The 72,089-nt window shown below is 41.6% G+C and overlaps 3 protein-coding genes across 6 annotated transcripts; 2 read left to right on the top strand and 1 right to left on the bottom strand.

Annotated features, from left to right (window-relative positions):
• Nucleotides 1–23,652: 23,652 nt before the first annotated feature.
• Nucleotides 23,653–41,853, bottom strand: LOC139547172 (zinc finger protein 180-like). The gene is made up of 2 exons (XM_071356230.1): nt 41,214–41,853; nt 23,653–25,416 (listed from the first exon to the last, which is right to left on the bottom strand). The coding sequence occupies exons 1-2, from the start codon at nt 41,605–41,607 to the stop codon at nt 24,443–24,445; spliced, it is 1,368 nt and encodes a 455-aa protein (XP_071212331.1). The 5' UTR covers nt 41,608–41,853; the 3' UTR covers nt 23,653–24,442.
• An 8,843-nt stretch (nt 41,854–50,696) lies between these two features.
• Nucleotides 50,697–53,758, top strand: LOC139547177 (putative nuclease HARBI1). 4 transcript variants are annotated; one of them, XR_011669343.1, is made up of 10 exons: nt 50,703–50,773; nt 50,861–51,037; nt 51,128–51,189; nt 51,272–51,358; nt 51,446–51,487; nt 51,556–51,730; nt 51,810–51,845; nt 51,944–52,498; nt 52,780–52,891; nt 52,986–53,758. XR_011669343.1 is itself a non-coding variant. In XM_071356236.1 (10 exons), the coding sequence occupies exons 7-10, from the start codon at nt 52,027–52,029 to the stop codon at nt 53,354–53,356; spliced, it is 1,071 nt and encodes a 356-aa protein (XP_071212337.1). In that variant the 5' UTR covers nt 50,732–51,037; nt 51,128–51,189; nt 51,272–51,358; nt 51,446–51,487; nt 51,556–51,730; nt 51,810–51,845; nt 51,944–52,026; the 3' UTR covers nt 53,357–53,758. The 4 variants fall into 4 exon arrangements, 2 of the variants coding, with proteins under 2 accessions (XP_071212338.1, XP_071212337.1); XM_071356236.1 differs by adding an exon at nt 52,568–52,683 and having other exon boundaries at nt 50,732–51,037; XM_071356237.1 differs by adding an exon at nt 52,568–52,683 and having other exon boundaries at nt 50,697–50,773; nt 51,272–51,730.
• Nucleotides 53,759–62,255: 8,497 nt separating this feature from the next.
• On the top strand, nt 62,256–68,801 carry LOC139547175 (zinc finger protein 180-like). Its single transcript, XM_071356233.1, has 2 exons — nt 62,256–62,881; nt 66,160–68,801. Exons 1-2 carry the CDS (start codon nt 62,500–62,502, stop codon nt 66,951–66,953), a joined length of 1,176 nt encoding a protein of 391 aa, XP_071212334.1. The 5' UTR covers nt 62,256–62,499; the 3' UTR covers nt 66,954–68,801.
• The last annotated feature ends 3,288 nt before the right edge of the window (nt 68,802–72,089 follow it).

The following is a 72,089-nucleotide window of genomic DNA, read 5'->3' as shown; positions in this document are numbered from 1 at the left end:
TGAGACGACAGGTGGATTAACAAAAAGCTAAGCTGTGTTTTGCAATATTGCACTTGTGATTTCATGAATATTAATATTTTCTAGTAATATTATTTGACTGTGGCGCTATGCTATTCAGCGTTGCTGATGACCATTATCCCGGATCCGGGATGGGTGGTTCAGAAAGGTTAAGTCACTTTTTGGAAACGGAATAGAGAAAACAAGGGGTAGCTTGCTCTCTACGTCGTCTGATTCTAGACATACCAGTCATCATCCCAGGGCCCTCTGTTGAAGAGGTACTGACGAGCCAACTCTGAATATCCAAAGTTAAAAACACATTTAAGACGGTACTTACTGGTGTTAATCAGATCTCATATCACCTCCTCTTCATCTTTCAATGTGACAGTAATCTCCCCTTCCTTCACTCCAAAAACAGCATCCTTCACTTCTTTTACTGAAACATCCTCCTCCTCTTTCACTCTGAACTCATCTTCCTCTTCTTTAACTGTAACGTCTTTCTCTTCTTCTTTCACTGTAACAGCCTCACCCTCTACTTCTTTTTTTACTGTGACAGCCTCCTCTTCCTTCTCTTTCACGACAATGTTCAACCCCAGAACTTCTTTCTCCGTTCAGCAGACCTCCTCTTCTTTAACAGGAGGGGAGTAGTTTAGGGTGCTCATGTTCGGGGATGTTAGCTAGCTAGCTATCATTAGCGACTAGGCCAGTGCTAACTTAACCAGTCAGCTACTATAGCTGACTAATACAAAATAACGTAATATTAAATTAAATAGGCGAACAAGTAGATACGACAGAAGTGTGTCTAAAACACAGTAGGTAATATACACCAAAAGCGTATAAATAGCTTGAATCTTTATGCTATGTTGGCTAGCAAGCTACCGAGGTGGTTGACTAGCTGTTTATGAAGAACCGTCCACTAGATTATACGTCACGCTAGCAGCATCGCCTGAAAAATGCACATCGCTGTCTGCTGACTGGAGTGGGAAACGCAGTTGAGGATCATATTTTATTTTCAGACCAAGATTTTTTTTTTATGGATTTAATTAAATAATACTATTATATTGAGACATACAAAGACCGGAATGTGTCGGTTGATTAGTGCGAATACATTTTTTTTACTACAGCACATTTAAGGCAGTTTCATTTAAGTCATACTAAATCTTAATAAGTAGCTAGCTGCAGTAGGTCTATACTGCTCCTACATGGTGTAACAATACATCATGTAGATGTATATAATGAACAGACTAGGTCTATACTGCTCCTACATGGTGTAACAATACGTCAGGTAGATAGATGTATACTACCGTACAAAAGTTTGGGGTCACTTAGAAAATGTCCTTGTTTTTTAAGAAAATCAAATTTTTTGTCCATTTAAAATAACATCATATTCATCGGAAATACAGTGTTGGCATTGTTAAAGTTGTTAATGACTATTGTAGCTGGAAACGGCAGATTTTCTTCATCCAATATCTACATTGGCGTACAGAGGCCCATTATCAGCAACCATCACTGCTGTGTTCCAATGGCACGTTGTGTTAGCTAATCCAAGTTTATCATTTAAAAGGCTAATTGATCATTAGAAAACCCGTTTGCAATTATGTTAGCACAGCTGAAAACTGTTGTGCTGATTTAACAAAGCTTTTGTAAACAGTGTGTGGTCCTTCTTGTTCTTTATTAACAAAGCTTTTGTAAACAGTGTTGTTGCATAACAATCAGGCAGTAGAACAACAATAATCATCACCCTCTTGACCAATCTTCCCTCCCGTTTAACATTGGGTTTGATTCAGACCCTGTCAGTGTACCAGGTGGACATTGGGTTTGATTCAGACCCTGTCAGTGTACCAGGTGGACATTGGGTTTGATTCAGACCCTGTCAGGGTACCAGGTGGACATTGGGTTTGATTCAGACCCTGTCAGTGTGCCAGGTGGACATTGGGTTTGATTCAGACCCTGAGTGTGCCAGGTGGTCATTGGGTTTGATTCAGACCCTGCCCGTGTGTCAGGTGGACATTAGGTTTGATTCAGACCCTGCCAGCATGTCCAGAGATGAAACTTATAACCACAGAACCACCCCTTTCATGCATGACTAAAAACACCTATGTATTAGATTTACTGCCATGGTCTAGTTTGTCACTGCATCAGACACCATTCACAATGCTGGCTGAGGTACGAATTAAACATGACATATTATTTCTTAACCATTCCCAATGCTGGGTGAGGTACGAGTAAAACATGACATATTATTTCCTAACCATTCACCATGCTGACTGGGGTACAAGTAAAACATGACATATTATTTCCTAACCATTCACAATGCTGGCTGGGGTATGAGTAAAACATGACATATCTTTTCCTAATTGAAAAAAAATCCCCATTCCTTAATCAACTAGTCTCCCACTGTTTAACCAGAATAACATGACTTGTCCAACAACTTAGGTGTCATGTATTGTCATGTTATGTTCTCTATAATGAAACATCACCAAGTGAAATAAAGTTGATAAGTTACTATTAATAGACATTAAATAAAAAATGATTGTTCAGAAATTATTAATTATTATGTTACTCTCATGAAATGTACTTGAAAATATTTGAATAATTGCAAAAGAACATAGAATAATTGCAAGGATCATATTTGCATATTGCACATGAACCGTAAGAAATCCTGAATGTATTGAAATGCCTGGGCTCGCAGGGGATGTGTTAGTTCATAACCCATCATTTATACCTGTTCATTCATAACCCATCATTTATAACTGTTAGTTCATAACCCATCATTTATATCTGTTAATTCATAACCCATCATTTATACCTGTTAGTTCATAACCCATCATTTATACCTGTTAGTTCATAACCCATCATTTATACCTGTTAAATCATAACCCATCATTTATACCTTTTGCTTGAAATGGGCTGTTCAGGCAGGCTGGCACGCTCCCTGACCTTACTCGGCAGGAACTAATGGGGATCCATAATAAACCCCAGGAAGAGTAGCTGCTGCCTTGGCAGGAACTAATGGGGATCCATAATCAACCCCAGGAAGAGTAGCTGCTGCCTTGGCAGGAACTAATGGGAATCCATAATAAACCCCAGGAAGAGTAGCTGCTGCCTTGGCAGGAACTAATGGGGATCCATAATAAACCCAAGGAAGAGTAGCTGCTGCCTTGCCAGGAACTAATGGGGATCCATAAAAAAAACCAGGAAGAGTAGCTGCTGCCTTGGCAGGAACTAATGGGGATCCATAATAAACCCCAGGAAGAGTAACTGCTGCCTTGGCAGGAACTAATGGGGATCCATAATAAATACAAATACTTTATCAATATATTTGTCTCTCTTTACTCTCGGATTCTAAAATGCTAATTAGCATCAAAGTAGACGACATGCAAGACTACAAATCCCTGCAAGCTCCTGCATGTCATCTCTAGCCGACACCTTTCACAGAACAGTTCACAGAATTGTCCATTGAAATACATTTTGACAATTTAATCATTGCTCCATTAAGGCCTGATTGGTGTAGTGCTGCAGAGATGGTTGTCCTTCTGGAAGGTTCCCTCATCTCCACAGAGGAACTCTGGAGCTCTGTCAAAGAGAACATCAGGTTCTTGTTCACTTCCCTGACCAAGGCCCTTCTCCCCCGATTTCTCAGTTTGGCCGGGCGGCCAGCTCTAGGAAGAGTCTTGGTGGTTCCAAACTTTTTCCATTTAAGAATGATGGAGGCCACTATGTTCTTGGTGACCTTCAATGCAAAAAAAACAAGTTTTGGTTTATTGTGTGTAGATTGATGAGCGGGAATAATTATTTAATTTGAGAATAAGGCTGTAACGTAACAAAATGTTGAAAAGTGAAGGGGTCTGAATACTTTACAAATGCACTGTATTCCACTGGCAGAGTTTTCTACCGCTGGCAGTTTTGTACACAGTCACGTGATACGTGGTATAGAACAGTCCAATCTTAGGAGAGTACATGGAGGCACTATACTGTGTGTCTGCAGGTGTCTATCTGGTCAAAACCACTGATACAGTTGCACCTCCACCCTCTGGTGGGATGGATCGTGTCGACAGAGAAACCTAGATTCAAATACTTAGATTTGTGTGTATTGGGTATATGTTGTGAAATTGTTAGATATTACTTGTTAGATATTACTGCACTGTCGGAGCTAGAAACACAAGCGTTTCACTACACCCGCAATAACATCTGCTAAACACATGTATGTGACCAATAAAATGTGATTTTGATTTGAAATAAACGTCCTATTTATCAAAGGTGCTTTTGGCTGGGGTCAAAATGACTCCAAAGGATTTGAATTTGTTAAAAGTCCATATTGATACAGAAACACTAAACCATGATTTAGGTTTATTAAGAACAAGTTGATTGACAAAGTCATGAAAAATTGGAAGAATTGAATAAACCACATTTAGGCTATGATAAAAGATATGCCTCTGGGGTCAAAATTATCCATGTCAGAAGTATGGTTCAATGCAAATATGTAGTGGGTGTAAAGTTTGTTTTAAATTCTCACTCATTAAACACAAATCAATCAACGCATGCTTCTCTTTGAACGACTTAATATAATTTTAAACTTTTATGAAATAAATGAAAAATAAACTTTTGGTTCCTCAACTGCGTTGCCCACTCCAGTCAGCAGCAGCGATTTGCATCTTTTAGGTTCAGGCGATGCTGCCAGTGTGACGTATAATCTAGTGGACGGGACGCTCCTTCACTAATGCTAACTAGCTATTATCCCCGACCATGAGTTCACTAAGCTACTCTCCTCCTAATAAAGAAGAGGTGGTCTGCTGGACGGAGAAAGAAGCTCTTGTGAAAGAGGAGGAGGAAGAGAAGGATTTTACACTACAAAAACAGGTAGAGGGTGAGGCTGTTACCGTGAAAAAAGAAGAGAAAGACGTTTCAGTGAAAGAAGAGAAAGACGCGTTCAGAGTGAAAGATGAGGAGGGTGTTACAGTAAAAGAAGAGGAGGAAGAGAAAGAGGAGGATGCATTTTTTTGAGTGAGAAAGGAGGAGGAGGAAACTGGATTTCTGGGCCCGGTTTCCCAAACGCATCTTAAGGCATCCAATGGTTCTAACGATGAATGGGCCCTGATTAACACTAGTAAGTATTGTCTTAAAAACAGAGGCACAAACTCTGCAGTTGTTGAACTGATGTGTGGTGTTAAAGGGGAAATTTGCAATTGCTACATCAATATTTTGACTTTTAAATTATTTATTTATAGCCATTGATTCTTGAAGAATATAACACATGCCTCATGATCTTAGTTCAACTGTTGTACCCCATCAGAACCCCAAATAAGCTTTTTTTACTCCAATGTCTAGAAACAATGTAAACCAACACTGTATAGCCTCAACATGGTTAAATCTATAATGTTGATATGATGGATGGTCAGTCCTTGCATCCATAGGTCTGTCTATGAATTTGAAACCAGTTACATTTCTCCAGCCCCATCCATCATCTTATTAGCAAAACAGTGGTGGAATTACAGCTTCGTTATTGTTTGAACTGCAGATTGGTTGATTGATTGTTCTGTGGCTTTTTTAAAGGGACAACCTAGGATTTAAACAGAAACTAAATGGCTGCCTAGAGACTTGGTTTGGTAAACAGCTGAGGGATGGGGGCTGGAGAAATGTAACCACTCTCAAATTCATAGAGAAAGCTATTGTATCAACCTTAACCCAAAACCTAGCGACCTCGTGAAGAAGTTCAGACATCTTGGCGTAACAGTTATAATGTGTTGGCTTGACAGTCGCTGCACCCAGGTTTGAGTTCAGCTCAGGGCTACCCCCTGAATTCACTACACTATGAATACAAGGACTGGCCATCCATGAGGTCATAATGATAGTTTAACCAGGTTTCTAGGCTATATAGTATATTCTATAATTGCCCGTGTAGATTTCCTGTGGGGGTCAAATTGTTAGAGCTGTTGATAAGTCATTGTATAATATTCAGCGAATTTATTTTCATGCCATTACATCATTATCGCCCAACCAGAAGAGAGAGAACTCTTCCGAACCACCACCTCCTGCTGGCCTTTGTAAATTCTGACGTTGCTGGTAATAGGCTACACAAGCAGTCGGCAACCTTTCCATTTGGAGGCCAAGTTATCTTACCATTTCTACCGATCTGCGTGCCAGTTATGATTTTCATATGCACCTTTTCATGGAACAGTTTCATTTCATTGATAATAGTATCTCAAAATCTTTGTCTGTGATTAATCTACATTCTATCTAAATGAAAATTATACAAATCTAAAAGTAACTTTTATTGCCATTGCCAACTATGTAAAAAATAGCCTACATAAAGCCAACAAATAAAAACATTGCAAATAAATGTCCTATAAATCACATGGCCTGTCTATAACGAACTTGAAACATTGTATAAAATATTCTGGGCCCTCAATTTCCCCTGCCAGTGAGTTCTGGACCGACACAGCTGTAGGCTATTTGTTTATTTATTTTTTATTTTACCTTTGTTCAACCAGGTAGGCAAGTTGAGAACAAGTTCTCATTTACAACTGCAACCTGGCCAAGATAAAGCAAAGCAGTTCGACACATACAACAACACAGAGTTACACATGGAGTAAAACAAACATACAGTCAATAATACAGTGAAAAATAAGTCTATATACAATGTGAGCAAATGAGGTGAGATAAGGGAGGTAAAGGCAATAAAAAGGCCACAGTGGCGAAGTAAATACAATATAGCAATTAAAAACACTGGAATTGTAGATTTGCAGTAGGTGAATGTGCAAAGTAGAAATACTGGGGTGCAAGGGAGCAAAATATATAAATACAGTAGGGGATGAGGTAATTGTTTGGGCTATTTATAGATGGGCTATGTACAGGTGCAGTGATCTGTGAGCTGCTCTGACAGCTGGTGCTTAAAGCTGGTGAGGGAGATAAGTGTTTCCAGTTTCAGAGATTTTTGTAGTTCGTTCCAGTCATTGGCAGCAGAGAACTGGAAGGAGAGGCGGCCAAAGGAGGAATTGGCCCTGGGGGTGACCAGTGAAATACACCTGCTGGAGTGCGTGCTACGGATGGGTGCTGCTATGGTGACCAGCGAGCTGAGATAAGGCGGGACTTTACCTAGCAGGGTCTTGTAGATGACCTGGAACCAGTGGGTTTGGCGACGAGTATGGAGCGAGGGCCAGCCAACGAGAGCGTACAGGTCTCAGTGGTGGGTAGTATATTTGGCTTTGGTGACAAAACGGATGGCCCTGTAATAGACTGCATCCTATTTGTTGAGTAGGGTATTGGATGCTATTTTGTAAATGACATCGCCGAAGTCGAGGACCGGTAGGATGGTCAGTTTTACGAGGGTATGTTTGGCAGCATGAGTGAAGGATGCTTTGTTGCGAAATAGGAAGCCAATTCTAGATTTAACTTTGGAGATGTTTGATGTGAGTCTGGAAGGAGAGTTTACAGTCTAACCAGACACCTAGGTATTTGTAGTTGTCCACATATTCTAAGTCAGAACCGTCCAGAGTAGTGAGGCTGGGCGGGCGGGCAGGTGTAGGCAGCGATCGGTTGAAGAGCATGCATTTAGTTTTACTCTTATTTAAGAGCAGTTGGAGGCTATGGAATGAGAGTTGTATGGCATTGAAGCTCGTCTGGAGGGTAGTTAACACAGTGTCCAACACAAGGGCCAGAAGTATACAGAATGGTGTCGTCTGCGTAGAGGTGGATCAGAAACTCACCAGCAGCATGAGCGACATAATTGATGTATACAGAGAAAAGAGTTGGCCCAAGAATTGAACCCTGTGGCACCCACATAGAGACTTTCTGGGGCCCGGACAACAGGCCCTCCGATTTGACACACTGAACTCTATCGAAAAAGTAGTTGGTGAACCAGGTGAGGCAATCATTTGAGAAACCGAGGCTGTTGAGTCTGCTGATGAGGATGTGGTGATTGACAGAGTCGAAAGCCTTGGCCAGGTCAATGAATACGGCTGCACAGTATCGTTTCATATCGATGGAGGTTAAGATATCGTTTAGGACCTTGAGCGTGGCTGAGGTGCGCTCATGACCAGCTCTGAAACCAGATTGCATAGTGGAGAAGGTACGGTGGGATTCGAAATGGTCGGTAATCTGTTTGTTAACTTGGCTTTCGAAGACCTTAGAAAGGCAGGGTAGGATAGATATAGGTCTGTAGCAGTTTGGGTCAAGAGTGTCCCCCCCTTTGAAGAAAGCAGTTGCTTTCCAATCTTTGGGAATCTCAGATGACACAAAAGAGAGGTTGAACAGGCTAGTAATAGGGGTTGCAACAATTTCGGCAGATCATTTTCGAAAGAACATCAGCTCTTTCAGAACATCAGCTGACTAGATTTGGGAGAAGGAGAAATGGGGAAGGCTTGGGCGAGTTGATGTGGGGGTGCAGTGCTGTTGACCGGGGTAGGGGTAGCCAGGTGGAAAGCATGGCCAGTCGTAGAAAAATGCTTATTGAAATTCTCAATTATAGTGGATTTATCGGTGGTGACAGAGTTTCCTATCCTCAGTGCAGTGGGCAGCTGGGAGGAGGTGCTCTTATTCTCCATGGACTTTACAGTGTCCCAGAACTTTTTGGAGTTTCTGATGCAGGAAGCTAATTTCTGCTTGAAAAAGCTAGCCTTGGCTTTTCCAACTGCCTGTGTATATTGGTTTCTAACTTTCCTGAAAAGTTGCATATCACGGGGGCTGTTCGATGCTAATGCAGAACGCCACAGGATGTTTTTGTGCTGGTTAAGGGCAGTCAGGTCTGGAGAGAACCAAGGGCTATATCTGTTCCTGGTTCTAAATTTCTTGAATGGGGCATGCTTATTTAAGATGGTGAGGAAGGCATTTAAAAAAAAAAAACAGGCATCCTCTACTGACGGGATGAGGTCAATATCCTTCCAGGATACCCGGGCCAGGACGATTAGAAAGGCCTGCTCACTGAAGTGTTTCAGGGAGCGTTTGACAGTGATGAGTGGAGGTCGTTTGACCGTTGACCCATTACGGATACAGGCAATGAGGCAGTGATCGCTGAGATCTTGGTTGAAAACAGCAGAGGTGCATTTAGAGGGCAAGTTGGTTAGGATGATATCTATGAGGGTGCCCGTGTTTTACGGCTTAGGGGTTATACCTGGTAGGTTCATTGATAATTTGTGTGAGATTGAGGGCAACAAGCTTAGATTGTTGGATGGCCGTGGTGTTAAGCATGTCCCAGTTTAGGTCACCTAGCAGCACGATCTCTGAAGATAGATGGGGGGCAATCAGTTCACTTTGTTTACTTGCTGTTTGAGGTGAGAAAAAAATGTGCTTTGAGAAGCTCCACAACTCATTAGTGGTGGTGCGTTATGACAATTAGAAGTACTATCCAACATCCCCAAATGGGCACATTTATAGGCCTACATTTGTGTGCAGGCCAGGGAGATTAATCCTACTTCTATATGGGTAATCAGGTGTGCATCCTTACTCAACGCATTGACAGGAGTGTTTCAAACAAAAGACAATGAATACATTTACAAAACTGACGCATCTTGCGGGGTCAGGTCTGGGTGGTCTGCCATGGGGCGTTTCATTTAGTATCCGTTTGGGTCGGCATGGGGAATGATTGTATTTCCCCATAGTATGTTGTACCTCAAGTTGATCGACTGAAAGGGAGCGTAACTTTATGACTATAATTAGTGTTCCCTGAAGGAGGGAAACGAGGTACAACACCTTTTTGGCCCCGCCCCTTCCTGGGTCGGTGAGGAGCGATATTAAATTGAATATGACCTAAGGCTCGTATTTCTGTGTTTATTATATTATAATTAAGTCTATGATTTGATATTTGATAGATTAGCAGGCTCGTAAGCATTCATTCAAACAGCACTTTCCTGCGTTTGCCAGCAGCTCTTCGCAATGCTTGAAGCACAGCTCTGTTTATGACTTCAAGCCTATCAACTCCCAAGATTAGGCTGGCAATACTATAGTCCAATAGTCAAAGTTATATGAAATACAAATGGTATAGAGAGAAATAGTTCTATAATTCCTATAATAACTACAACCTAAAACTTCTTAACTGGGAATATTGAAGACTCATGTTAAAAGGGACCACCAGCTTTCATATGTTCTCATGTTCTGAGCAAGGAACTTAAAAGTTTAGCTTTTGGCAAATATTTCACTTTTACTTTCTTCTCCAACACTGTGTTTTCGCATTATTTAAACCAAATGGAACATGTTTCATTATTTATTTGAGACTAAATTGATTTTATTTATGTATTATATTAAGTTAAAATAAAAGTGTTCATTCAGTATTGTTGTAATTGTCATTATTACACATTTTTTTGGTACTTTTTTTGGTCCTCCAATAATCGGTATCAGCGTTGAAAAATCATAATCTGTCGACCTCTGCTATGTTATTGTTTGTTAAACACTTAGTGTACAAACCCTCATTGTCAGGCTGATAGAAAAGCTAGCCAAAGAGCATTTTACTGGTTGAAGTGTTTTTTAAGTATAAAGCAGTTGATTTGCGACAATAACACAAACATATTAAGCAGGAGATTCAAGCGAGCCTTACAATTATAATCCAAAAGTAATGTGAAATGCACTCATAAGCAACCTGGAAATGGAGGTTATATTTGCTGTTAGCCTATGAGAACTCCCCTGAGTTATCCCCCATGGTGGTGAATTAGTGAATAGACACAGAGCTTAAAACTTCTTATGGCTGCAGGGGCAGTATTGAGTAGCTTGGATGAAAGGTGCCCAGAGTTGCCCATAGTAAACTGCCTGCTCCTCAGTCCCAATTGCTAATATATGCATATTATTATTAGTATTGGATAGAAAACACTCTGAAGTTTCTAAAACTGTTTGAATGATGTCTGTGAGTATAACAAATTCATATGGCAGACAAAAACCCAAGAAGAAATCCAAACAGGAAGTTGGAAATCTGAGGTTGGCGATTTTCAACCCAGCCCCTATTGAATACACCGTGGGATATGGATCTGTTTGCACTTCCTACGGCTTCCACTAGATGTCAACAGTCTGTAGAACCTTGTCTGATGCCTCTACTGTGAAATGGGGCCGAAGGAGACAGGAATTAGTCAGGTCTACCATGACCTGACCATTCTCTGACCATGCGCGTTCACATGAGAGGGAGCTCTGTTCCATCGCACATCTGAAGTCAATGGTATTCTCCGGTTGGAACGTTATTGAAGATTTATGTTAAAAACATTCTAAAGATTGATTCAATACATCGTTTGACATGTTTCTACTGACTGTTACGGAACTTTTTGGCATTTCGTCTGCTTTTAGTGAACGCGCTTCCTGACTTTGGATTTGTTTACCAAACACGCTAACAAAAATATCTATTTGGACATAAATGATGGACATTACTGAACAAAATGGACATTTCTTGTGGAAGTGGGAGTCCTGGAAGTGCATTCCGACGAAGATCAGCAAAGGTAAGTGAAGATTTATAATACTATTTCTGAGTTTTGTTGACTGCACAATTTGGCGGGTAACTGTATGGCTTCCTTTTGTGGCTGAACGCTGTTCTCAGATTATTGAATATTGTGCTTTTGCCGTAAAGCCTTTTGAAATCTGACACAGCGGTTGCATTAAGAACAAGTGTATCTTTAATTCTATGTAAAACATGTATCTTTCATCAAAGTTTATGATGAGTATTTGTTATTTGACGTGGCTCTGCAATTTCTCTGGATATTTTGGAGGCATTTCTGAACATGGCGCCAATGTAAACTGAGGTTTTTGGATATAAATATGAACTTTATCGAACAAAACATATATGTATTGTGTAACATGAAGTCCTATGAGTGTCATCTGATGAAGATCATCAAAGGTTAGTGATTCATTTTATCTCTATTTCTGCTTTTTGTGACTCCTGTCTTTGGCTCGAAAAATGGCTGTGTTTTTCTGTGATTTTGCGGTGACCTAACATAATCGTTTGTGGTGCTTTTGCTGTAAAGCCTATTTGAAATCGGACACTTTGGTGGGATTAAAAACAAGATTACCTCTAAAATGGTTTAAGATACATGTATGTTTGAGGAATTTTAATTATTAGATTTCTGTTGTTTGAATTTGGCGTTCTGCACTTTCACTGGCTGTTGTCATATCGATCCCGTTAACGGGATTGCAGCCATAAGAAGTTATTAACCTGTTTGGGCTAGGGGGCAGCATTTTCACTTTTGGATGAAAATAATGCCCAGAGTAAACTGCCTGCTACTCGGTACCAGATGCTAATATATGCATATTATTATTAGTATTGGATAGAAAACACTCTGAAGTTTCTAAAACTGTTTGAATGATATCTGTGAGTATAACAGAACTCATATGGCGGGCAAAAACCTGAGACAAAATCCAACCAGGAAGTGGGAAATCTGAGGCTTGTAGGTTTTCAACTCAGCCCCTATTGAATACACAGTGGGATATGGGTCATGTTGCACTTCCTAAGGCTTCCACTAGATGTCAACAGTCTTTAGAACGTTGTTTCAGGCTTCTACTGTGAAGGGGGGCTGAATGAGAGGGAATTGAGTCAGAGGTCTGGCAGAGTGCCCAGAACTGGTGACGCACGTTCATGAGAAAGGTAGCTCCCGTTCCATGGCTTTTCTACAGACAATGGAATTCTCCGGTTGGGACATTATTGAAGATTTATGTTAAAAACATCCTAAAGATTGATTCTATACTTAGTTTGATATATTTCTACGACCAGTAATATAATTTTTTCGAGTTTTCGTCTGACCTTTCCGCTGGATTTATTTACCAAACGCCCTAACAAAAGGAGGTATATGGACATAAATGTGGAACTTTATCGAACAAATCAAACATTTATTGTGGAACTGGAATTCCTGGGAGTGCATTCTGATGAAGATCATCAAAGGTAAGTGAATATTTATAATGCTATTGTTACACCCCTGAAAAAGGGGGGAAAGAATCACGAGTGTGATACGGAATGTTTACTCATTGAACTTTTAGTGCAATCATTTTACATAAGTAACACATTTTACAGAATAACAGATCTACAGGAAAAGATAGTTTTGTAGGGTACAAGGCTTATTCAAGTCACAACAGTATACACTGTACATCACTGAAACAAATACTATTTTCAATATAACTGTCAAGCACAAAGCTTTAACTCAGTAAACCATAACTCAATTTATCAACAGGCAATAAAGTGTTTGAAAAACCATTACACAAATAACGCCACAAAATCTCTTATTAACAACGCACATGTTCATTCACAATCGACATAAAATGGCAGCTACGTAGCAGTACCTAGCAGTACGAAGCTAGCTGCAACCGAGCAGGGCTCATATTACTCTCTGCAAACTTAACTAACTTCCTCAATATGTTACTAAGACACACCTTAAACACTCTTGACATGTTAGTGAGTTATAACATTTAAATTACTCTTTTTTTATCATCAATAACGTACCTGAAAAATGGGGGAAAGAATCACGAGTGTGATACGGAATGTTTACTCATTGAACTTTTAGTGCAATGAGAAAAAGACCACGAATTCTCCGTGAACTTGAGTGGAGACCAGAGCAATCGATCTCAGGCTCATAGATTAAGAGCATTTAGTAGATCACAGATTAACACTTTTACCCACGACAACATAAAGTAATCAACATAACGTTTACACATTCCTCTCACAATTCGTACCCTTTGTATGCTTGACGGATTTTAACACAATTATATAAATGTTATTTATCTATCAACTAATACTGAATGCATGATCTTCTTAACCTTAGATTTACATTTTACATTTACATTTAAGTCATTTAGCAGACGCTCTTATCCAGAGCGACTTACAAATTGGTGCATTCACCTTATGATATCCAGTGGAACAACCACTTTACAATAGTGCATCTAACTCTTTTAAGGGGGGGGGGGGTTAGAAGGATTACTTTATCCTATCCTAGGTATTCCTTAAAGAGGTGGGGTTTCAGGTGTCTCCGGAAGGTGGTGATTGACTCCGCTGACCTGGCGTCGTGAGGGAGTTTGTTCCACCATTGGGGTGCCAGAGCAGCGAACAGTTTTGACTGGGCTGAGCGGGAACTGTACTTCCTCAGAGGTAGGGAGGCGAGCAGGCCAGAGGTGGATGAACGCAGTGCCCTTGTTTGGGTGTAGGGCCTGATCAGAGCCTGAAGGTACGGAGGTGCCGTTCCCCTCACAGCTCCGTAGGCAAGCACCATGGTCTTGTAGCGGATGCGAGCTTCAACTGGAAGCCAGTGGAGAGAGCGGAGGAGCGGGGTGACGTGAGAGAACTTGGGAAAGTTGAACACCAGACGGGCTGCGGCGTTCTGGATGAGTTGTAGGGGTTTAATGGCACAGGCAGGGAGCCCAGCCAACAGCGAGTTGCAGTAATCCTGACGGGAGATGACAAGTGCCTGGATTAGGACCTGCGCCGCTTCCTGCGTGAGGCAGGGTCGTACTCTGCGAATGTTGTAGAGCATGAACCTACAGGAACGGGTCACCGCCTTGATGTTAGTTGAGAACGACAGGGTGTTGTCCAGGATCACGCCAAGGTTCTTAGCACTCTGGGAGGAGGACACAATGGAGTTGTCAACCGTGATGGCGAGATCATGGAACGGGCAGTCCTTCCCCGGGAGGAAGAGCAGCTCCGTCTTGCCGAGGTTCAGCTTGAGGTGGTGATCCGTCATCCACACTGATATGTCTGCCAGACATGCAGAGATGCGATTCACCACCTGGTTATCAGAGGGGGGAAAGGAGAAGATTAATTGTGTGTCGTCTGCATAGCAATGATAGGAGAGACCATGTGAGGATATGACAGAGCCAAGTGACTTGGTGTATAGCGAGAATAGGAGAGGGCCTAGAACAGAGCCCTGGGGGACACCAGTGGTGAGAGCACGTGGTGCGGAGACAGATTCTCGCCACGCCACCTGGTAGGAGCGACCTGTCAGGTAGGACGCAATCCAAGCGTGGGCCGCGCCGGAGATGCCCAGCTCGGAGAGGGTGGAGAGGAGGATCTGATGGTTCACAGTATCAAAGGCAGCCGATAGGTCTAGAAGGATGAGAGCAGAGGAGAGAGAGTTAGCTTTAGCAGTGCGGAGCGCCTCCGTGACACAGAGAAGAGCAGTCTCAGTTGAATGACTAGTCTTGAAACCTGACTGATTTGGATCAAGAAGGTCATTCTGAGAGAGATAGCAGGAGAGCTGGCCAAGGACGGCACGTTCAAGAGTTTTGGAGAGAAAAGAAAGAAGGGATACTGGTCTGTAGTTGTTGACATCGGAGGGATCGAGTGTAGGTTTTTTCAGAAGGAGTGCAACTCTCGCTCTCTTGAAGACGGAAGGGACGTAGCCAGCGGTCAAGGATGAGTTGATGAGCGAGGTGAGGTAAGGGAGAAGGTCTCCGGAAATGGTCTGGAGAAGAGAGGAGGGGATAGGGTCAAGCGGGCAGGTTGTTGGGCGGCCGGCCGTCACAAGACGCGAGATTTCATCTGGAGAGAGAGGGGAGAAAGAGGTCAAAGCACAGGGTAGGGCAGTGTGAGCAGAACCAGCTGTGTCGTTTGACTTAGCAAACGAGGATCGGATGTCGTCGACCTTCTTTTCAAAATGGTTGACGAAGTCATCAGCAGAGAGGGAGGAGGGGGGAGGAGGGGGAGGAGGATTCAGGAGGGAGGAGAAGGTGGCAAAGAGCTTCCTAGGGTTAGAGGCAGATGCTTGGAATTTAGAGTGGTAGAAATTGGCTTTAGCAGCAGAGACAGAAGAGGAGAATGTAGAGAGGAGGGAGTGAAAGGATGCCAGGTCCGCAGGGAGGCGAGTTTTCCTCCATTTCCGCTCGGCTGCCCGGAGCCCTGTTCTGTGAGCTCGCAATGAGTCGTCGAGCCACGGAGCAGGAGGGGAGGACCGAGCCGGCCTGGAGGATAGGGGACATAGAGAGTCAAAGGATGCAGAAAGGGAGGAGAGGAGGGTTGAGGAGGCAGAATCAGGAGATAGGTTGGAGAAGGTTTGAGCAGAGGGAAGAGATGATAGGATGGAAGAGGAGAGAGTAGCGGGGGAGAGAGAGCGAAGGTTGGGACGGCGCGATACCATCCGAGTAGGGGCAGTGTGGGAAGTGTTGGATGAGAGCGAGAGGGAAAAGGATACAAGGTAGTGGTCGGAGACTTGGAGGGGAGTTGCAATGAGATTAGTGGAAGAACAGCATCTAGTAAAGATGAGGTCAAGCGTATTGCCTGCCTTGTGAGTAGGGGGGGAAGGTGAGAGGGTGAGGTCAAAAGAGGAGAGGAGTGGAAAGAAGGAGGCAGAGAGGAATGAGTCAAAGGTAGACGTGGGGAGGTTAAAGTCACCCAGAACTGTGAGAGGTGAGCCATCCTCAGGAAAGGAACTTATCAGGGCGTCAAGCTCATTGATGAACTCTCCAAGGGAACCTGGAGGGCGATAAATGATAAGGATGTTAAGCTTGAAAGGGCTGGTAACTGTGACAGCATGGAATTCAAAGGAGGCGATAGACAGATGGGTCAGGGGAGAAAGAGAGAATGTCCACTTGGGAGAGATGAGGATCCCAGTGCCACCACCCCGCTGACCAGAAGCTCTCGGGGTGTGCGAGAACACGTGGGCAGACGAGGAGAGAGCAGTAGGAGTAGCAGTGTTATCAGTGGTAATCCATGTTTCCGTCAGTGCCAAGAAGTCGAGGGACTGGAGGGAAGCATAGGCTGAGATGAACTCTGCCTTGTTGGCCGCAGATCGGCAGTTCCAGAGGCTGCCTGAGACCTGGAACTCCACGTGGGTCGTGCGCGCTGGGACCACCAGGTTAGAGTAGCAGCGGCCACGCGGTGTGAAGCGTTTGTATGGTCTGTGCAGAGAGGAGAGAACAGGGATAGACAGACACATAGTTGACAGGCTACAGAAGAGGCTACGCTAATGCAAAGGAGATTGGAATGACAAGTGGACTACACGTCTCGAATGTTCAGAAAGTTAAGCTTACGTTGCAAAAAATCTTATTGACTAAAATGATATAGTACTGCTGGCTGGTGAAATAGGCTAGCTAGCAGTGGCTGCGTTGTTGACTTTGTTTGAAAGTGTAGCTGGCTAGGTAACCTCTAACTGGCTAGGTAACCTCGACAATTACTCTAGACTACACAATTATCTTGGATACAAAGACGGCTATGTAGCCAGCTAAGATCAAACAAATCAAACTATTGTACTGTAATGAAATGAAATGTAATACTACCTGTGGAGCAAAGCGGAATGCAACTACTCGCTCCAACCCGGAAGTGCGTATCGTAGAGGGAGAGGCAATAGAAGTGTTGTTTCTTGTATTATTGTCTTTTGTGTCTTTAGAGGACTGCTTCACCTTAATGTCCCCTTTCCCCTTTCTTCTGTCCTTATTTTGTCCCACTTTGTCCCTTCTTCTCTTCTGCCAACTAGACACTCCTTGTTAGCTAGCTAGCTTCTTCCAGGAATGTCCCTAGCAACTGCCTAGCAACAGGTAAACAACTTAGCTAGCTAAGAAAACGGTATAATTTTATGAAAAATTGTTACTTTTTCAAAAGCCTTTCTTCTTTGTTTGCTGCTTGTTTGGTCTCCTATTCAGTTTGCAGTTTTCTTTTGATTTTTTTTCGATGTACTTTACTCTAAAAAAACATTTAAATTTCAATATTTGTAGGAGCTCATCTTTTCAGCTGCTGCATGTTAGATGTTAGATGTTAGATGTTTTAAGATCCTCACATACTATGAATTTACTAATACTTTTTAATGTATAACAGGCTATTAATATTTCCTTTAACCTGTCACACTATTTCTGACTAATGTTGACTACACAACATGGCGGATATTTCTTTGGCTATCTTGGGCTCTGAGCACCGTACTCAGATTATTGCTTTTTCCGTAAAGTTTTTTTGAAATGTGACACAGCGGTTGCATTAAGGAAAAGTGTATCTATAATTCCATGTATAATAGTTGTATCTTATCAATGTTTATCATTAGTATTTCTGTCAATTGATGTGGCTCTCTGCAAAATCACTGGATGTTTTGGAAGCAAAACATTACTGAACGTAACGCGCCAATGTAAACTAAGATTTTTGGATATAAATATGAACTTGATCGAACAAAACATACATGTATTGTGTAACATGAAGTCATATGAGTGTCATCTGAGGAAGATCATCAAAGGTTAGTGATTAATTTGATCTATATTTATGCTTTTTGTGACTCCTCTCTTTGGTTGGAAAATGGCTGAATGCTTTCTGTGACTAGTTGCTGACCTAACATAATGATATGTTCTGCTTTCGCCGAAAAGCGTTTTTGAAATCGGACACTGTGGTTGGATTAACGAGAATTTTATCTTTAAAATGGTGTCTAATACTTGTATGTTTGAGAAATTTGAATTATGAGGTTTCTGTTGATTGAATTTGGCGCCCTGCAATTTCATTGGCTGTTGGCGAGGGGAACCCCAGTCCTACACACATTTGTTCTTTTATATTAATTATTATTATAATTATTAATTTGGGTAGAATGTACTTTTCCCCACATCTCTTTACATTGCTTATGCATATTCAGTGGCCTGACTGCGTCCAGACTATGTCAAAGGCCCATCCTGGTAGATCTGAACCTAATGCAGCTTAGAGTGATCGGATGACAGAAGTCACATTTAGGTGCCAAGTGTAACTGAGGCTGTAGATGCTCCATATCCATTACTTTGAGAGTTTTATATAATATGACTAAATGTGTTGCAGGGGCAGTCAAGAAATTGAACAGCAAGGCCACAGAACATGTCATAAGCAGAGCTGTGGGAGACCACCTCAAGCCCCTGGTAGAGCCGGGGGTGGTGTTTACCACTCCATCACTCCTTCAGCACGCTGGAAAAGTGGGATTGGTCTGTTTGATCCATTTGTTTGTTTCAGTTTTCAGTAGTTGAATCCTTTGACATGGGATTGATACTGATTTTCATACGAAGAGGGACCAAGAGTCTGTCGATTGGTCAGTCACTGCCTTCATTTGTTGAAATCAAATCAAGCTTTATTTATACAGCACATCTCAGACATGGATGCAACACAATGGCTTCACAGGAAAAAACTATGAAAATAAACAGACATTTTTAGTACACAACAAACAGAAGACTAACAACTGAAAGACTAATGAGCACCCTAAGGAAATACCATTGATTAAAATATTAATTGGATGCAATATCCAATCCAAAATATAAACTTGTTTTTTAGGAGAGGCTCTGAAAGTCACTGAGGGTGTCCACTGAAAATTGACTAGTAACAACCACTGGGACCCAGGGGCGAAAATCTGATATCAACCTTGGAGGGGACAATTACATTACATTTTCTCAAGAGCAATTCCTGAGGGGGACACCAAAAGTAGTGCTGTAACACATAGCCTACGTTGTAATATGTTAAATGTATATTGAGGAACCATAATTCCTACAACTGAATAATTGATAGGTACAGTAGTTAACTGAAGGGTTTAACCAACTTGTTCAAATGTTTAAATCATTATAATACTACTATTAATAATAGTTATAGCATTGCTCCTTACCAGTCCAGTATGTATGCAGGTATTCGTACTTACAACTAGCAATATCAAGAAAGGCCAGTAGGTAGCAATGGTACTGTACACTGTATGGGTGTAGTTTTCATAAATACAATGAACATGGTGTGATCTCATCTAAAATAATCTCCATTGAGAACCATCACAAAGTTAGTCTCCGTATTGAATTGACATTTTAATTTGACTTTTTCTGATACATTTATATAGTCATTAAATGTGCCACTGGCCTGAGTCTACTACAATATCTTTACAAGAACAAAAAGCTTAAAATAAGTACAGTTCTAAAAGCAAAATAACTACTTCAATGAAAAACCCAAATAAATCAAACAAAATATCCTTCAGTCAGTGTCTCAACTCTTCAAACAGCAGCTATGGACAAGTATGTCGCACAAAGTATGCAATTTTAAATAAAATAACATGAAATAAATAATTTGTAAGTGTACTGTCGTGTACTGTCATGTACTAAAAACTACTCTCCTCTAGGCTGCTTAGTACCCGCTCATACTGCCCTAGCACAGCTCTAATAGCAGTATTCCGCACAGTCCACCTTGTTGGACATAGGGGTTTCCGGGTGGGCAGATGTGTTTCTTTGGACGTGGCAATTGATTCAAACATGCTCTTAAACTTTCCTGACTGGCCATAGAGGACACCTAACTGATGGACCCAAGAAAGGGAATCCCGGATCAGTGGGGAGGCTGAGCAGCCAGCCTGTGTAATCAGATTTACACAGTGTGCTCCACAATGGACATAGAGGGCTAATGGCTGCTGCCTTCTCACAATTGCCTGTGCACCTGTGTATTTTCCTGCCATGTTTGAGGCACCATCGTAACTCTGCCCACGTAAGCCAGACATGGGCAAATTGAGCCTCAACAACACTTCAGTTGCCACTTCCGCAATGCCCTCGCCTGTTGTCTCCGACACCCTGTATAGCCCAATAAACTCCTCGTGAGGGACAAGGTCATGGTCAACATAATGCAAAAAGACACTCTCCTGTTCAGCACCAGAGACATCTTGAGTACCATCAACAATTAATAAAAAATTGTACAATCGGAAGAGACCTAATCTCAGCTGCAATGCCTCGAATGATTGTATTGGCCATGATGTTCAGAATTTCATTCTGTGCTTTGGGGCCTCTTGAAACGTCAACACTCTGTTGGCAAGAGTTTGCGGTTCAAAAATTGTGGGTGTGGCTGATATGGTTTTGTGCCATCACTGAGGTAACTGGACAATGCTGTGCCACTGTCCCCTATACTGGTGCTGCTGGCAACAAGGGTGACACCTGGTCCTGCCGTGGCTGTGACATTGTTCTCTGAAGTCTCTCTCCCTGGCTCTTTCCCTTTCACCACCCTCACAGACTCAGTCTGTCTCCTAGAAAAGAAATGAGGTGTTTGCCGTACTCCTAACTACCGGTACCCAAAACTACACAATTAATCACAACAGCAATACCATTGCCATAAACAAATCTTAGTTTAGTCATCAGTTTAAGTTGAGAGCGGGGGTATCCATGGCATTTTCCAATTATGTCCCTATTTTACAAGTAAAAAAAATTGAGAACCTTTCATAATGTTGCCAAACAAAGACTCAACAAACTTACCTGAGACTCCCTGTCTCTGCCAGTCTGTCCCTGCCTATCTGTCCCCAGCTCTGCTGTCTGTGTGCCATCTGTTGCCTGCTCTGCCTAATGACATCATTGTGAAACATTCCATTAGCATTTCACTTCTTTCTTATGAACATTTTATCAACTCGTCTTTGAGATATTAGGCTACTAGAGTTCTTACTTTGCGTTTTGGTGTACTGAAAAATACTCTGATGTCCGTCTTTTTACTTTTGTCTGCCATTTTTCTACCTGGCTGGCTGGCCGGTCTAGTTGCACACACACACATTTACACAACATATGCTACAACCTTTTCTAATTTTAATATAGTTTGTTTCATATTGGCTGGCTTCCAACAATAGCTGAATTTGTAAAGCTAGCGAGCACCAATTCCGTTTCTGTGGTGTTTGCTATAATCTAAAAAAAAAAAAAAGGTGAAATAAAATAAATGTAAAAAAGTTCACTAGCGACAATTTAGCTTTTGCAACGAGACCATTAAATATATTTAAGACAATGGTATAAGAGAGTGTAGTTCTGTTCAGTTTGGACTTCAGTTTATAGCTAACCTTATCACAGGGACTTTGAAGCACTAAAGCTGCATGCTGATCTTGGAATAAATTGACGATAGCAAAGATTCCATCTTTGACGACGCCACATTAATGGAATAGGTACTAGCTAGCTTGCTAGTTAATGTTTGCTTTAGTTTGCGCGCTAGCTCTGCAAATTCAGCTAGTGTGTGAACCCTGCCAACATAAAAATGTAAACATTGCTATGGCGCGATTGACTGGATTAACCTCACGTCAGTTACGTACATGTGCCTTTCGGACAGTAGATACGAACCCTCTATTACCTTGCCAGCTAAAGAACTGGCAGTGGATCAAACCATTGTGAGGCAAAGGGCGGGGTGGTCGCAATCTTTTGAAACTTAAAAAGGCGCTATTAAGTGTCTATAATCAGCACAACTGCTTTCATTGCGTATTATTAATATTATTGAAATTACATAGTTATGTTTACAGTGATAGATTGGGGGGGACAAATCATATTTTTCCCAGGATGGGGGGGTCGTGTCCCCCCCGTCCCCCCTGGGATTTCCGCCTATGCTGGGACCTAAAAGACACTAACCAAATTGGCCCAAGATGAGGCAAACCCACACCAAACTTAAAGACAGGAAGCAAACCAAAAAGGTGGAGTAACTAAAGGTGTTGACTCTCCACATCTATCAAGAGCACTGGGCCAGACACTCTTAAATAGAACCTGGACCAGCTCAGATGAAACACCTTCCCACTAACGAGCTGGACAAGCCAGCACAGGTGTAACACATACTGACTAACGAGGTGAGCTATACGTGCTAAAGAGCTATACGTGCTAACGAGCTATACGTGCTAACGAGCTATACGTGCTAACGAGCTATACGTGCTAACGAGCTATACGTGCTAACGAGCTATACGTGCTAACGAGCTATACGTGCTAACGAGCTATACGTGCTAAAGTCCAACCTCAAAACATAAATGGAAAAACCAAAGCCTGTAACACCTTCCCCCTTAAGACAACAAATATATCCTATAAGTCAGTTGGACAGGTTTGCTCACCACCAACAGAAAACAACTTCCATTTCCCAATATAATCAACTAAATTGATTCCCTTCTACAATATAAACATGGTGTGTACTGGCTGTCAACAATTAAAAACAATAAATAACACGTATTTCTAAATAATAATATCCAAGAATCCTAAAACTGACTAGCTTCTAGAACTCTCGTCTTCCTAAAACTCACTAGCTTCTAGAACTCTCGTCCCCTTGGAACGAGCCCAAACAAAACTCATCTCCAATACGGAAAAACATGCAGTCACCCTTGAGACAATCAGCAACCAAATTGTGCCCACCACGGACATGTCTGATTTCAAGAGGAAACTCCCTGCAATATCCGTAGTAACTTTCCACCTCACTGGAGCTTCTCTCTCTTTTCAGGGTTCACTCGATAGGCATGTTACTGGATCAGGGCCCAGTCCCCAATGTCATGCTCTAGTACATTTGGGTTGGCACATCTGAGAATTAACCTTGAAATTCTAAACGCAGGGCAACAATGTCAGTATAATTGTACCCAGACATTGTCAGTTGGTTGCATAAATAATTATTATGACTAAATATTACATAAATTGTAAATATCGAAATCAAATGTACACCCCTTTGTTAATATGTACTGGCAATAATTAACTTAATGGTGAGGCATGGAATAATAAAACATGTATCTTTTGTCAGGCTGAATGTTTGAAATATGAGGTGATTTGAGTCATGCTTCTTCCGTAGTGGAATAAAGACAATTAGCATTTGAATGTTGCAAAGAAATACTTGAGTGATGTAGGATTGTTACTAACATTTATTATAGGTGTATAGGCTGCGTCCATGTGTATTTAGAAAAATGTAAACGTTCATTTAACAGTAACCGAAAGATTGCTGGATTGAATCCCCGAGCTGACAAGGTCAAAATCTGTCGTTCTGCGCCTGAACAAGTCAGTTAACCCACTGTTCCCCGGTAGGTCATCGTTGTAAATTTGTCAATTAATAAGAACAAATTCTTATTTACAATGACTTTATTGAAAACCCCCCCCCCCGAAAATACATATTTTCAACTTTCAACTCCAGCCGGACGTATATTGGAGGTATATTTGATTGCATAGTCTTATTTTCAACGTCTTTTCAATGACATTTTGCTAGGTGGGATAGCCCAATGTCAAAACACATATTTAACATGTCCAAATCAATAACCAATATGCAGAAACAGCTTTGGATAAATTGAAAACCTAAACATAAAATGTGCTATATACACAAACATCTGCCACAATAATCATATTACTTGTATTTTTTAAACAAGCACCTTATAAACTGCACAAGCACCAGAAACGCTGTTGTTTTGACAAAAAAGCAATAAATCACTGATATCGATTGGGTGGTAAATCAGGTTGTTTGTGATGTTGAAACTAACACAACTAAACAAAACACATGGAAATGGGAGATCTTTTACCTCACTGGTTTGAGGACAACCTGCAGAAGACAGTCAGTTGCATTTTGATTCAAGTGGGTCACCAACGTGGTAAGTGTAACACAACTCTTTTTTTGTTAGTCACTTTTTGTTAAATCACATAAATAGTACTCTTTCAATTCAGAGCCTGGAATTTCCCCCTGAGGCTAATATCCATATCATGTTGAAATCAATAGAACAGGGGTCAAACGTTTAGGATTCTACATTGTGGCATCATTAACATTCTAAATTGTGACATTATTTCATTGATATCATGAAACAACTTCATGTATGTATTTTCTAATGTTTGAGCAGATCTTTTATCAGAGTACCCACATTGATCACAGCTATAAGGTTTCTCTCATGTGTGTTCTCTGGTGTATCTTCAGATAGCCAGATGTACCAAAACTCTTCACACATTGATCACAGCTATAAGGTTTCTCTCCTGTGTGTGTTCTCTGGTGCATCTTCAGATAGCCAGATGACACAAAATTCTTCCCACATTGAGTACAGCCAAAAGCTTTCTCTCCTGTGTGTGTTCTCTTGTGTGATTTCAGGCCACCTGACTGAGTAAAACTCTTCCCACATTGAGTACAGCTATAAGGTTTTTCTCCTGTGTGTGTTCTTTGGTGTGATATCAGGCTGGTTGACTGTGTAAAACTCTTCCCACATTGAGTACAGCTAAAAGGTTTCTCTCCTGTGTGTGTTCTCTGGTGTGATTTTAAGCATCCTGAAGTACCAAAACTCTTTCCACAGTCAGAGCAGCTAAAAGGTTTCTCTCCTGTGTGTGTTCTCTGGTGTTTAGTCAGACTGCCAGCTTTAGTAAAACTCTTCCCACATTGAGCACAGCTATAAGGTTTATCTCCTGTGTGTGTTCTCTGGTGTGATTTTAAACATCCTGAAGTACCAAACCTATTTCCACAGTCAGAGCAGCTAAAAGGTTTCTCTCCTGTGTGGATTCTCTGGTGAATTTTAATGCCTGATGAGGTGGTGAATCTCTTCCCACATTGAGCGCAGCTATAAGGTTTCTCTCCTGTGTGGATTCTCTGGTGAATTTTAATGCCTGATGAGGAGATGAATCTCTTCCCACATTGAGCACAGCTATAAGGTTTCTCTCCTGTATGGATTCTCTGATGTCTTTTGAGGTCTGCTGAGGAGGTGAATCTCTTCCCACAGTCAGAGCAGCGGTAAGTTCTCTTCCCTGTGGGTCTCTGCTGGTGTTTCTTGAGGTGTTCTGATCTGGAGAGACTCTTCTCTGCCTCATCAGCATCATGATGTTGTTGAGGCTCCCCAGAGGATCCACAATAGTCCCATATCTCTCCTGTGTGAACAACAAAGTCAGACAAATGGTTAAAGGCCCACAACAGTGGAAATCCACTGTGAAAGGTGATGCCCAGAGCGTAACCATGAGATTTAGTACAAAAATTGACATCTGTAATGAATGCTAAAATTATTTGACAATTGTCTTAAGACAGTCAAGTGAGCAACAAGTCATATTTTGTCTTGTTTACACATTAATAGTAACATCGATGATTGTAGGCTATAAATAAGTTATTAAAGTTGTTGAAACCCTAAGCAGTGTGCCAGATGACTTTTGGTCTCCAACATAGGCCCCTTTCTGTGTTTGCTAAAAATTGCCGCACGGGGGCGATGCACATGCAATTTGGATGCTAGTTATGGATGTAGTATATCTGCATGGAGCAAAAATGGTAAGCTATTTTAGTTTTTCACAATGTATTCTGAATATTACAGCGCACTATCAGCGTAAGATCAGGAGTGGTACTCAAGGAAACTCACATTAAGCTCTGTGTCTATTTACTAATTTACCACCATGTGGTTCTCATAGCTGACAGCAAAAATTGCCTCCATTTCCAGGTTGTTTATGAGTGCATTTCACACTACTTTCAGATTCTAATTGTAAGGCTTATTTGAATGTCCTGTGTGTTATGGTTGCAAATCAACTGCTTTATACTTTAAAAACACTTCAACTAGGAAAATGCTCTTTGGCTATTTTTCCATCAGCCTGACAATGAGGGTTTGTACACTAAGTGTATGCCAAATTGGCCCATAACTTCACCTAACAATAACATAGACCTACTGTATGACCCATAACAACAACATCTGACTACACACCAGAAAACACATACACATACATAAACCTCTATGTCGCAATGCAGAGTGCGTAAGATACGTCATCAGAGGGAGCAGATGAACATTGTATGTTGGAAAACACTCGGTTTTGATTACACCAAAACCGCTATTCATTAAATACGAATACAGGACTTGTTTTTACGTGGATTCCGCGACACGGTTTGTTTAACAGCTAGGACCGCTATTTCTTGTCCCGGAATCCCGCTTAATAGACACGTTGAAGCCTGCTTGACAGATACGCTAAGCTGCTAGCCATCATGCTAACGAAGTTGGTACCAGTTGAGTTTTGCAATGGAGCCCTCTTTGTCTGGAGAAATAAATTAACGGTTGCAGCGCTGTATCTATTACGCTTTGTTTTGGGACGAACCGGATCACTCGGAGTTCCAATGCGGCAAGTGTTTACTTGTTTACTCGGTATGTAGCGCAACCCGACGAGACAATAGGATATGTAGATTTTACATCCCTTTACCGTCCTGTAATGAGTTCCTCGTGCTATCCTATGGGGCATCCGAAAATTATTCACCGCGACTTTGACTTACCCCAAAACTATTTTGGTCTGATCAAAGCAACTGTCTACCCTCCTAGGGGAGTGTTCATACCAGTCTTGCCTTACAAGGGACCTAAAGGAACACTTTTCTTTCCCCTTTGTCGCACCTGCAGTGAAAACAACAACCAGGAAAACCCTTGTGATCACTCAGATCAAGAAAGAGCCCTGACAGGTGTATGGGTCACAGTTGAATTCTCTAAGGCTCTAGAGATGGGGTATCGTGTGGCCAAAATCTTTGAAGTGTGGAACCTTTCCAGGAAATCAGACACTCTTTTTAAAGAGTACATCAAGACCTTCTTGAGATGCAAGCAAATGGCTTCAGGCTATCCTGCATCGGTCACAGATCAAGAGAGAAAAGACAGGTACATTCAAGACTATCACGACAGAGAAGGCATACTTCGTGACCCTGACAGAATAGAGGTCAACAAAACCAAAAGAAATGTGTTGAAATTGTACTTGAACTCGCTTTGGGGTAAGTTTTCGCAGAGATATGCTAACAATGTCGATCATTAAAGACCCCAAAGAATTTGGGGAATTTGTTTTTTCAGACCAATACGAAATTTCACATTTTTCATTCTTGAGTCAAGACATTGCCCTGGTGCAATGGAGGCGTAACAAGAAGTGGGTTCCACCCCCGGGTAATGTAAATGTGTTTCTTGCAGCATTTACCACGGCCTATGGCCGACTTGAACTGTACACCCTCATGGAGCAGCTTCAGAGGCGGGTCCTTTACCACGACACAGACTCTGTGGTCTATGTAAGCAAACAGGGTGATTGGAACCCCCTACTTAGCAACTATCTGGGTGGTTTAACGAGTGTACTCGAAGATGGTGACCATATCACAGAATGGTCCTCCTGTGGTCCCAAAAGCTATGCTTTTAGGATTAAAGACAATCACGTTCTGTTGAAAGCCAAAGGCGTGACTCAAAACTATGAAAATGCCCCGCGTGTAAACTTGGAATCAATCACACGCTTAGTCGAGGTGTCCATAAACGACCGGAATAGTGACTTGGAGATTTTGAGCTCCTACAAAAAAATGGTTGGGGAAAAAAATGGGCTTCCATCTAAGGAATGCCCCACTTACTAAAAGATTCAGAGTAGTCTATGACAAGAGACTGCTTTTACCTGATGGGCCACATTGCCCTTTGGCTACTGACTTATGCTACAAGCCCCAGTGTGTCTTAAAGCTTAAGATATAATGACTGCTGTAGAAGGTTTTGACCCCCGGTAGCAACTACCATTTTGGGCCTTAATCGCAGGCCCATCCAATAGTGGTAAAACTTGTTTTGTAAAAAGTATTTTAGAGAATTCTGAACATGTTATCTCAAAAGTCTGATAATATTGTATGGTGTTATCCGTGTTATCAACCTTAGTATGATGAATTGTTGAAGAAAATAAAAATCAAGTTTTTGTTGAAGGAATACCTGAATCCCTGTCTGATGATGAACTTCTCCCTCCTCATAAAAACAATCTGCTGGTTTTGGACGATAGGCTATTTGCAGGTAGCGAACATCACGAAATTGCACAAGCTTTTACCCAATATACTCATCATAGAAACCTGTCCGTGTTTTACTTGGTGCAGAATGTGTTTCACCAAGGTAAAACTAGTCGTACCATTAGTTTGATTACATGGTTTTGTTCAAAAACCCTAGAGACAAACTATAAATTAACACTCTAGCTCAGCAGATGTACCCGGGAAGGAAATCCTACTTTATGGGAGCTAAGAGGATGCTACCAAAGTGCCATTTTCTTATTTAATCGTGGATTTTAAAGCAAATACTCCAGAACACCTGAGGCTACGAACCGGTCTGTTCCCATGGGAGTGGCCGGCTGCGTACATTCCTAAAAAGTAACCGCTATGTCTCTGCGTTTAAAAAGAAACCTGCCCCTCTTGAGAAGCCTAGTTGGGGCTACAGCTAAAGAACGGAAGGCCATCTTGGGTCACTGTTCTTCAGATCTCATATTATCCCTATGTGAGATTGCTTTGAATCGTCTCAAAGGACGCATTCCACTCACCCTGACCCAATTGCAAAAATTAAAGAGACAAAAGACCGCGATCAAACTCTTTGCCAATAAAAGGGCCAGTCTTCAAAAGAAAAGACATAGCATACAACAGTCTGGGGGTTTTCTTCTACCTTTACTAAGTATAGCCGTGCCCTTCATCACCAGCCGTATTGCTGCCAGACGTGGGGGTTGAACACAGAGTGTGATGGCCCATAAAATGTACTTGGTGCCACAACAAGAGTAGGATAGACTTAATAGATGACGAGCATAGCGAGTGCCAAGCCCCTGTAATGCCTGTACCTGCGATCTTACCGGCTGAAGATCACATGTCTGTTGAAGATAAAGTTATGCATGACATGTTGACACATGTTCCGGCACGTAACAAGAAAAATGTTAGATACATTATGAACAAGATGAAAGACTCAAAGGGGACCGCTACTTGGAATGACAAAGGAGAGTTTATCCTTCAGGGCTCTGTTGTCAGGGGTTCATATATGCTTGACTTGCTTAAAAGTACCACGGCTGCCCACATGGTTGCTGATGACAGAAGACCTCCCGGGTGGCGTCAGTTTCTTAAGGCCCTGGCAATCCTCAACATTCCCCTCTCAGGGTACCCAACTATAAGCTTTGTCAACAGATTCAAGCTTTAAAACAAAAACCTTCAACGAGCTACAGCACCCCTAAAGATGTCCCAACAACCCCTCCCCCCTATGAAAGGGATGATGATAACTCATTTACCCCCCTGAACATCTCCGGACCTTTTCTTAATCCCGATCTCTCAGGGTGGTTAGACTTTTTAATGACTATGATTAAATTCAATAAATTTTATTTGAAAAAATAAGCAGTTTAACATTTGTGGCATTCTTGAAACATTTGACGTGAGCATATGCCTTGATTACACGGTCTTAAAGGACACATATTTGAACACTTTTGATATTGTCTAACAAAACAAGCTACAACGTTATCATTACTTCTTAAATCATCATTATAAAGAGACATAACATCTTCAAAAGAAACTCCCCGGGCTCTTTGGCATAGGTAGAATACACAGTGTTGACCACATGTAGTGGAAAGGTTATCTTGCACTTGTTTGATGCTGCAGTATATCTTTGATCCGTTTTTGGTCAAAAACTATTTAATAGATTTGGGGAAAGCCGTAGGAATCACAAAAAGTTGAGATTTTTCTTCCTCCTTCGTCTTCTAATGTCACAGCTAGCCAATGTTCACCCGGCATGTGTTTAGGATGGGTATTGACAGGCCGTATTGACAGGCCGCTCCGGCCATTTCTCAATAGGTAATTCATCACAAGCCAACGCTCCACAAAATTGTTTTCCAATCAATCGGCTCATAAGCCCTTCCAACTCTTGGGTATTAATGTCTTTGCTCAACGATCCTTAATAATAATCCACTAAGACCTGTCTTCGGGTATTCACTTCCAAGATTGAATCAGAGCATGCATAAACAATCATGCTAACTGTACAGGCTAAAGGTGTACGGAAACGCATTTCCAGCCTGATGTTACCTTGGGACACCACCAACAGATTTCCTGAGGTGTCATCATCAGGTGATAAATTGAAAGCATACAATGTGTAACCCTCTGCAAAATCATTTCTGTCAATAGGTAAAGAGAGATATTTTAGATGCCTCCCTGTAGCCAGGAATAGATTGTAAAATTCTCGCACAGATATGTTATTAAATTGTGGTTGGAAAGCCTTAGCAGGGACCTGACCTCCATCCTGACAGAGAGCTACATACTCTGCATTGAAGTGTTGAAAATTAAATGGGTTTTTATCTAAGCTGCTCGTATTAGAGGCGTGATCAAACCTATAACCACGTATCGGGGGAAAGGGCATAGAAAAAGGTTTTCTTGACTGCAGATTCTACTGCCCACAGGTATGCTAAAGGTTTTCATGGTAATTCTTTGGAGAGGGTAAAGGGCATATCCTTTCATCAAAGCCTGTGAGTGACCCAGACGAGCTGCCGGAGTTAGACACTTTTTAAATAAAAAGCGTTGCCACCAACACTTTTAAACTAAAGTCACCGTCCTGGGCAGACATCAGACAAAACTCATCCTTGGCCCTGGTTAATTTTACTCTTAAATCAACCGAATTTAAGAGTAAACGTTCTTGAAAGAAAATGTCAGAGTGTATAGGCCCTAGCAGATGAAACTCTTGAGATTCGGCACAGTAGCGAGCGCGTGCCTCCAGTCCTTTGTTTGCACCGGTGGAAGGGTCTGTCGATTCCATAGAGACTCCTGCAGTATCCTTGCTAAACAACCCGGCGCTGAATTGTGTCTTGAGAGTGTCTTCGGAGTAGTTGAGGAAACACTCCATGATGGCCCTATAAGGGTATGTGGCACTGCTTTGACTGATTAGGCATTCACCCAAAGTCACGTCCACTTGGGAGAAGATGGTGGCCACTGGGTAATTAATGAGACTCACTTTGGCATCGTCTGCAATATTAGTACCATCTCTTTTGGTCACTTTTAGACGTAAATGCACCAAGGTGTTGTTGAGGTCCAGATAGTTGTCACCATGGCCTGGTATGAAAAATTATATAGGACCGTTGTCTGTAATGGCAGAGAGTGGGGCTATCTCCACATAACTAGACCTATCTATTGAATGTTTGGTTAAGGGGGCCGTGAAAAGATCGAGCTCTGTCTTTATAGCTTCAGAGGACATGCAGTGTAAAAGAGCCATGTTGCTTGTTCTTTTAGAAAATACTTCCGAGTATTCTTTTTATCGTTTTTGGTCCAGACCTCACTTGACCACGTCTTTGACTTACTGAGTTTCTATTAAACGGTTAACCTCCGCTTTTTAGAGGCAGGCCTGCGCCTTAAACCCGGAGGTCTCTTTTTTGGTCTTCGAGACAACATCATAAGCCCCGAGCCTTGGTGACGCCCTTCTGGTCATAGCATTGGCTACAACCTCACTTACTATATTTTTTAGCCGCTGATTTTAAATGTGGTTTGGCTATGCTGAGGCCTCTCTTCATAAACGGTAAAACCATCCTAAAGAGGTTACGAAATATACCTCCTATCCCCGAACCGTAAATGGTCAGGGATCCATAATAGCCGGGTAACCCATTACCCACTTGAGCAACATAGTAGGAGACATAGCGGTTAGGGTCGAGATGTTGGTGGTCCATAACCCTTTTCATTTATTTGTATTATGTTTATAAAAATATATAATAGTAATATTATATATGTAGAGAGGTTTTGGTGGGTCTAAAGTGGAGTTTTACAATCGTTTTACCATAAGAAAATTCGATGTTTTCGTTCTGATCCGTTTTAAGCTCAACCAGAATGTTTTCAATATATTTCTTGCTTATAGGTACGTAGTGTGGCTTGTCGTAGGTAACAGTGACTATATCGCCATCATTTCCGTCTATATGAACTGTTCTCAGGAGGGGCACACAACTGTCTTCGACCCTTTGATAGGATATGATGTCGGTATACACAAATATGTTGTAAAATCCTGCATGTATATTCGCAGAGAATGGGAATAATTTATCTTTCACATACGTCCATTTATTGGGACCCATCCCCAACATGTAGGCTAAATTACCGCTGGTCTTTATACCCCCAACAGCATCCCCTGAGATGTGTACACGTTTATGTATAGGTCAAGAGTATGTATAGATCAAGAGTATTTCCATATTGTTCTGGGTTAGGAGTTCATTCAACTCTGAGACGATCCTGTCGACGGTTCTATAGAACCCTTTTTTAAGCTTAATAAGTTTCGCAGGTTCCGATATCCTTTTGCAATAAAAATCACGGTCCTTATCTTTGATATTATACCAACTATGGAGGTATGTAATCTCGCTGAGACCTACTTCCCAGGCCTCTGATAACTCTATAGGCTTTGGAAAATTGGTTGTATAATTCGAACTTTGGTTATTACGATATATATGTGCAGACGCATTACTGGGGTGTCAGGTAGAAGCCGCTGTGTTCCATGATGCACTCCTGTGTACACGCGAATGATGTTGTATTCATCATGCATGAGGGTTTATGTTAACCCCCGATGCCTCCACCATATCGTGCTCTAATTTCCAACTGTTAAACTTTTGGGGACCGTTTTTCCAGCGGACCAGCACCCATTGTTTAGCCTTTTCTCTCTTTTGATCTAGAATCTCCTCCACGTCAAAGACTTTGTCTTTACCCAACTGTACCTTCTGTAATTCCTTCTCATAAAAAGGATCCCCCTATAAGCTCCCCGTCATAATCTTTTAACTTGTAGACAGGGGGTATGCGCGGTAGACATTCGGTAATGGTGAACACCTCATTGCTGTAACTGTGCTCATATTTTTTTGTCGAAAACACTCCTCAACTTGGATATATGCACCCCGACTATGAATTTAAAATCATTTTTTTTCTTACGGTGAAGGGGGAACAAACCATACAGATTTTTAAAGACTTGAAAAGAGTTTTCAGAAGAGACCTAGGGGGGCTTCATCCGTATACTCTTATGGTAGCTGTTGTTGTACCCCTTTACTAAATCTTGAACTATATCTATATATCTATGCGTGTTGTGAGCTGTAAAATATAGTCACATCCACTCCTTCAGAGTTCTGTTAAAGCGTTCAACAACTGAAGCTTTCAAATCTGAGCCTGTAGCAAAATGTACTATATTGTGCTTCTTCATGAGTTTCTGAAAAGTATTATTAAAAAAGTATTTTCCGCCATCAGTCTTCACTTTCTTGGGGGCTCCTCCTCCACTTCAAGATAGGGTCACCTCTGCCCCACTCTTATTTTAAGACCCTTACAAATGCTATTTTAGAGAAAATATCTATAACCGTTCGCATGTAGCGATTTCCATCATTTTTATCTGCAAGGGCCTGCATGTCACATAGATCCGCCTGAAATTGGGACAAGGGATGAGTAGAAAATACTCTATTTCTTGGAAATTGTTTTCGTACAGGTTTATGTAGAGTATGAGCATCCTGCTCGGCTAACCACTCATTCACTTTAGCAGCGCTTAACCGGCTACCTGTTTCTTAGGCTATAGCTCTCTGTAAACGCTCCTTACCCCCATAAGACTCGGGGTTAGTTATAATAAATGTTTTTCAACATCTGCTCCGCCATCCTCCTTCCCTCTCTGAGGTACAATAACGTTAATGAGCCACTTTCAAATAACGACAACATTTCATTTTTGAATTTTTAGCACACATCAAGTATTACGTATACAGACAATTCAGGATTCGTTGCAGGATACTTGTCCCCATTTTCTCAACGATCCCAGCATGCAACACCCTGTATATTTGGTTTAGATTTACAGGCTTGTGTCGCTGAATTTTTAAAACACACACATCCGCTATATAAGTATATAAACAACAAATATGATACATGTTACAATTAAATGGTGTTTCAAACAAATAAAGTAAAATCTTAGACAAAGTTGTTTCTAGTTCATCAGAATCATCCACAAGACGGGATACCATGTGTCCATTGTAGACTCTCGCCCGTATGTCGTACATGATTCATGATTTGCTCCATTTTTAGCACACGCTCTACATTAGCCCAGGCATTGTGTGTTGTGTAGAACGATACATTGTTCACTTTATTTTCAATAATTTAATGCATAAAATGTGTAAGTTCTCTCAAAAGAAATGTTTTATTTACTCTCTCTAACATCGTATGCATACAGTTGCCCATTGCTTTACATCTAAATAACAAATAGGTATTGTCACTCGGTCTCTTGGGGTTTATTGGGCCAGAAAGTCATCACATCAGCCACCACAGCTTCCCTGTATTTGTTGTCGTCCACCAGGGTGTGTCGGATTTCTTTGAGTTTCTCGTTGATGTAGATCGCCTCCTTCAGTTCATGTGGGAAAGCCTCGGTTACCCCGTAAACTCTGGGAATAGAGGGCACAAGACCCATAGACTCCAGGGCTCTGACCAGCGAAGGTATAAACCTGCAGGACCACAGTCTTTTCACCAGCTCCTCAAAATGGTTGAAGAAGTAGTATCTTGGGGGCTCGTATAGGCACAGATGACGGCGCTGGCTGGGGTGATTGATCTCACAACCGATGCATTTTTCTCTTATATACTCTCCAATCACCACATCTAAAAGTGTGGCTACAGAGGCTTTGATGGTGTCCACAATAATAGTACTGACCACCCCATCAAACACATCCTCAGGCTGTGTACATGTAGGTGGTCGTGGGTCTTGCCTGGGGGGAGTAGAATGGTGGGCTGCGAGGCATAGAGTCCTTAGGGTCTGGCCCCCATGACGTATCGGAGTCCTGGTATGTTGTATGAATATCCATGGTATATGCTGAAATGAAGAACTGGAGGCGTTTAAGGGCCCTCCTTTTATTGTTGAACCAGTCCTTTGGGTATCAGGGTGTGGTTAACGCAGCCGCGTACTTAGTTTTCTTCGGGGGCTGACCCTTCAGAGGATGTACCTTCTTGGGGATCCTTTGAATCATAATCCTCAGGATTCGTATATATTATGCACTTCCTTAGCTTAATAATGCTCTGCCGCTGTTGGCTCTGTACAAAAACAGCGTCCAACAGCTCTAACATTTTCAATTCCATTAGATCCTAGAACTTTTAAAAGGAATAAGCATGCGCAACCTAAAATCCCCAGTCAAGCCACCATCACGAATGTTTTGGTTGCGGGTTTCCTCGTTGCTGATATAGACCTCCACGCATCCACATGGAAGTCCATTCTTTCTTTGTATTTTCACACTGTGAAATACTATTCCTGAGGAGTCATGGGTAACTTCCCAATGGGTCTCATAGCCCGTGAACAAGCTATACCCCTTTGTGATAACTTTCAGTTCGGGACACACAACCTTGCGAAAAGCCGGCCAGTCTTCAAGCCCGTAGTCCACTCCTAAAGTCCGGTCTGTATATTCTTCTCCTTCAGCTACGATATAGAGCTTCACTCTACAGGCCTGGTAATCAAACTGATACCCCCATTGCTGTCTATTAGACATCATCACTTGATCTTTCAGCGCAGTTGCGGCGGTATTTGGGTTCTATACACACTTAGAAACCTATTTTTTGGGGCATCGTATATTGTGGCTTTAAACTTGGCCCTTTCTCTATGTTTCAGCCGTGGTCCTGCTTCCGTTGTTACGGTCATCACTGCTTTGCCACTGATCATAAAATCCATGTTTATTTTTTACAATCTTGTTTAGTGTTCTGGGGCCGCATGTCTTGTTCTGGGCTTTATTTATAATGTGTCTGCCGCAAATACAACCCCCCCGGACATTCCTACTTCATAGACAAAAACCCTAAGGGCAATAAAATAGCGTGGGTGTGGGGTCATCCTCTATGAAATGTTCAAACACCACCCCCAGTTCAACCAGGTCCTTACACATCAATCATCATGACAACATCAAAGGAATAGATGCAATATAGATATAAAATAACACACCCTCTAACACATGACAACAGGAACAGGATGTCCTAGCCGGGTGCCCATATTTGGGCATGTACGTGTCATCTGGACATAGGGTCATAAATCAGACGTTTGACCCGTGCCGTCTACTTTATTCTCTCTGAAATCATCAACATGTATTGATCACATCTTTACTAATTCTGCAGAAATTTGTTTGAAAGCAGTATCCAGATCCATCGGATGTAGTGATCACAATATAGTAGCCATGTCTAGGAAAACCAAAGTTCCAAAGGCTGGGCCTAATATTGTGTATAAGAGGTCATACAATAAGTTTTGTAGTGATTCCTATGTTGTTGATGTAAATAATATTTGCTGGTCTGTGGTGTGTAATGAGGAGCAACCAGACACTGCACTTGACACATTTATGAAAGTGCTTATTCCAGTTACTAATAAGCCTGCACCCATTACGAAAATGACTGTAAAAACTGTTAAATCCCCATGGATTGATGAGGAATTGAACAATTTTATGGTTGAGAGGGATGAGGCAAAACGAATGGCAAATAAGTCTGGCTGCACAATCGATTGGCAAACGTATTGCAAATTGATAAATCATGTGACAAAGATTGATAGTAAAAAGCTTTGGAACACCTTAAATGACATTTTGGGGGAAAAAAGGCAAACTCGGCTCCATCATTTATTGAATCAGATGGCTCATTCATCACAAAACCCACTGATAGCGCCAAATACTTTAATGATTTATTCATTGGCCTGATTAGCAAACTTAGGGATGCCATGCCAGCAACAAACGCTGACACTACACATCCAAGTATATCTGACCAAATTATGAAAGACAAGCATTGTAATTTTGCATTCTGTAAAGAGAGTGTGGAAGACGTGAAAAAAGTATTGTCAATCAACAATGACAAGCCACCTGGGTCTGACAACTTGGATGCAAAATTACTGAGGATAATAGTGGACAATATTGCCAATCCTATTTAAGCCTACTAGAGAGTGTGTGCCCTCAGGCCTGGAGGGAAGCAAGTCATTCCACTACCCAAGAATAGTAAAAGCCCCCTTTACTGGCTCAAATAGCCGACCAATCAGCCTGTTACCAACCCGTAGTAAACTTTTGGATAAAATTGTGTTTGACCAGGTACAACGCCATTTTACAGTAAACAAATTGACAACAAACTTTCAGCATGCTTATAAGGAAGGACATTCAACAAGCACAGCACTTACACAAATGACTGATGATTGGCTGAGAGAAATTGATACAAACATTGTGGGGGCTGTTTTGTTAGACTTCATTGCAGGAACAATAGGACCCATAACTTCACCTAACAACATAGACCTGCTGTAGGACCCATAACTTCACCTAACAACAACATAGACCTACTGTAGGACACATAACTTCACCTAACAATAACATAAACCTACTGTAGGACCCATAACTTCACCTAACAATAACATAGACCTAGGACTATAAATAATGTAATATTTCAGGTGACACATGGAAACTAAATTGTCTTTGGCATGACATTTCATAACATGATCACCAGATAATTTTGTGAATAATCCCACTAGGCTACTCTGTAATGTGTTGTCATTCTAAATGTCCTGAATAAAGGAAAATAGCTCTGTATGTTGTACAATAGCCTATCCATCAAGGAACACTTCTCTACACATTATGAGCTAAGTATCTCTGTGTTCAAGCAGACTAACGAGATCCTACTGTAAATCAAGCAGACAATAACACATTAGACACACCAATTTGTTAGGGATGTTGGATCCAACGTGGAGCCACGGCATAACTGTCTTTACCAGAGTAATGAATGAAGAAGCACTTTGGTTGTTGTTGCATGTCGTGATGTTTGTCATGTGATTCTCATTCAGAAAATGATTTCCTGGATCAGCTGATGATAGTTGAACATGTGACTGTAACTAAACAGCTACAGTATTAAGTAATATGTGTAATTATTGAAGAACCGCGTTAATGACAGTATCCATTTGGGTGTTGTCAATAAAGTTAAGGTGACTCTTGGATTTTGCAAACACTGAAATGATTTAGGATATCTGTGCCCATGAAAACTGTTTTCCCAGCGTAATATAAGGAGACACTAAATGTTACGTAGTTAGAGTGCATTTCAGAGATCTGAATACAAAAATACGTATGACAGCAAAATCCAGTATTAAAGTTGAATTTCAACATATGACAAGCTTAACATTATGACTATAACTACTGTTCCCTGAAGGAGGGAAACTAGGCACAACATATTATTAAATCCTCACCGTCCCAGGAAAGGGCAGCGCCAAACAGGTGTTGTACCTCATTTCCCTCCTTCAGGGAACAGTAATTATAGTCATAAAAGTTACACTCCCTTTCAGTCGGTCAACTTGGGTACAACATACGATGGGGAAATAGAATCATTCCCCATGCCGACCCAAACGGATACTAAATGAAACGGCCCCTGGCAGACAACCAAGACCTGACGCCGCAAGATGCGTCAGTTTTGTCAATTTATTCTTTGTCTTTTGTTTGAAACACTCCTGTCAATGTTGAGTAAGAACGCACACCTGACTACACATATAGAAGTAGGACTAGTCTACCTGGGCTGCGCGCAAACGTAGGCCTATAAATGTGCCCATTTGGGGATGTCTGATAGTATTTCTGATTGTCTTAACACTCCACCACTAATGAGTTGTGGAGCTTCTCAAAGTAATTTTTTCCTACAAGTATTTGTAAAATATTTCCATCTCTCACCCTTTCGATAACCAGGGAAAAATGTAATGCTCTGATCCAGTGGAAACGTCATAAAATACCTGATTACTTCTAATCCCTTGAACAAATAGCCGACAGCTGTGTTTGTCCCAAACTCCCTGGAGAGAGAAACTGAGAGCCCAGAATATTTTATACAATGTTGCAAGCTTGCTATCTCGAGTTTCGGTCCGATCCAGTTGATCGTTGATAGAATGTTAAGTTTGTTGCAGACATTCCATGCGCAGCATCATGTTGTGGGGGTGCTTTGCTGCAGGAGGGACTGGTACACTTCACAAAAGAGATGGCATCATGAGGGAGGAAAATTACGTGGATATATTGAAGCAACATCTCAAGACATCAGTCAGGAAGTTAAAGCTTGTTCACAGATGGGTCTTCCAAATGGACAATGACCCCATGCATACCTCCAAATTTGTGGCAAAATGGCTTAAAAACAATAAAGTCAAGGTATTGCAGTGGCCATCACAAAGCCCTGACATCAATCCTATAGAAAATGTGTGGGCAGAACTGAAAAGGCGTGTGTGAGCAAGGAGGCCTATAAACCTGACTCAGTTACACCAGCTCTGTCAGGAGGAATGGGCCAAAATTCACCCAACTTATTGTGGGAAGCTTGTGGAAGGCTACCTGAAACGTTTGACCCAAGTTAAACCATTTAAAGGCAAAGCTACCAAATACTAATTGAGTGTATGTAAACTTCTGACCCACTGGGAATGTGATGAAAGAAATAAAATATGAAATAAATCACTCTACTATTATTCTGACATTTCATTCTTAATATAAAAGTAGTGATCCTAACTGACCTAAAACAGAGAATTTTTACTAGGATTAAATGTCAGGAAGTGTGAAAAACTGAGTTTAAATGTATTTGGCTAAGGTGTAAGTAAACTTCCGACTTCAACTGTATGTTGGCTTTATGTAGGCTATTTTTACATAGTTGACAATGGCAATAAAAGTTAATTTTAGATCTGTATAACTTCATTTAGATTTAGATAGAATGTAGGTTAATCACAGACAATGATTTTGAGATACTATTATAAATTAATTAAACTGTTCCATGAAAATGTGCATATGAAAATCATAACTGGTAAGATAAATTTGCACTCCAAAAGTAGGTTGCCGACTGCTGGTGTAGCCTATTACCAGCAACGTCAGAATTTACGAAGGCCAGCAGGAGGAGGTGGATCAGGAAGAGTTCTCTCTCTTCTGGTTAGGCTGTATTGATGTAATGGCATGAAAATAAATTGGCTGAATATTATACAATGACTTATCAACAGTTCTAACAATTTGACCCCCACAGGAAATCTACACTGGCAGTTATAGAATATACTATATACCCTAGAAACCTGGTTAAACTATCATTATGACATCATGGATGAATTCTAGAATATACTATATAGCCTAGAAACCTGGTTAAACTATCATTATGACATCATGGATGAATTCTAGAATATACTATATAGCCTAGAAACCTGGTTAAACTATCATTATGACATCATGGATGAATTCTAGAGTATACTATATAGCCTAGAAACCTAGTTAAACTATCATTATGACCTCATGGATGGTCAGTCCTTGTATTCATAGTGTAGTGAATTCAGGGGGTAGCCCTGAGCTGAACTCAAACCTGGGTCCACTGACTGTCAAGCCAACACCTTATAACTGTTACGCCAAGATGTCTGAACTTCTTGACGGGGTAGCTAGGTGTTGGGTTACGGTTGCTACAATAGCTTTCTCGATGAATTTGAGAGTGGTTACATTTCTCCAGCCCCCATCCCTCAGCTGTTTACCAAACCAAGTCTCTGGGCAGCCATTTTGTTGCTCTTTAAATACTAGGTTGTCCCTTTAAAAAAGACACACAACAATCAATCAACCAATCTGCAGTTCAAACAATAACAAAGCTGTCATTCCACCACTGTTTTGCTAATAAGATGATGGATGGGGCTAGAGAAATGTAACTAGTCTCAAATTCATAGACAGACCTATGGATGCAAGGACTGACCATCTATGATATCAACATTATAGTTTTAACCATGTTGAGGCTATACAGTGTCGGTTTACATTGTTTCTAAACATTGGAGTTAAACAAATTTATTTGGGGTAATGATGGGGTAAACAACAGTTGAACTAAGCTCATGAGGCATGTGTTATATTCTTCAAGAATCAATGGCTATAAATGAATAATTTAAGAGTGCAAATATGGATGTAACAATTGCAGATTCTGCCTTTAACACCACACATCAGTTCAATAACTGCAGAGTTTGTGTCTCTGTATTTAAGACAGTACTTACTAGTATTAACCAGGGCCCGGTTTCCTGAAAGCATCATATGGCTAAGTTCATCGTTAGAACCATTGGATGCCTTAAGATGCGCCTGGGAAACCGGGCCCAGATATCCAGTTTCCTCCTCTTCCTCCTCCTTTTTCGATTTGACAGTCATCTCCCCCTCCTCCTCCTTCACTCCAAAAAGTGCATCCTCCTCTTCTTTTACTGTAACACCCTCCTCTTTCACTCTGAACGAGTCTTCCTCTTCTTTCACTGAAACGTCTTTCTCTTCTTCTTTAACTGTAACAGTCTCACCCTCTCCTTGTTTTTTTATTGTAACAGCCTCCTCTTCCTCGAGAGCTTCTTTCTCCGTCCAGCAGACCTCTTCTTTACCAGGAGGAGAGTAGCTTAGTGAGCTCATGGTCGGAGATGTTAGGTAGCTAGGCTAATGCTAACTTAACCAGCCCGCTAGCTGACTAATAACAACAACACCGTAAATATGAAATTAAATCGGATAATAAACTAGACGACAGAAGTGGGTTTATAACACAGTGGCTAATATACACTAAAGCGTCTAAAGAAGTTTATTGGTTTAGCTATTTTGGCTAGCAAGCTACCGAGGTGGCTGACTGTGTTGCTGCCGTTGAAAGAAGCGTTTCGTCCACTAGATTATACGTCACACTAGCAGCATTGCCTTAAATTTCCACACCGCCGTCTGCTGACTGGAGTGGGTAACGCAGTTGAGTAAAACGTATATATTTAATGTATTTAATTTTCAGACAAGTTACAGTGTAGGAAGCATGTGTTTTTACTCACCAGTGTAACAACACAGTGTGGCTAAAGACTTAGTAACCTAGTTGTAATCACGATCTGGTTACCTATAAGTACAAACAGTTATGTTTTTGTGTTATTACATGTGCATTAATTTATTTGGGGATATCTTCTAAACTACCCACAATGCAATATTTCTCAAGTCATATGAAGTATCTACTCTGTGGTACCGAGTTTGTATGCTAGTGTAACGGTGTAATTATGTTGTTAAATTCCTGCATAACATGGGTATTATTCCTCCTGGGGCCTGTTGCACAAAACTAGGATAAGGGATTAAGCCAGGATATCTTGGTGATCCTGGCTCAATTGATCCGTAATCCGGTTGCACTAAAGATGGATAGGGGGCAGGAGGATATGTTATGGTATAAATTACCATGGAGATTTATTCTGTGGAGCTAGCCTGCTCCAGACCAGGCTAAATTCCAGGATCTATTTAATCTCATCCCTAATGTCAGTCAGCAGTCACCACAAATGGAAACCAATAGTTATTTCACTGCTCACTATACATTGTTATCACATATAACTAGACCCACTGTTATTATTTAAACGTTTGTGATCATTAATTTCAATGATTTTGGATAAAAAATGATTTTTAGATGATGTTGCTATCATTAGATAATTTACAGTTTCCCATAGACTATAAGGCTATATATAAAATGATAGAATATTAGGGCCACAGAGGGGAAAAAAACACAAGTCATAATATTGTAACCAGTTGTTTTAAAGGAGGACAGTTGTTAAAATGACAGATGTGGGGCATTTCGTGAAATTGTACTTCAGTATGGTTTCATAAACAAAGACATGCTGATGTGCCAGAATATTAAGTATCACATTGTCATAAGTATCAAAACTGTAAAAACAATATGTAGCTTTTCTGCAGAAAGAACCAGCCTCATAAATTTATGACTTTATCCTTTTTCTTCAGTGTGGCCCTAGTACTCTGTCATATAAACAAATACACATTCCATATGAATATAAAAACACAATGTGTAACATTATGTTCCTTTATTGAATAAGGACAAAACAAAGCAGGTAAACCATCAGCTCCTTTCGAAACTGAAGTCACAGTGACTCTACAAGATGGAAAGCACAGAATCCAAGCATATTATACAAAATGATACATACACATTCAAAGGTCTGTATATAACACACCCTGCATGTCTGCACACTAAAATAAATGCAGGACAAATCCATACACATCAACTGAACAGACAAATGAATGGATGCAGTAGCCTCCCTGCAGCCTTGTATTACACACAGTATACCGCACAAACATCATAAGAGGCCAAATTCGTCAAAAAACGAACCCAAAAAAAACCAAATTCCTCTGCCACCGCAGGACATATTTAACCAAAATTGAAAGCACACATACTAACTAAAATAATTCAACACATATTGGTCCCTCAGCAGCCGACCACTGTCGTCATCAGGGAAGATTGCCGGATTGTCCCAGTCCATGGCTGGTGGCACTCTGGGGGCCCTCTCCTTCCTCAGGCAGGCCACATTGTGGAGGACAGCACAAGCCACAGTAATATCACATGCCCTAACAGGGCTGACCCTTAATTTGTGAAGGCAGTGAAAGCGTGCCTTCAGGAGGCCAAAGGTCATTTCAACTCTGGCCCTGGTCCTGGCATGGGCATGGTTGTAGGCCTGCTGTGCTTCCTGGGGGTCTGTGAAAGGTGTCAGGAGAAAAGGCTGGCAGCCATACCCCCTGTCTCCCAGCAACACACCAGAGAATTCACCTGTCAACACCAGGCTCCTGGTCTATTAGTGTGTTTACATTGTCTAATACAATCAAATCAAAGTTTAATTGCCACGTGCGCCGAATACAACAGGTGTAGTAGACCTTACAGTGAAATGCTTACTTACAGGCCCTACCCAACAGTGCAATATTTTATTAAGTAAAAAATAGGTATTAGTTTAACAATAGATAAGGAAATAAAAACAACAGTAAAAAGACAGTGAAAAATAACAGTAGAGAGGCTATACACAGTAGAGAGGCTATATACAGTAGCGAGGCTATAACAGTAATGCGGCTAAATGCATGTATATAGCGAGGCCATATACAGGCACCGGTTAGTTGGGCTAATTGAGGTAGTATGTACATGTAGGTATGGTTAAAGTGACTATGCATATATGATAAACAGAGGGTAGCAGCAGCGTAAAAGAGGGGTTGAGGGGGGGGGGGTCACAATGCAAATAGTCCGGGTAGCCATTTGATTACCTGTTCGGGAGTCTTATGGCTTGGGGGTAAAAGCTGTTGAGAAGCCTTTTTGGCCCCCCTTCGCGTGAACGTGCACGCACTCAATTCTTCATTGCTGCGACTTGCTTGCTAGTTGAGATTTCTGATCACGTCAGGCTGCGTTTCATTTTATTTTTCATGACGGTTTGATCGTGGAGAGGCACTAGTAATGTCTGCAGTTTTCGGTTTGGCTATTTGTTTCAAGTGTATTAGTCTATTAATTATTCATTTTGGTTGCCCATCCTGATGTGAAGTTTGTTCTATAGAAAGTATTTGACTCTGATGTGCCACAGAAAGTATTTGACTCTAGCCACAAAATGAAGGAAATTAGAAGAGGGGAGGGGGGGGGATTTCGGAAAGTCTATTTTCTTGCCTGCCGAAATTCTATCTTGGGACTGCAAGGCCTGGCACACTTCAGAATCATGCCCTCTGATGTGTGCCACCGGAAGTATTAGACTCTAGTCACAAAAGGAAGTGATTATTTCAGAAATAATAGTTTCAGGGCCCTCTACTGTTCTCTCTACCCATCCCTCAATCCCCCATCCCATCCTGCTTTTCCCTCTTATGGCTTTACCTACATTTTGTTTTACACTTTTTCTGTCTTAGTTTTTAAGAATGTAGATACAGTAGTAATAATAAAGTAATAATAACAATAATACATCTAAAATTTGTACTCTGGGTGAAAAATAACATTCAAATATATAAGTCAACATGAGTGCATATCCATAATCAATCGCAACCACACTGCACACTGCCCTAACCCATCTGGACAAGAGGAATACCTATGTGAGAATGCTGTTCATCGACTACAGCTCAGCATTTAACACCATAGTACCCTCCAAACTCGTCATCAAGCTCGAGACCCTGGGCCTCGACCCCGCCCTGTGCAACTGGGTCCTGGACTTCCTGACGGGCCGCCCCCAGGTGGTGAGGGTAGGTAACAACATCTCCACCCCGCTGATCCTCAACACTGGGGCCCCACAAGGGTGCGTTCTGAGCCCTCTCCTGTACTCCCTGTTCACCCACGACTGCGTGGCCATGCACGCCTCCAACTCAATCATCAAGTTTGCGGACGACACTACAGTGGTAGGCTTGATTACCAACAACGACGAGACGGCCTACAGGGAGGAGGTGAGGGCCCTCGGAGTGTGGTGTCAGGAAAATAACCTCACACTCAACGTCAACAAAACAAAGGAGATGATTGTGGACTTCAGGAAACAGCAGAGGGAGCTCCCCCCTATCCACATCGACGGGTCAGTAGTGGAGAAGGTGGAAAGTTTTAAGTTCCTCGGTGTACACATCACGGACAAACTGAATTGGTCCACCCACACAGACAGCGTTGTGAAGAAGGCGCAGCAGCGCCTCTTCAACCTCAGGAGGCTGAAGAAATTCGGCTTGTCACCAAAAGCACTCACAAACTTCTACAGATGCACAATCGAGAGCATCCTGTCGGGCTGTATCACCGCCTGGTACGGCAACTGCTCCGCACACAACCGTAAGGCTCTCCAGAGGGTAGTGAGGTCGGCAGAACGCATCACCCGGGGCAAACTACCTGCCCTCCAGGACACCTACACCACCCGATGTCACAGGAAGGCCATAAAGATCATCAAGGACAACAACCACCCAAGCCACTACCTGTTCACCCCGCTATCATCCAGAAGGCGAGGTCAGTACAGGTGCATCCAAGCAGGGACCGAGAGACTGAAAAACAGCTTCTATCTCAAGGCCATCAGACTGTTAAACAGCCACCACTAACATTTAGCGGCCGCTGCCAACAAACTGACTCAGCTCCAGCCACCTTAAAAATGGGAATTGATGGAAATTATGTAAAAATGTACCACCAGCCACTTTAAACAATGCCACCTAATATAATGTTTACATACCCTACATTACACATCTCTTATGTATATGTATATACTGTACTCTATATCATCTACTGCATCTTGCCATCTTATGTAATACATGGACCACTAGCCACTTTAAACTATGCCACTTTATGTTTACATACCCTACAGTACTCATCTCATAGGTATATACCGTACTCTATACCATCTACTGCACCTTGCCTATGCCGTCTGTACCATCACTCATTCATATATCTTTATGTACATATTCTTTATCCCTTTACACTTGCGTGTATAAGGTAGTAGTTGCGGAATTGTTAGGTTAGATTACTTGTTGTTATTACTGCATTGTCGGAACTAGAAGCACAAGCATTTCGCTACACTCGCATTAACATCTGCTAACCATGTGTATGTGACTAATAAATTTGATTTGATTTGATAATCACAGTAAACTGTTATAATAATAGAAAAACAATAATAAATAAATGTATAATAATATCATAAACAAAACTTTGACTGAATGTGCCTCCATGAAGAATCCCCTCCCCAATAAGTCCCTTCACCCTCAATAGGACACCCCCAGCACCTCCACCATCCCCATCAACCCTCCATAGGACACCCCCAGCACTTCCACCAACCCCATCAACCCTCCATAGGACACCCCCAGCACCTCCACCATCCCCATCAACACTCCATAGGACACCCCCAGCACCAACATCCCCATCAACCCTCCATAGGACACCCCCAGCACCTCCACCATCCCCATCAACCCTCCATAGGACACCCCCAGCACCTCCACCTCCACCATCCCCATAAACCCTCAATAGGACACCCCCAGCACCTCCACCCAACCCATCAACCTCCCCCCACCCCTCAACCACAAACACAATAATGACAATAATAATAGAAATTAAAATACAAAAATATAGACCAAGATATATTTTTTTATTTTTTATTTTTTTATTTTACCAGGTAAGTTGACTGAGAACACGTTCTCATTTGCAGCAACGACCTGGGGAATAGTTACAGGGGAGAGGAGGGGGATGAATGAGCCAATTATAAACTGGGGATTATTAGGTGACCATGATGGTTTGAGGGCCAGATTGGGAATTTAGCCAGGACACCGGGGTTAACACCCCTACTCTTACGATAAGTGCCATGGGATCTTTAATGACCTCAGAGAGTCAGGACACCCGTTTAACGTCCCATCCGAAAGACGGCACCCTACACAGGGCAGTGTCCCCAATCACTGCCCTGGGGCATTGGGATATTTTTTAGACCAGAGGAAAGAGTGCCTCCTACTGGCCCTCCAACACCACTTCCAGCAGCATCTGGTCTCCCATCCAGGGACTGACCAGGACCGACCCTGCTTAGCTTCAGAAGCAAGCCAACAGTGGTATGCAGGGTGGTATGCTGCTGGCTATATATATATATACACATACACACACATGTACAGTACATATAGATCAACATATTGACAGGACACTCAACTTATCTCTTATCTCTTTTCCTCCATCAGATATGCAGGTGACATTTCCACCTGGATGACATCACATAATCAGCAACACGGAGATGCTCTTTATCCGAGGGAATGCCCGCCCATTCTCATTGTTACATCATCCCAGATGATCACATGTCATTTACATTGCAGCCCTAAGGAATGCCTGCCCATTCTCATTGTTACATCATCCCAGATGATCACATGTCATTTACATTCCAGCCCTAAGGAATGCCCGCCCATTCTCATTGTTACATCATCCCAGATGATCACATGTCATTTACATTCCAGCCCTAAGGAATACCCGCCCATTCTCATTGTTACATCATCCCCGATGATCACATGTCATTTACATTCTAGCCCTTGTCAGCTCCAGATTTGACTATTTCAACTCCCACCCTGCTGGAATCCCTGCATTCTCAGATCCCCCTCCACTGATTTGCACCCTGGACAGGCTCCCTACTGCACCTCACATTATGTTCACGATTCTAATTCTAGCCTACAGGGCCAGAAAATGACCAGCTCCTTAATACCTCTCAGCCTGGATAAAGTGCTGTACTGTTGTTCTTTCTCTGTGATCTACAGTTGCGTCATTCTTGAAGTTGTCTTCTCTTTCAGGATTCAGTGGACAATCACCAAGACTTGGCTGTGTGCTGTTGCCTAATTGGTTGAATAAGTTGAGCTGCAGGCATCATAACTGCAAAGTCCCTTGTTGTTTGTAAATGCTTATTATATACCCACCTATTCCAAAAGCACTTTGATACTGATTTACTTTTGTACTCGGAATACACTTCTACTTGTTGCTCTATGTCTATAATTAAAACATATGTTGTTTGTGCGTTTACTCTAGCAGTGAACAGGTTAGGTAGCAGTTTTCTACTTCATATCATATTGCATATAATATACTGTATATGTTACATTTTAGAATATGGTAGATCCCATCATGTAATATGACATCTACCATAACATGTATTTATGGTTTCAGCATATACTGTACAAATGTATAACTTTAAAATAAATTTGATTTGCTAAAAGGTACATTGATTCTCCCCTGATCCTCTTTATTCTCCCCGGTCCTAATTTCTAAATTTAGTTTCAAATGACACAAAAGGTTTGGTTTGTCTTTTTAATCATAACATATGGTATTGTCTTGCCTCACAGGTATCATGATATACAATAAAGACAGACTGAAGGGATTTATTTTCCATCACTGTGGCTTGTCCAAGATCCAACGTATACCACATAAACATACAGACACACTCATTCTTCTTCTGACTATAAGGCTATACTGACTATATGGCTATACTGCTTTGGAAAACATACTGCATATTATCAGCATCACAGATGATAAAGATTGTAATGATAAGTTTGTATTTACATGTCACCATGTGTTTTCCAAAAACAATATATAAACGTGGGCGTCTTTCTGTGGGTTGCTGAAGCCTCTTTTTTTTGTGAAAGAGTGTTTCATTTGACTGTTAATGGCTTTTATACTGAAGAGTATTTTTAATTTTTTTTAAGTGTCACAACATATCATGGAAGATGTCAGGCCTACCTACACTACGCGATACTTCTCATTTGCGTTTGACCTTTCAGTAAAACAACAAGTGCTTCATTGAAGACTGACATTAGGCAAGGTTATCCACCATGACTATAATATTTATTATATCGTCTTATAGCAATTCAAAACCGTTATGACACTAGTTTAGTAGTTTACACCCTATGCCCTCAATCTTCCTCAGAGATCAGCCTTTTTGTAGCAAACGTCGTGTCAATTCGATGTTGTTGTGTTCATGTGTAGTTGACAAAACGGTTTTGTGACGTCAGATCTACTAGTGTTCAACATAAAACATCATTTAATTTAACATTGGGATTAATAATGCATCGTTTACACTCACCTGTTCATATGACAAAATAGCTTACTATCAAATCCAAACGGCTGAGTGATTTATCTAAATGTCATAGTTTCATAGATTATAACCTTTATCAAAATATAGTAGTATGGCTCAGGTTTTCAGACTGTCACGAATCCCGCTTCCTGAGTCTGTTTTTGCCTGTGTTCTGTCCTGGAGTGTTTTTCCGGTGTCCTGGAACGTACCCTGTCTGGTTGCCGGGCGACGTAGCTAGTTGGGAGATCTCTGATTACCCGCACCTGTATCCCATCAGCTATCTGCACACCTGGTCCTGATCATCACCCCTCCACTTCATAAGCTCTGACCTGCCATCCATTCCCTGCCGGATCGTTAGCCATGAACATCATTCATCCGGGAACACTCACCCCATCCCTGCCTGGTCGTTGGTGGCTTCTGTTACTCCCTTGGATCTGCCTATTCACTCCCATCAACTCACCTCCGCTGCCCGCTCCGCCACCTGGATCTTTCTACCTCTACGTTTAAACTTGTAGATAAATACTCACCTTCATCCTACTCTCCTTGTCCTGGGGCCTGTTGCACAAAAGTAGAATTAAGACATCCGGGATAAATGACTCAGCTGAGCTCAATGAAGCCAAAACATGTGCGTCCAGGCTTAATTGGTTGCACAAAGACCAAGCCAGGATGAGCAGACACGGATTCATTAAGCCAGGTGAAACCAATCCTGGATAGGTGCGCGCTCACGGCTCACTCAAATAGACCCCGCCACAGATCACAGATTAACTGATTTACCATGGCAACTAGAGCCGCGTACTTTTCCCCGTCAGAAGCACAAATCCTCATGGAGGCATACGAGGAGGTAAAATATATAATTAAGAAGAAAGGCAACACCGCCACAGTGATAAAGCAAAGAGAAAAAGCGTGGCAAAGTATTGCAGACCGCCTGAATGCGTAAGTAGTGCACAATTACACACTCACCGCTCCGCTGAAACATCACAATTACAATTCAAATATTTAATTCACATCTCCAAAAATGCAGTTGTACTGTAATTATGAAACGGTTAAATTTTTAATTGAAATGCACTGCAGATATGAGTGAAATTGTGTAAAGTAACTCCATCACACTGTATAAAGCTATGATAAATTTTGATATTTTTACTGAAAACAAGACAAAAATACCAAGTAATTTTTTGCAGTGTGACTCCATTAAATGTGTGTGTGTGTGTGTAGATTAAACATGAGCGGGCCGAAACGGACATGGCAGCAGGTCAAAATCAAATACAAGAACATTCTGCAGAATGGTATGGTCCCTGACTAATATTTAACAAAGCACAAGCATATATTGTACCCAGAAGGTGCCTGCTCACACATTGTCTGTACTGTTTTAGCAGTGAAAAAGAATACCCACAGACAAGGCACGGGTGGTGGGTCACCAAAGGCTGACCTTACCCCAGCAGAGGACATGGCCTTGGAGCTAAATAAAGGCAGGCCCGTCTTAGAGGGGATCCCTGGGGGGAAAGAGACGAGCATAGGTTCCTCCCAAGATGCCACCCGCTTCATTCAAGGTATGTCCTTCCATCTCTACATGGGATACAACCACATTCATATTGAATCAATTTGGACTGTCTGACTTTGGTTTACCTATTGCCTTGCAGTGTCTGGCAGCACTGTGTTCCTGTTAGAGCCACCAGCACAAGCACCAGACGATGCTGATCCAGTGAGTACTCCATCAAAGGCATACTGTAGGCCTGGCATGTCTTGTCTACTAGCTTCAATATGAATCCGATTAAATGTGATAGGGTGAAGGCCCCAGTGCAGCAGCAACAGCACATGATGGAGACGATGATGAGGAGGAGACCATCTCTCTGGATTCCAGAAGGCATGAGGTATCATGTTAAGACTGTGAAAGTACTATTTACTCTACAATGGTGAGGAGTCCTCATCAAAATCAAAAAATCTAATTTCTTTTACAGGACCCAGATGCTATACAGTGGGAAAACCAGCCTGGCAACATAGTGCGTATTAATAAAAGGACACCACATCCTGCCAAATTCCAGCTGCGCTAATTGTATTGTGTACACAGAGCTCACAAGCTATCAGAAAGTTGTATGGCAACCACCTCCGGCGCCAAATAGAACTGGCAAGACATAGACATTCAGTACAAGAAGAAAAAGATGGAAAATCTTGCACTGTAGTCCAAAATAAAAAAGAGGACAATTAGGAAACTGGACCTTGAAATAAAAAAACTTGAGAGGGAGGTGAGATATGCCTTCAATGTACACTGTATGCTAACTGTAACACAAATGTATTAATCATTATTTTTTTTCCCTCCCCCAGCTCCAAGAAGATGACACAGCTCAAAATAAAAATTAGGTATATTCTCGTAAAGTCAAGTGAGCCATGACATATGAGCTCTTATTGTGAGCACACAGGACGGTGGCATCTTTCTAAGGTTTTTTTTATTTTCCCAGCAATCAGTACAACCAAGTCATCGTTATAAGGCATCGCCCTCTTTTGCCCACCCCCCCAGCACCAGGTGTGGCCACTAGCCTATATGAAGGCCCAAAATTGTGTGTTCCTTTCTGCTCTGACAATGGCATGCCCATTCGTGCGAGATGTGGTGGATGAAGAAGCACTTGTGCTGAGGAGAGCCTTCAGGCGAGAAAGGGTCTTCAGGGACCGGTTGGACCCACTGGCCTTCCCTGATGACCATCTATATGAAAGATACAGGTTTTCTGCAGATGGCATCAGGTATCTATGCAGACTACTGGGTCCCAGGATTAAGCACCGCACTGCACGGAGCCATGCACTGAGTGTGGAGCAAATGGTTTGTGTGGCCTTGCGCTTTTTTGCTAGTGGAGCCTTCCTGTACTCAGTGGGGGATGCAGAACAGCTGAACAAGGCCACAATTTGCCGCACAATAAGGAGTGTGTGTCTGGCTATCAAAGCATTAGCAGATGTCTTCATCTCCTTCCCTGGCCACAGAAGACTCTGTGACATCAAAGAGGAGTTCTATAGGATTGCAGGTAAGAGGATCTACAAATTACAGGACAACTGTTAACACATAGTAGGATACTCATTACTTTGTGTGACAGGTTTCCCCAATGTCATTGGTGCAGTGGACTGCACACACATAAGGATAAAAGCCCCCTCAGGTGCCCATGAGGCCGATTTTGTGAATAGGAAATCCTTTCACAGCATTAATGTTCAGGTGAACATAACTTTTTGATATTGTCCATTGACGAACACTCTGCATTGCCAGTGATGTGCATTGATTGGTGTAATATTCCTCATCTTATGATTTCAGATGGTCTGCAATGCTGACTGTGTGATCAGCAATGTTGTGGCAAAATGGCCTGGCTCAGTCCATGACTCCAGAATCTTTCGGGCCTCTGAAATCTATCAGTGCCTATCACAAGGTAAGCCACACAACCCCTATTTATAACCATCATGGCTGTGTCAAGAATATCACTGTGTTTATGAGGTAGTAATGATGAGATTTTGTGTTGACAGGTGAATTCTCTGGTGTGTTGCTGGGAGACAGGGGGTATGGCTGCCAGCCTTTTCTCCTGACACCTTTCACAGACCCCCAGGAAGCACAGCAGGCCTACAACCATGCCCATGCCAGGACCAGGGCCAGAGTTGAAATGACCTTTGGCCTCCTGAAGGCACGCTTTCACTGCCTTCACAAATTAAGGGTCAGCCCTGTTAGGGCATGTGATATTACTGTGGCTTGTGCTGTCCTCCACAATGTGGCCTGCCTGAGGAAGGAGAGGGCCCCCAGAGTGCCACCAGCCATGGACTGGGACAATCCGGCAATCTTCCCTGATGACGACAGTGGTCGGCTGCTGAGGGACCAATATGTGTTGAATTATTTTAGTTAGTATGTGTGCTTTCAATTTTGGTTAAATATGTCCTGCGGTGGCAGAGGAATTTGGTTTTTTTTGGGTTCGTTTTTTGACGAATTTGGCCTCTTATGATGTTTGTGCGGTATACTGTGTGTAATACAAGGCTGCAGGGAGGCTACTGCATCCATTCATTTGTCTGTTCAGTTGATGTGTATGGATTTGTCCTGCATTTATTTTAGTGTGCAGACATGCAGGGTGTGTTATATACAGACCTTTGAATGTGTATGTATCATTTTGTATAATATGCTTGGATTCTGTGCTTTCCATCTTGTAGAGTCACTGTGACTTCAGTTTCGAAAGGAGCTGATGGTTTACCTGCTTTGTTTTGTCCTTATTCAATAAAGGAACATAATGTTACACATTGTGTTTTTATATTCATATGGAATGTGTATTTGTTTATATGACAGAGTACTAGGGCCACACTGAAGAAAAAGGATAAAGTCATAAATTTATGAGGCTGGTTCTTTCTGCAGAAAAGCTACATATTGTTTTTACAGTTTTGATACTTATGACAATGTGATACTTAATATTCTGGCACATCAGCATGTCTTTGTTTATGAAACCATACTGAAGTACAATTTCACGAAATGCCCCACATCTGTCATTTTAACAACTGTCCTCCTTTAAAACAACTGGTTACAATATTATGACTTGTGTTTTTTTCCCCTCTGTGGCCCTAATATTCTATCATTTTATATATAGCCTTATAGTCTATGGGAAACTGTAAATTATCTAATGATAGCAACATCATCTAAAAATCATTTTTTATCCAAAATCATTGAAATTAATGATCACAAACGTTTAAATAATAACAGTGGGTCTAGTTATATGTGATAACAATGTATAGTGAGCAGTGAAATAACTATTGGTTTCCATTTGTGGTGACTGCTGACTGACATTAGGGATGAGATTAAATAGATCCTGGAATTTAGCCTGGTCTGGAGCAGGCTAGCTCCACAGAATAAATCTCCATGGTAATTTATACCATAACATATCCTCCTGCCCCCTATCCATCTTTAGTGCAACCGGATTACGGATCAATTGAGCCAGGATCACCAAGATATCCTGGCTTAATCCTTTATCCTAGTTTTGTGCAACAGGCCCCTGGTCTGCTTCTGGGTTCTACTTTAGAAAACCGTGACACAGACGGTGGATGAAAACTTAGCCATTTTGTCTTAGAATCAACAGTAGAGGTTTGAATTAAGTAGGCAAACTTGTTGAATATTGTAGTCTTACTATATCAAACTGTTAATACAATTAATGAGTGGAACAAATTTAATTTCGTTCAATTGTTTCAAGTTTCCTTAATGAATACTTTTATCATGTTTAATAATGTATCCACTGAATACTTTTGTGTTCACAGCTGGTGAGCTATAGTACAGCAGGTACAAAGACACTTCCCGTGCCTTTCGGACAAAGGTAGTCTGTGCTGCTGAGGAGGCCAACAACAACTTTGTTGAGTTCCATGCAAGCAGCATTGGGGCTCACTGTGAACAAAAAAACAAACGAGATGCAATCTCAAAAAGATTTCATTGGCCAGGGATGTCCGCTGACATAGACAAATGGGTAATTATAAATCTAACGTCCTCTTATCTAAATGAAACTGTAACGGGTGTCGTCGTCGGATGAGGAGGAATCGGACCAAAGCGCAGCGTGGTGAGTGTTCATGACTTTTATTGAAACTGAACACTTAAACAAAAATAACAAAGAGAATACACGAAACCGAAACAGTCCTGTCAGGTGAAGAACACTAAACAGAAAACAACTACCCACAAAGCATCGGTGGGGAAAAGCTACCTAAGTATGGTTCCCAATCAGAGACAACGATAGTCAGCTGTCCCTGATTGAGAACCATACCCGGCCAAAACAAAGAAATGCAAACATAGAAAAAATAACATACTGGGCACCCTCGTAGCGGGCTCCGGACTGGAGGGCGACTCGGAAGGCTCCGGACTGGAGGGCGACTCGGAACGCTCTGGACTGGAGGGCGACTCGGAAGGCTCCGGACTGGAGACCGTCGCTGGAGGGAGGAGACGCAGAGACAGCCTGGTGCGTGGGGCTGCCACAGGGGCTGCCTACAGGAGGCCTGGTGCGTAGAGGAGGCACCGGATGAACCGGGCTGTGGGGGAGCACTGGAGCTCTGGTGCGCAGCCTTGGCACCACTCCTCCAGGCTGAATGCCCACTTTAGCCCGGCCCCTCCAGAGTGCAGGCACAGGTCGAACCGGGCTGTGGGGGAGCACTGGAGATCTGGTGCTTACCACTCGCACCTCTCCACTTGGCTCAATGCCCACTTTAGCCTGGCACGGGCGGAGCGCAGGCATAGGACGAACTGAACAGTCCCAGCGCCCGGAGACACAGTACGCAGAGCCGGCGCAGGATACCCTGGCACGAAACGGTGCACCGGAGACCAAGCGCGCTGAGCTGCCACAATCCGCCCTGGCTGGATGCCCACTCTCGCATGGCACTTGCAGGGGGCTGGCATATAGCGCTCCGGGCTATGAGTGCGCACTGGACACACCGTGCGCTTTACCGCATAACACGGTGCCTGACCAGTACCACGCTGCTTCCGGTAAGCACAGGGAGTTGGCTCAGGTCTATAGCCTGACTCCGCCAATCCCCCCGTGTGCCCCCCCCCCCCAAAATTGGGGGCAGCCTCTCGTGCCTGCTTCGCTGACTCGCCTCTGACTTGCTTGGCCTCTCAGCTTTAGCTGCCTCCAGTTCCTTTTTAGGGCGGCGATATTCCCCAGCCTGTCTCCAGGGTCCCTTTTCGTCCAATATCTCCTCCCATGTACAGGAGTCCTGAACCCTCTGCTCCTCCATACCACGCTGCTTGGTCCGTTGGTGGTGGATAGTTCTGTAACGTGTGTCGTCGTCGGATGAGGAGGAGGAATCGGACCAAAGCGCAGCGTGGTGAGTGTTCATGACTTTTATTGAAACTGAACACTTAAACAAAAATAAAAAAGAGAATACACGAAACCGAAACAGTCCTGTCAGGTGAAGAACACTAAACAGAAAACAACTACCCACAATGCATCGGTGGGGAAAAGCTACCTAAGTATGGTTCCCAATCAGAGACAACGATAGTCAGCTGTCCCTGATTGAGAACCATACCCGGCCAAAACAAAGAAATACAAAACATAGAAAAAAGAACATAGAATGCCCACCCAAATCACACCCTGACCAAACCAAAATAGAGACATAAAAAGCTCTCTACGGTCAGGGCGTGACAGAAACTGGCTATTCTATTCTGATACTTCTTGTGAAAAAAATATGCAGATGTTTTTTGTGTTTGTTTTAATAGTTGGCAATTGCTACTGAGAACTATTTAAACACTTTTGAAAACTATAGCTCTATCAGTCCTAATATTTTTCCTCCTTCAATCAGATGTCATAATGTGTACCTTGCCAGGCCAGCATGACATCTATAAAACAGGAGGTGGAGTACACTCCAATAGTGCTATGTGGCTTTACGATTTACATTCCTGCTTTTACAAAATGTAATATATTTATTTTGAGAATATAAAGTCATAATGTTAACATTTTACATTTAGTGTCCATTTGTTACTATGTTATTACATAACTTTAGCTTACCTGTCAAAACAACATTGCAGTTATACAGGAACAGCTATGTAATTGTAGTTTATTAGTATAGGTTATAGGTGGATACACAGTATAGGACTGAGTATAATCCGATTGGTCCCATTGCCTCACATTTATTCAGATTGGACATGGATAGTTTTCCAGGTGGTGTCTGGACCTGGGGGCGACCAATCACGTGTACTGTCTGGACCTGGGGGCGACTAATCATGTGTACTGTCTGGACTTGGGGGCGACCAATCATGTGTACTGTCTGGACCTGGGGGCGACCAATCATGTGTACTGTCTGGACCTGGGGGCGACCAATCATGTGTACTGTCTGGACCTGGGGGCGACCAATCATGTGTACTGTCTGGACCTGGGGGCGACCAATCATGTGTACTGTCTGGACCTGGGGGCGACCAATCATGTGTACTTTCTGGAGTAATAGACTATACCACTAGTGTGAAGGTGTCAGGTTTCACAGTAGAACTGTGGAGGATTGTGTGTTTGTGTGGAGACCTCTCCCCCAGTCACTTTGTCCGTCCAATATAGAACACCTTGCACTGTGGACATTCCAATCTATAGATGACATGAGTGGTTTTACAGTTAATGAAATGCTTGACGTAATACTCAATTTTGGAAGTTGTGTCAACAAAATACTTCTTCTGTGCAATATTACTGCAATGGTTGCAATGGTTACATTTAAAAGAGCCCTTGGGTTTGTAGTCAAGCCAAGTTTTTTGAGAGTCACCCGGAAGATAACTGTGGACTAATTTGTCATTTAGGGTAGGGCATCTCTTAAAGCTTATGACTGGTGGCTCAGGAAAGACTTGGCATAGTAGAGTATCACTTTATTATTAATGATTATTTTAATGTTCTCTGCTTCAGTGCTGTATTTTGTAACAAAATACACTCTCTCTGATGTATCACGAGGCACTCCCCTTCGCAACAAGTTCTCTCTGTCAAGTAATCCAGCCCTTATACCGACATCTTTCAGGACCTGAACGCTGTAGCCCCGATTCAAGAAGCGATTCTCCAATTCAGCAGATTTGACACTGTAGTCTGTTTCCTGATCGCAAATTCCAAAATGGAGTATTACGTCAAGCATTTCATTAACTGTAAAACCACTCATGTCATCTATAGATTGGAATGTCCACAGTGCAAGGTATTCTACATTGGACGGACAAAGAGACGCCTTCAAGACCGCTTAGCGGAACACAAATGCGCCATACGGGTAGGCAATGAAGACTACCCCATGGCAAGGCACTACAAGTCCCTACACCATGGAAACCCTGCCTCCCTACAAGCTATGGGTGTTGATCATATTCCAGCCTCTATTAGAAAAGGGGACCGTCTTAAACAGTTAAACCAAACGGAAAGTTTTTGGATTTACAAACTACAGGCCACTAAATACACTGGTTTAAATGAAGATAAGGATTTCTCACCCTTCCTGTAGGGTCGTGATGGGTCCATTTGCTGTCATCTAGTGGACATTTTGCTCAATTGCTCATTTTGCTCTATGTTTAGACTGTTGTTGTTCATGTTTTGCTGTGTTCTAGTGTACTATGGAATATATTGCTTTCTTATTCTTGACACTTCTCCCAGACATATTTAAGGTTAGAACTACCTTTTAGTGTTCTGATACTTCTAGCTTGGAGTTGTATTTTTATGATAACATAGCTACAGTATTTCACCTTTTAATGTGTATAGTATTGCTTACTAGGTGTGTCCAATCAATTTTGTAACCACGCCCTTTTCCAATTAGGGCTAATTGAAAAAGCTGTTCAAAAAAGGACATTGTATTCCTTTTTTTTGTACTCCCTGACGAAGGCCATGCAGCCGAAACGCGTCGGATTTAAAAAAAAACTTTGTTTCTATTGAACATGCCATACTAATAAAGGCATTTTAATTAATTATATGAAGAGAGCCTTGGTCCTCCTTTCTTTTTGATGACCAATTTACCCCTTTTACCAAAGAGCACATTCTATCTACCAAAATGTACTATTGTGTACCTTAGTAGCGCTTCCCTTCCTCCTCTTTCTACTTGTATTTATAACATTTGGATAATGAGCTTTTCAATAAAGCGTTTCACATTCTCTACTGGTTGAAATGAAGTGTAATTTGATGAAATACTATACCTATCCTGTGTTTATCAGATCAGTGCAGATGAAGGGCATTAGATATTGAGATTAACCGGTGTTAGAGTATTTACATGATGCATAGGAAGTGTAGTGTACTGTTTTTTAAAATTCTATTTCTGTATATATGAATTAACTAGTTAAGTCCTGTTTCTAGTCTATTAGTTACAATGTGTAACCATTGATGTCCCAGGACCAAGATTGGTAAACACTGTTGAAGTGTACAATTGTAATATATACATGCAGACACAGTGTCATTCAAAGATTGGAATTTGATACTCCTAAAATGATCTCAAAGACATGCATACCTAAACTGCACCTTTATTTGCCAAGGTAGAGTACATGATCAGTGAATATATTAAATGTACAGGCTACAATGTGGGGATCTCATGCATGTTAATAACTACATGTACAGTGGGGAGAACAAGTATTTGATACACTGCCGATTTTGCAGGTTTTCCTACTTACAAAGCATGTAGAGGTCTGTAATTTTTATCATAGGTACACTTCAACTGTGAGAGACGGAATCTAAAACAAAAATCCAGAAAATCACATTGTAGGATTTTTAAGTAATTAATTTGCATTTTATTGCATGACATAAGTATTTGATCACCTACCGACCAGTAAGAATTCCGGCTCTCACAGACCTGTTAGTTTTTCTTTAAGAAGCCCACCTGTTCTCCACTCATTACCTGTATTAACTGCACCTGTTTGAGCTCGTTACCTGTATAAAAGACACCTGTCCACACACTCAATCAAACAGACTCCAACCTCTCCACAATAGCCAAGACCAGAGAGATGTGTAAGGACATCAGGGGTAAATTGTAGACCTGCACAAGGCTGGGATGGGCTACAGGACAATAGGCAAGCAGCTTGGTGAGAAGGCAACAACTGTTGGCGCAATTATTCGAAAATGGAAGAAGTTCAAGATGACGGTCAATCACCCTCGGTCTGGGGCTCCATGCAAGATCTCACCTCGTGGGGCATCAATGATCATGAGGAAGGTGAGGGATCAGCCCAGAACTACACGGCAGGACCTGGTCAATGACCTGAAGAGAGCTGGGATCACAGTCTCAAAGAAAACCATTAGTAACACACTACGCCGTCATGGATTAAAATCCTGCAGTGCACGCAAGGTCCCCTTGCTCAAGCCAGCGCATGTCCAGGCCCGTCTGAAGTTTGCCAATGACCCTCTGGATGATCCAGAGGAGGAGTGGGAGAAGGTCATGTGGTCTGATGAGACAAAAATTGAGCTTTTTGGTCTAAACTCCACTCGCCGTGTTTGGAGGAAGAAGAAGGATGAGTACAACCCCAAGAACACCATCCCAACCGTGAAGCATGGAGGTGGAAACATCATTCTTTGGGGATGTTTTTCTGCAAAGGGGACAGGACGACTGCACCGTATTGAGGGGAGGATGTATGGGGCCATGTATCGCGAGATCTTGGCCAACAACCTCCTTCCCTCAGTAAGAGCATTGAAGATGGGTCGTGGCTGGGTCTTCCAGCATGACAACGACCCGAAACACACAGCCAGGGCAACTAAGGAGTGGCTCCGTAAGAAGCATCTCAAGGTCCTGGAGTGGCCTAGCCAGTCTCCAGACCTGAACCCAATAGAAAATCTTTGGAGGGAGCTGAAAGTCCGTATTGCCCAGCGACAGCCCCGAAACCTGAAGGATCTGGAGAAGGTCTGTATGGAGGAGTGGGCCAAAATCCCTGCTGCAGTGTGTGCAAACCTGGTCAAGAACTACAGGAAACGTATGATCTCTGTAATTGCAAACAAAGGTTTCTGTACCAAATATTAAGTTCTGCTTTTCTGATGTATCAAATACTTATGTCATGCAATAAAATGCAAATTAATTACTTAAAAATCATACAATGTGATTTTCTGGATTTTTGTTTTAGATTCCGTCTCCCACAGTTGAAGTGTACCTATGATAAAAATTACAGACCTCTACATGCTTTGTAAGTAGGAAAACTTGCAAAATCGGCAGTGTATCAAATACTTGTTCTCCCCACTGTATATACGACTTGCATCCTTGGCACAACATTATATTATATTCTACTCAGTCCATAGGCTTCATTAATGTAATTCAGGCTGTTTTGAAGTTGATACAACTGGCTATGATAGCTGAGGTTCATAGCTAGGTTATGAACTAATATGTATACCAAACGTTTGGGTCCATACACAGATCGGCTAGATAGCTAGCTACACATCCATAGGCATACAGGCATTTTAAATCATCCACTGCACAATAAGCAAGAATATAGCTAGCTACGTTATTTCATCTATCTGCATGGCAAATATCAGCAAGGCAAGCTTACAAAATTGTACATTCCATTTGCAGTAAATTCTTCAGCTAACTAGATTCTATACATCCAATGTTTCAAAAAACGACAGCCTGGTTTGCTGGTTGTTTCAGGAGTCCCTAAAACAACCAGAAGTACAATTTCATACTCATGTCACAACACCCATAAAGCTAGCCAGCTAGCTGGCTAGTGAGCTAGCTTGCTAAATCGCAATTTTCGTAAATGAACTTTATGATTAAAAATGCATAATCGTTTGTCTCTAACATTCCTGTCAACTTTACATGTTTTTGCATGATTCGTTATGATGTTATAATCGCTTACATTTGCTTCCATCCTAGTATTTCTGTCCGCCATTTGATCCAGTTCAGTTCTGTGTAGGGGTACCCCTCTCTCCTAGTATTTCTGTCCGCCATCTATGATCCAGTTCAGTTCTGTGTAGGGGTACCCCTCTCTCCTAGTATTTCTGTCCGCCATCTTTGATCCAGTTCAGTTCTGTGTAGGGGTACTCCTCTCTCCTAGTATTTCTGTCTGCCATCTTTGTTGAAGAAAGTCTAACAGTCACTAGTGCAGCAGCAGCCTCCCCGGTCCTAGTGCCGGCCCGATATGAAGTTTAAGATGGGTTGGAACGTTGACGAAAAAAATACATAACAGAAAAAATATATTGACTGATATTGATTTATTTAGGGGGGTCGAATGAATATTTTAGGCCTAGCGACGTCCCTGATTCCTACCCTTTAACTTTTTGTCTGAAAATTAAATATACATTTTACTCAACTGCGTTACCCACTCCAGTCAGCAGATGGCGGTATGAGACTTTAAGGCAATGCTGCTAGTGTGACGTATAATCTAGTGGACGGAACGCTTCTTTCAACAGCAGCAACACTTAGTCAGCCACCTCGGTAGCTTGCTAGCCAAAATAGCTAAACCAATAAACTTCTTTAGACGCTTTAGTGTATTTTAGCCACTGTGTTATAACCCCACTTCTGTCGTCTAGTTTATTATCCGATTTAATTTCATATTTACGGTGTTGTTGTTATTAGTCAGCTAGCGGGCTGGTTAAGTTAGCATTAGCCTAGCTAGCTAACGTCTCCGACCATGAGGTCACTAAGCTACTCTCTACCTGCTAAAGAAGAGGGGGTCTGCTGGACGGAGAAAGAAGCTCTGGTGAAAGAGGAGGAGGAAGAGGAGGCTGTTACAATACAAAAACAAGTAGAGGGTGAGGCTGTTACAGTGAAAGAAGAGAAATGCGTTACAGTGAAGGAAGAGGAAGACTCGTTCAGAGTGAAAGAGGAGGAGGATGCAGTATTTGGAGTGAACGAGGAGACGGGGGAGATGACTGTCACATCGAAAAAGGAGAACGAGGAAGAAGAGGAGGACACTGGATATCTGAGGCCGGTTTTCCAGGATCATCTTAAGGCATCCAACGATGAACTTAGCCGTAAGATGGTTTTGAGAAACATGGCCCTGATTAATACTAGTAAGTACTGTCTTAAATACAGAGGCACAAACTCTGCAGTTGTTGAACTGATGTGTGGTGTTAAAGGGGAAATATGCAATTGCTACATCCATATTTGGACTGTTAAGTTATTTATTTATGGCCATTGATTCTTGAAGAATATAACACTTACCTCATGAGCTTAGTTCAACTGTTGTATCCCATCAGAACCCCAAATAATCTTTTTTTACTCCAAGGTTTAGAAACAATGTAAATCAACACTGTATAGCCTCAACATGGTTAAAACTATAAAGCTGATATCATGGATGGTCAGTCTTTGCCTCCATCGGTCTGTCTATGAATTTGAGAGTAGTTACATTTCTTCAGCCCTATCCATAATCTTATTTTACCAAAACAGTGGTGGAATGACAGCTTTGTTATTGTTTCAACTGCAGATTGATTGATGTGGCTTTTTTAAAGGGGCAACCTAGTTTTTAAACAGCAACACAATGTCAACCCTGAGACTTGGTTTGGTAAACAGCTGAGGGATGGGGCTGGAGAAATGTAACCACTCTCAAATTCATAGAGAAAGCTATTGTATCAACCGTAACCCAAAACCTAGGGACCTCGTCAAGAAGTTCAGAGATCTTGGCATAACAGTTATAAGGTGTTGGCTTGACAGTCAGTGGACCCAGGTTTGAGTTCAGCTCAGGGCTACCCCCTGAATTCACTACACTATGAGTACAAGGACTGGCCATCCATGAGGTCATAATGATAGTTTAACCATGTTTCTAGACTATATAGTATATTCTAGAATTCATCCATGATGTCATAATGATAGTTTAACCAGGTTTCTAGGCTATATAGTATATTCTAGAATTGCCAGTGTAGATTTCCTGTGGGGGTCAAATTGTTAGAGCTGTTGATAAGTCATTGTATAATATTCAGCCAATTTATTTTCATGCCATTACATCAATATAGCCTAACCAGAAGAGAGAGAACTCTTCCTGAACCACCACCTCCTGCTGGCCTTCGTAAATTCTGACGTTGCTGGTAATAGGCTACACAAGCAGTCGGCAACATACATTATCTTACCATTTCTACTGATCTGGTGGCAGTTATGATTTTCATATACAAATTTTCGTGGAACAGTTTCATTTAATTTATAATATTATCTCAAATCATTGTCTGATTAATCTACATTTTATCTAAATTAAAATGAAAAGTCACTTTTATTGCCTATGTAAAAAAAAATAGCCTACATAAAGCCAAAGAAAACATTAAAAATAAATAATAAAAACATTGCAAATAAATATCCTATAAATCACATGGCCTGTCTACAACGAACTTGAAACATTGTATAAAATATTCTGGGCTCTGTTTCCCTCGCCAGTGAGTTCGGGACAGAGACAGCTGTAGGCTGTTTGTGAAAGGGATAAGAAGTAATCAGGTATTTTATGACATTTCCACTGCATCAGCGCATTACATTTTCCCCTTTCGTGCCGAGTGGTTATCGAAAGAGTGAGAGATGGAAATATTTTTCAAATACTTTGAGGAACTATTCTCATCTGTAATTGATTTTGAGTAGACTTTGTTTACTTGCTGTTTGAGGTGAAGAGAAATTTGCTTTGAGAAGCTCCTCGGCTCATTAGTGGTGGTGCTTTAAGACAATCAGAAATACTATCAGACATCCCCAAATGGGCACATTTATAAGCCTACATTTGCGCGCAGGCCAGGTACACTAGTCCTACTTCTATATGTGTAATTAGGTGTGCGTCCTTACTCAACATTGACAGGAGTGTTTCAAACGAAAGACAATTAATAAATTGACAAAACTGACGCATCTTGTAGGGTCAGGTCTGGGTGGTCTGTCATGGGCCATTTCATTTAGTATCCGTTTGGGTCAGCATGGGGAATGATTGTATTTCCTCATATGTTCCAACATATGTATGTTGTACCGAAGTTGACCGACTGAAAGGGAGTGTAACTTTATGACTATAATTAGTGTTCCCTGAAGGAAGGAAACGAGGTACAACACCTGTTTGGCCCCGCCCCTTCCTGGGTCGGTGAGGAGCGGTATTAAATTTAAGGAATAAATCCGAGCCTCACGTTCATCACCTGTGGAAGGCAGGGCTTCCAGCGAGGCGCGGATTTAATAGTATGTTGTACCTAGTTTCCCTCCTTCCGGGAACAGTAGTTATAGTCATAACATGTGGAATTGATAGTATGTTGTACCTAGTTTCACTCCTTCAGGGAACAGTAGTTTATCGTCATAACGTTAAGCTTGTCACATGATGAACTTCAACTTAAATACTGGATCTTGCTGTGGGACAGTTTTTTGTATTCAGATCTCTGAAATCCTCTCTACCTATGTAACAGTTTAGTTTCTCTTTATATTACGCTGGGAAAACAGTTTTGATGGACACAGAAATTCTAAATCATTTCAGAGTTTGCTAAATCCAATGGTTCCAACCGAGAGTCACCTTAACTTTATTGACAACACTCAAATGGATACTGTCATTTACGCTGTTCTTCAATAATTAGACATAATTCTTAATACTGTAGCTATTAGGTTACAGTCACATGTTCAACTATCATCAGCTGATCCAGGAAATCATTTTCTGAATGGCAGTCAAATGACATGCAACAACAATCAAAGTACTTCTTCATTCATTACTCGGGTAAAGACAGTTATGCCGTGCTCCACGTTGGATCCAACATCCCTAACAAATTGATGTTTATAATGTTTTATTGTCTGCTTGATTTACTGTAGGGTCTCGTTAGTCTGTTTGGACACAGAGATACTTAGCTCATAATGTGTAGAGAACTGTTCCTTGATGGATAGGCTATTGTACAACACACAGAGCTATTTTCCTTTATTCAGGAAAACACATTAAAGAGCAGCCTAGTGGGATTATTGACAACATTTTCTGGTGATCAGGTTATGAAATGTCCTGACAAAGACATTTTAGTTTCCATGTTTCACCTGAAATGTTAAATGGTTTATAGTCCTAGGTCTATGTTGTTGTTAGGTGAGGTTATGGGTCCTACAGTAGGTCTATGTTGTTGTTAGGTGAATATTTCTAGCCTACAATTTCTACCCTACAATCGTTGATGTTACTACTAATGTGAAAACAAGACAATATTTGACTATTGTTGCTCACTTGCCTGTCTTAAGACAATTGTCAAATAAGTTTAACATTCATTACAGACGTGATTGTTTGTACAACATCATGGCTACGCTATTGGCCTCACCTTTTACAGTGGATTTCTGCTATTGTGGCCCTTTAACCATCTGTCTGACGTTGTTGTTCACACAGGACAGAGACGTGACTATCGTGGATCCTGTGGGGGGCCTCAACAACCTCATGATGCTGAGAAGGAAGAGAAGAGTCTCTCCACGTCAAAACACCTCAAGAAACACCAGCAGAGACCCACGGGGAAGAAATGTCACTGCTGCTCTTACTGTGGGAAAGGTTGCAAATCTTCATCAGAACTTAAAATCCACCAGGGAACACACACAGGAGAGAAGCCTTATAGCTGTAATCTATGTGGGAAGAGTTATTTAAGATCAGATTCACTAAAAGTACACACGAGAATTCACACTGGAGAGAAACCTTATAGCTGTACTCAATGTGGGAAGAGTTTTACTCAGTCAAGCAACCTGTTATCACACCAGAGAAAACACACAGGAGAGAAATATTATAGCTGTAATCAATGTGGGAAGAGTTTTACCACATCAAGCCATCTGATTCGACACCAGAGAACACACACAGGAGAGAAGCCTTATAGTTGTCATCAATGTGGGAAGAGTTTTACTCAGTCAAACACCCTGGTATCACACCAGAGAACACACACAGGAGAGAAGCCTCATAGTTGTAATCAATGTGGGAAGAGTTTTACTCAGTTAAGCACCCTGGTATCACACAAGAGAACACACACAGGAGAGAAACCTTATAGCTGTGCTCAATGTGGGAAGATTTTTACTACATCTAGTGATCTGACGGTACACCAGAGAACACACACAGGAGAGAAACCTTTTAGCTGTGATCAGTGTGACAAGAGATACTCTGATAAAAGATCTCTGATCAAGCATCAGAAAATACATTCATGAAGGAGTTGTTTCATGACATCAATGAAATAATGTCACAATGTAGAATAGAGTAGAGTATTTTAATGTCACAGTGTGGAATGTTTTAACATTGTAGTGGGAGTATTTTAATGATGTCGCAATGAAGAATGTTTTAACATTGTAGGAGTATTTTAATGATGTCATAATGTAGAATGTTTTAACATTGTAGTAGGAGTATTTTAATGATGTCACAATGAAGAACCCTAAATGTTTGCCCCCTGTTCTATTGGTTTCGGCATGATATGGATATCAGTGGGAAAATCTTTGTACTTTGCGCCGTTCATCTTTCCCTCGATCTTGAATTGTCTGCTAGTCCCTGCCACTGAAAAACATCCCCACAGCATGATGCTGCCACCACCATGCTTCACCGTACAGATGGTGCCTTGTTTCCTCCATACGTGACGCTTGGCATTCAGGCCAAAGAGTTACACTTTGGTTTCATCAGACCAGAGAATGTTGTTTCTCAAGGTCTGAGAGTCCTTTAGGTGCCTTTTGGCAAACTCCAAGCAGGCTGTCATGTGCCTTTTACTGAGGAGTGGCTTCTGTCTGGCCACTCTACCATAAAGGTCTGATTGGTGGAGTGCTGCAGAGATGGTTGTCCTTATGGAAGATTCTTCCATTTACACCGAAGAACTCTGGAACTTTGTCAGAGTGACCATCAGGTTCTTGGTCACCTCCCAAGGCCCTTCTCCCAAATGTATGTAGTTCTGTCCTTGAGCTGTTCTTGTCTATTGATCTGTATTATGTCATGTTATGTGTGGACCCCAGGAAGAGTACCTGCTGCTTTTGCAACAGCTAATGGGGATCCTAATAAAATACCAAAATACCAAGATTGTTCAGTTTTGCCGGGTGGCCAACTCTAGGAAGAGTTTTGGTGGTTCCAAACTTTTTCCATTTAAAAATGATTGAGGCCACTGTGTTCTTGGGGACCTTCAATGCTGCAGACATTTTTTGTTACCATTCCCCAGATCTGTGCCTCAACATAATCCTGTCTCAGAGCTCTATGGACAATTCCTTTGACCTCATGGCTTGGTTTTCACTCTGACAACTGTGGGACTTTATATAGACAGGTTGTGTGCCTTTCCAAATCATGTCCAATCAATTGAATTTACCACAGGTGGACTCCAATCAATTTGTAGAAACATCTCAAGGATGATTAATGGAAACAGAAACCTGAAAGCAATTTTTGAGGCTTGTAGCAAAGGGTTTGAACACTTAAGTAAATACATTTGCAAATGGTTTGTCATTATGGGGTGTTGTGTGTAGATCGATGAGTGGAATTTTTTTCCGAATGAGGCTGTAATGTAACAAAATGTTGAAAAAAAGTGAAGGGGCCTGAATACTTTATGAATGAACTGTATTCCGCTGGCAGATTTTTCTACCATTGGCAATTTTGTACACAGACGTGATACGTGGCATAGAAAAGTCCAATCTTAGGAGAGTACATGGGAGGCCCTATACTGTGTGTCTGCAGGTGTCTATCATGTCTACAGAGAAACCTAGATTAAAATACTTAGATTTGTGTGTATTGGGAATATGTTGTGAAATTGTTAGATATTAGTTGTTAGATATTACTGCACTGTCGGAGCTAGAAACACAAGCATTTTGCTACACCCGCAATAACATCTGCTAAACATGTGTATGTGACTAATAAAATGTGATTTTGATTTGAAATAAACGTCCTATTTATCAAAGGTGCTTTTGGCTGGAGTCAAAATGACTCCAAAGGATTTGAATTTGTTAAAAGTCCATATTGATACAGAAACACTAAACCATGATTTAGATTTATTAAGAACAAGTTGATTGACAAAGTCATGAAAAATTTAATAAGCCACATTTTGGCTATGATAAAAGATATGCCTCTGGGGTCAAAATTATCCATGTCAGAAGTATGGTTCAATGCAAATATGTAGTGGGTGTAAGGTTTGTTTTTGATTAGTGTTTAATGAGTGAGAATTTATCAACACATGCTTCTCTTTGAACGACTTAATATAATATTAAGCTTTTATGAAATAAATTAAAAATACACGTTTGGTTCCTCCACTGCGTTGCCCACTCCAGTCAGCAGATGTGGATGTGCGTATTTTTTGTTCAGGCGATGCTGCCAGTGTGACGTATAATCTAGTGGACGGGACGCTCTTTCAACAACAACAGCTAGTCAGACACCTCCGTAGCAAACATAGCTACAACATTCACGCTCTTTACACTGTTTTGGCGTATATTAGTCGCCGTGTATTAAACACACTTCTGTCGTATGTACTTGTTGGCCCATTTAATTATATATTTACGTTTGTCAGCTAGCTGGTTTGCTAAGTTACCTTAGAACTAGGCTAGTCGCTAATGCTAACATCCCCGACCATGAGTTCACTAAGATACTCTCCTCCTGCTAAAGAAGAGGAGATCTCGTGAAAAAGAAGGAGGAAGAGAAAGATGTTACAATACAAAAACAAGTAGAGGGTGAGGCTGTTACCGTGAAAGAAAAGGAAGATGCGTTCAGAGTGAAAGAAATTAGCTGCTGTGAACGATCTGAGAGACAAGGCAAGAAGGGCCTTCTATGCCATCAAAAGGAACATAAATTTCAACATACCAATTAGGATCTGGCTAAAAATACTTGAATCAGTCATAGAGCCCATTGCCCTTTATGGTTGTGAGGTCTGGGGTCCGCTCACCAACCAAGATTTCACAAAATGGGACAAACACCAAATTGAGACTCTGCATGCAGAATTCTGCAAAAATATCCTCCGTGTACAACGTAGAACACCAAATAATGCATGCAGAGCAGAATTAGGCCTATACCCACTAATTATCAAAATCCAGAAAAGAGCCGTTAAATTCTACAAACACCTAAAAGGAAGCGATTCCCAAACCTTCCATAACAAAGCCATCACCTACAGAGAGATGAACCTGGAGAAGAGTCCCCTAAGCAAGCTGGTCCTAGGGCTCTGTTCACAAACACAAACACACCCCACAGAGCCCCAGGACAACAGCACAATTAGACCCAACCAAATCATGAGAAAACAAAAAGATAATTACTTGACACATTGGAAAGAATTAACAAAAAAACAGAGCAAACTAGAATGCTATTTGGCCCTAAACAGAGAGTACACAGTGGCAGAATACCTGACCACTGTGACTGACCCAAACTTAAGGAAAGCTTTGACTATGTACAGACTCAGTGAGCATAGCCTTGCTATTGAGAAAGGCCGCCGTAGGCAGACATGGCTCTCAAGAGAAGACAGGCTATGTGCACACTGCCCACAAAATGAGGTGGAAACTGAGCTGCACTTCCTAACCTCCTGCCCAATGTATGACCATATTAGAGAGACATATTTCCCTCAGATTACACAGATCCACAAAGAATTTGAAAACAAATCCAATTTTGATAAACTCCCATATCTACTCGGAGAAATTCCACAGTGTGCCATCACAGCAGCAAGATTTGTGACCTGTTGCCACAAGAAAAGGGCAACCAGTGAAGAACAAACACCATTGTAAATACAACCCATATTTATGCTTATTTATTTTAACTTGTGTGCTTTAACCATTTGTACATTGTTACAACACTGTGTATATATAATATAACATTTGTAATGTCTTTATTGTTTTGAAACTTCTGTATGTGTAATGTTTACTGTTAATTTGTATTGTTTATTTCACTTTTGTATAATATCTACCTCACTTGCTTTGGCAATGTTAACACATGTTTCCCATGCCAATAAAGCCCCTTGAATTGAATTGAATTGAAATTGAAAGAGGAGGAAGCCGTTTTTGGAGTGAAAGAGAAGGAGGGGGAGGGGAGATGACTGTCACATTGAAAGAGGAGAAGGAGGAAGAAGAGGAGGTTGGAGATCTGTTTAACACCATTAAGTACCGTCTCTGCAGTCGTTGAACCAATATGCAGTGAAGGGGTTCTACACTTTAATGTTGTTCTGTAGGAATGGCTGAAGCTACACTGTAACGTGTAGAACATCAAGAGTGGACCATCAACAAAACGTTAACAATTGATCAAATGCATCCAATGACAATGCCTGAAATACTGTAGTCCTCAATATATCCTATTAGATTAGCCCAATATGTAGTCTTAAAGGGGCAATCAGCAGTTGTTACATCCATTTTGGGACTTATACATTAATGATATGTACCCATCTGTTTCTTGAAGAATTCACTTATAAATGCCTCTTGAGCTTAGTTCAACTATCGTACCCCATCAGATCCCAAAATATACGCTTTTTTTTACTCCAATGTTTGTCAGTAAATATTAACAAACACTGTATATCTTGTGAATCGATTCTCAATTGCGATACGTTTCTAGAAACATAAACTAACAGGTCTGTGAGAGCCGGAATTCTTACTGGTTGGTGGGTGATCAAATACTTATGTCATGCAATAAAATGCAAATTAATTACTTAAAAATCATACAATGTGATTTTCTGGATTTTTGTTTTAGATTCCGTCTCTCACAGTTGAAGTGTACCTATGATAAAAATTACAGACCTCTACATGCTTTGTATGTAGGAAAACCTGCAAAATCGGCAGTGTATCAAATTCTTGTTCTCCCCACTGTATATATATATTTTTAAATGTTGCTGACACCCCTCCCCAGAGGTGTCTCATTATTGGGATTCATTGCTGAGTCCTACCTGTAGCTCACTATGAGGTGTCTAGTGATACAGGTTAAGGGCCCTGTTGGAGATTGGTGGTTGGTAGCGGAGTCGAGGGAACAAGCAGGGTTGGACACGGCCATGTTATTATCCCACACAGTCTCTGTGGTTCATATGAACCCCATTCCTGGGAATTATATTTGATTACAAATCGCCCCTGTCTGTTACCACAGAAGGGTTCCGTCTGTCCCATTCCCAGCTAGGTTACGAGGCGTTTTGTTGCCAGTACTTATGACTGGTTGATAGGGGAAATCTCCATGCTTATTATAGAAAAAATAATTAGGGGAAAACTATTTAGTAAACTGAAATAAAATAACAAACCTGTTTGAAAAATTACAACTATTCCAAAACTATCTTTGACTCCAAAACTAAAATAGCCTAAAATAATAACCAGCATTTTGAATAATTTGAATAATCATTTGAATAATTTATATCTTAACTTTGGACAAAAATAGAA

This window comes from Salvelinus alpinus, chromosome 20 (assembly GCF_045679555.1).
Source record: "Salvelinus alpinus chromosome 20, SLU_Salpinus.1, whole genome shotgun sequence".
NCBI classification, from domain to species: Eukaryota; Metazoa; Chordata; class Actinopteri; order Salmoniformes; family Salmonidae; genus Salvelinus; species Salvelinus alpinus.
Note: the sequence above shows the minus strand (reverse complement) of the source record. Positions and strands in the feature narration are given on the sequence as shown.

Coding starts and splice junctions, on each gene's coding strand:
- LOC139547175 (XM_071356233.1), top strand. CDS start 62,500: ATGAGGTCACTAAGCTACTCTCTACCTGCTAAAGAAGAGGGGGTCTGC. Junction 62,882..66,159: donor CATGGCCCTGATTAATACTA/GTAAGTACTGTC, acceptor TTGTTCACACAG/GACAGAGACGTGACTATCGT.
- LOC139547177 (XM_071356237.1), top strand. CDS start 52,027: ATGAAGGCCCAAAATTGTGTGTTCCTTTCTGCTCTGACAATGGCATGC. Junction 52,684..52,779: donor TTCACAGCATTAATGTTCAG/GTGAACATAACT, acceptor TTATGATTTCAG/ATGGTCTGCAATGCTGACTG. Junction 52,892..52,985: donor CTATCAGTGCCTATCACAAG/GTAAGCCACACA, acceptor TTGTGTTGACAG/GTGAATTCTCTGGTGTGTTG.
- LOC139547172 (XM_071356230.1), bottom strand. CDS start 41,607: ATGAGCTCACTAAGCTACTCTCCTCCTGGTAAAGAAGAGGTCTGCTGG. Junction 25,417..41,213: donor CCGGGCCCTGGTTAATACTA/GTAAGTACTGTC, acceptor TTGTTCACACAG/GAGAGATATGGGACTATTGT.